Here is a 72,089-nt window from a genome sequence, read left to right on the forward strand (position 1 = left end):
TAACAGAATCTTTAGTGTTGATAACACCGAACATGGCTCCCCTTGGAGTCGTGGCTTAAAACTGGAACTCTAACCCGAACTCGAACTCTACTTCGAGCCCAGACCCAAAACACAAACGAAAACAAATTCATTTAAAGCAATTTGCATGGAGAGTCCTTTTTGTGCTTGTTACGGTGACTTTATCGTTTATCGTTTTGCGAAAAGGATTTTATTATATTCACCAGAAGCACTATCCTTCCTCCTTTGCATGTGTGGAAGAAGATTTTTCGCCGAGAGTGTATCTGTGTGGATATCTGTGTGAGTGTGTGTGTGTGCCACATACTGAAAAGCGACAATTTCATGTCCAAATGCTTTCCAGGTGACATGAAACAACACTTAAGTAAGAAGCCTTTCAGGAGAAGGAGGCGATGGGCGGTGGGAGGTAACTCTCTGCCTGCAACTCTCCGTGCAGCTGTATCCATACCACCCACAACCCACCCATCCACCCACTCACACATTAGCAGTTCAATTTGTACACACTCGTATTTATTAGAGTGTGTGTGCGAGTGTGCCTGTGAGCCTGAACCAACGCACCTGGCGTCGGTCGAAGAATAATATCTCTTAACGCCAAAATCTACATTTAAATTGTTTTCAATATAATCTGCATGTCCTGTCCACCGAGTGAGGAATGTTCGAGTTTGTGTTGCACTAAATGAAAACAGAGCTCAGACAATGGGAGTCCTGGGATCAGGACATTTATGGGGACAGGCAGGGAGCAAGGAGCTCCCAAGGAACTGCGACATGTGCCACAGTTCGCATGTCCAAAATCATCAAACAAATCACTCACAGAAATCGATTTAAGGAAGTTAGCCCTGGAGAAAATAACATTTTTTGAACGTTTGGTATTCTGATTTATATAAGGCAGGATTATTTGTAGGTTTTATTTTGATAAGAATAATTTTATTTTTATATAAAAACATCAACACATCCCCATATAAATTTATAAAATAAATACAACTTTATTTATTCCTGTCTACAATGTGCATAAAACTCAAACAAAATACACTAACATCTTTAAATTTAAAAATATATAATTTAAAATGCATATTTAATTTTTTGTATCGGTCTTAGAGCATTTTTTAAAAATTCAAGATTTTTATTGAAATATTTTTATTTAAAAAGTTTTTAATAGTTTTAAATTATTTTCTTGATTTAAATCCAATTGTTGAAATCTAATAAAGTAAACCTTGTTTGTTTAAACTCGAGAGTAAATTCTTTGTTTTAAAACGCGTTTCTTTCATGTGAATCCTTTCAAATCTGGTGGGTACTCCCCGGTCGCATGAAGTGGGTGTAGAATTTCCTGGCGCCGACGAGAGCGTCCAGCAATTGAGTTTAGAATAACCGTAACGATCAGGAGTTGAGCAGGCTGGCACTTTTCCCAAAAATACTTGATGCGTTTTCCTATGCAAATGACACACTGGCGCACACATTTACATACGGGTACGAGTAGATTTGTAAGTACTGAAAAAAGGGACACATGTGCGCCTCTTTTGACTTTGAGATGCGTTCGCATTTATAATAAATGGCAGCGCGTTAACACCCCAAAAACATCAAAATACTCATTTTACAGAAATTCCCCAAAAATGTGCCCCTCTCCGGCTGCTCCGCTTACCATTAATTAGAACGTACTCGACTTGAGGACTCTGGAGTGGACCCGGCCACGCCCTCACCCTCGGATAGAATGGAATCGGATTGTTTGTTTGTTTTTTCCCCATTTCGGTTTCTTGTTACGATTAGCTAGTGCCAATTAGCTATGATTTTCCGTGAAGGGCCTCGAGACATTTTAAAATTTAGAATTTAAGAAGGCCAACCAATTCGGATGTTTATTTGCCTAAAAAATATATGATTTATAGAAATATTTCAAAGCATGTTGCACAAATACCTGAAGTTATTTATAGCAAGCTAATATTATACCTTTTTATTAGTCCTAAAAGCTGTTTTTAAAATATTTAATATAAACATTGAAGATACGCAACTAAATTACATATTTTTTAATCTCACGTTTCGTTTAATAAATTTTTTTTGTTCTTTAATTGTTGTCTTCTTTTTATCATTTATAAACAAAATGTTTAGTTTTATTTCTCACGTTTAGCATGGATATATTTTTTATTTTAATAATATTATTAAGTGTGTTTAAGATTTATTTTTTAATCGAATACAAAAAATATATAATTTATAGAAATATTCCAAAGCACTATTTACAAAAATCATACAGGTATTTAAAGGTAACGAACATTATACGGATTTATTTTATTAGTCTTAAAAACCGTTTTGTAAATATTTTATAAATATTGAAGATGCGGAACTAACTAAACCATTTTTTTTAATCTCACGTTTATTTTAATCTTTTTTTTTAATTTCATTAATTGTTGTCTTCTTATTAAAATTTTTAGTCAAAATGTTTATTTTATTTCTCATGTTTATTAGGAATTTATTATTTTAATGATATGTTTATGTGTATTGAAGATTTATATTTAGTCGAATCAATAATGGAATAATGTTTTCGACATTTAAATATTGAAACCGTTGTGTTTTTTAGTTTTTAATTTTCTTTATAAATCTATAAATACATAAACCTTAGTCAGATTTTTTAGATTGTTCCTTTAAGGCTATAATTGGCAATCCTAAAATAAAAGAACACAAACTGATTTGCACATTAGATATTTTTGTACAAGGTGGTTTATTATTTAAATACTCTATTATTATTGTGTGTGATAAGTGGCCCAAAATATTTTTGCTCTCTTTTTCCTCCAGCTCTATTACCCCATTTAACAAGTTCTGATGATACCAAATCTTTAGTACCTCCGTAGTTGTTTTCCCAATTATTTTTATATTGTATATTTTATCAAAATCCGAAAATTCCTAGCCAACTTTGGCTGCATTATCCAATTGGGAAGCCTTTCGATCGTGGTCCGCCATGAAATCGCTTCCAGCGGCGACAGAGAGGGGAAAGCAGAAAGAGAGCGCCGATTCACTTTCCAGTGCTTGGAGGTGGGCGTTCTCTAAAAAAAGCAACAACAACCCCAGAGAGTTTTCCCATCTCACTCGCAGTCAGACCACTCGGCACAGGAGCAAGCAAGGCAGCTGCTGTTCGGTGCTCCCTGTCTGATTGGAACGCTGGCCAATCAGAGAGCTCCTAACTGGCTGGCTCTCTCTCGGCCGGCAGCCGTCCCGCTCGCACAGCTGCTGCCGTCTCTGTCACACACCACCGCGCTGCTCGCTGAACGGACGGAAAACAGTTCACGACAAAACAGTTTGGACCGCGAATAGGTGCGCATCTTCGCATCTTGGCAACTCCGTCGCGTCGCCCAAAAACCAAAAAACTCGAAAAAAGGCCGAAACGAAAAGACCGAAAACGAGTTACAGTCACTGGCTAAGTCGCAGTCGCAGTCACTGCCGTCACCGTTGAGATCCCGCTGACAGGTTGCGGAACCCGTTTTTACTGGAGCGTCGCCAGCGGATCGGATCGGCAGATGCAACCGCCGTAAATAATAAAGTGCGTGCAATAACTAAAAAATAAATACAAAAAGAAATCATAGTCCCAATTCTTATTGGGTCGAAAAAGTATAAAACCAAACTCAACTGTTTAAAAAAAATTCTAAAAATAACTACAAAAATTAATATGATGAACCTTAAAAACAAACTGTCTATAAATATCAACAAACTCTCGCGTTAATTTAAGTGCTGACCTTAAAAATGGACCCTATAGCCAAAAAATCCAAACATTTCAAAAGCTAACTTTTAATAAAAATTTAAACAAGTGTTTTTTATAAAAAAAATAAAGTAATATCCCCAAAAAACTTAAATTTCTCAAAAATATTAACCATAGACCCACAACCATAAAAGAAATAAATCCCAAATCAGTTAGCAAACATTTAAGACCCGCTGACATTCTTTGACTAAAGACTGAAGAGCCGCGTACATTATTTGTAAATCTGTTTGCGGCAAACACTTGAAGCCAATTTGGTTTGCTGGCTGTGTGTTTTTTCACATTTCGAAACCGGCCGCCAAAGAGTCAAGCAGAGTCAATAAAAATGAAGTAAAAACGGATGAAAAAAGAGCAAAGTCACACAAAACAAACAAAACATTTTCCGGCTCCGGCGACATTAACAGAACTGCTCGACATCGACAATTTGTTTTATCAATTTTCAACAAGGCCAGCAGCAACAACAATAGCGCAACACCCGACAAGCCAGCAAACAACAAAAGCGCCCAGAGTGCTTAGCCGTTGAGCACGCACGCCAAAGCCACCCAACGCCCAGCCACCCATCGCCCAACCACCCACGCGAACCTCCCTTAACCACCCAACACCCCCACATCCTTGGGCACCGGCACCCAACCCCTTTTCGAGGGCTCCGCCAGCATCCGCAAACGTACTCGCATCCACATCCGCATCCTCGATAGCCAAAAAAGGAGGAAAATAATAAACAACGACGGACGCCCCACAGTGAAGCCAGGCACAGTGAAACCGCTTGTCGCCGCTTTTTTAAGCCAATTCAGCCAGCGAGACAATGGCTGCATATGCGCAGTTTGGATACGCTGGCTACCCGACGGCAAATCAGGTGGGTTATATACCTTCTTATAATCTCAGCTGTTTTTTAAAGGGAAATAAAGGGATACAAAAATTATTATTATTAAGAACAGAAAGTGGAGAACCATTCTTAACTTTAACCTAATTCTAATTTACCTTTAGTTACGAGTATCTTTCTTTATGAGTATATTAAATATTTTCTTTGTTTTTATTAATATTATTCTAAACAAAAAATGTATATATTTAAAACGCTTAAGGTTACTTCCCCCTGTTAAATTTACATTTAGTTCAAAGTAACCTTCTAAAAGTAGCTGTTGGGAACATTGAACCGCTTTCGATATCGTAAATTCTTATTAAATTACAAATTATAAATATCTGAAGGCGAAAATGTCAGCCAGTCATAATATAAAGTGTAGGACCAGAAAATTAAAAGCGTTTGCTTTAATTTAGTGCAAACAATCCAGTTAAATCAATTCGAATTCTAATTAAAGCTAATTTTAAAAAGTTTATAAATATTGCTACTGCCAGGCGTTAAATTTAAATACGCTTTTGGTTGGCATGCCCAAAATATTTATTATATTTTGATTTACAGCTCTGTCATTTCCATATGCAACCATAACTTAATCATTCGAATATACACTTGAGAATACAATTTATTGAATTAGTATCAGTCGTTTAAAATAATACTTGGCACACCCAGAGACGCAGGAAAGACAATTTTCATAAAACCAGAAATTTAGTGAGTCAGTCGAGAAATTCGGCCACAGATTTTGGCATGTGCGAGGGAAATCTTTAATAATGGACGGTGAAAATAAACTTTAAATTTACATTTTAAGCCGGGCCAAGCGGGTTGGCGCGGGCTGGGGCGACACATGAATATTCAAGCACTTTGGCACCGGTTGGGGCTCCTGGATCCATGCATATCCATAATGGCCGCCCCGCCGCCAAGAAATGTTTCACAATTTAGGACAGCCGTCACCGCCATCGCCATCGCCTTGGATGCAATCGGTGGCATCGGGGACTTTCGGGGGGCATCGTCCGAGGTCTGGTCATAATTACCCGGTATTCCGAGCTCAGTAATTCAAATTAGTTGGCTGACGGGGGGTAGAGAGAAGAGGGCCGAAACACTTGCAACTACAAAGCCCTTTCAATGGCTGTGTAATGCCTTGTTCAACGACTACTATGTGGTCTAATGCGTCAATGCTAGACTTATGCGTTTATCCGGGGCCTGTGTCCTGCTGCCAATATATGTAGTTGCATATTCGCATATATATAGCCATGTCTGCTGGCATAAATTTATGCTAATGAAGCCGCCCGAGTGGTGGACCATTTATTATAATATGCAAACTTGGTAAATTACAATAATTAAAATAATGAACGCTCAGATTATCGACTATAATTATGGCTACCGGCCTGCAGATGTGCAAAGCCTTCCTGCCGATCGATTAAAAGCCGCCAGGATTTTGTCATCGTTTTACCTCATTTGCATTTGGTTTTTGCCCCCGAAAGAGCCGAGAGCCATTTAGTCGGCCACTAAGCCCAATTAAAGACTGGTCAAAAGATACTATCGACTGGGTGCCAAATTTATAAACCCTACAATTTATGCAGTGCACACACAGCCTCGCCGGCGAATTCATTAATTTAATTTTAATTTCAACGCCAAGACGGCATTCCAAAAATGAGGCAAAAACGGCGACGCATGCAATATATGAATTTAATCAACGGCTGACAGTTGGCAGTAGCAACCGACGAGCGATGAGCGGCACATCGCACATCGAATTCTTAACTTCCCATGCGAGCTGTTCACGCATTTCATGGCAAAATAACTAAAATTCTAAGGCCGCAAAAAGCGGCGCGACGATGTCGAGTCCTGGACCTATAAGCTATATGCTATATGCTATAAAGGTCCCATACCCATCCCCATCCACATCTCCATCCCCATCCACTCCTTCGGGACGCAAAAGGACAGGACAGGACAGGGCCGTAAATGATGCGAGAAAAAACTAATATTTCGCAGTGTGCATTCCATAATTGATTTATGAATTTTTAATGCAAACATTGAGACCGCAGTTGGGAAAGAGTTGTTCCACTGCGACTACTGCGCCCGAACTTAATTCAATAAGCGAGGAGCGATGCGCAGCACAAAAAACCAAGCAACTTATTCGCATTAGCAAAAACGCACTTCGGAGCTGTCCTTTTGGCATTCGAATGCACTCAAAAAAAAAGTGATCATTTTAAAAATAATTTAAAAGTGATTTATTTTTACTTGGCTTTAAATAAAGTGAATAACTTGGTTTAATTTTATACGAATTACTATAACAATATAATTTGTAGCTAAAACTCTTCCAGAAAATAGCTATCTCGGGGTGCTATTATTATGTTTTATTCTTTAAACGATCTGAAAATATTTCCTTATATTTTCTACTGCTCAATTAATTTTTAATGGTAAATTACAGCATGACCTATTGTCTTTAAATTCACATTATTAAAAGCCCAATTTCAATACCAGCCCTATTTTTACAAAATGGATCTTAGTTTTACTTTCTTTATTGGGAACATTTAAAAAATGTAGAACAAATTTCAAGAAAATTACCATTTTAAACCCGTTAAGTTGCAGCATTTTTAAGGCAATTAAAATGTAGGATTCTTTTTTTTTCTGTGTGCCTCCAAGAGTGGGTATCTGTATGAATATGGCGTACTCGTTTGGCAGCGCAATCCTGCGGATGAATGTGAGAATATGCCAAATCCAAGAGGCAGTAGTCGCCGGAGAAGTTGACTGCGATTGCGAATGCGAATGCGAACATGTGTTTGTTTGTAGGGACTCGTTCGACTGGCAGCTTCCTTGCTGCCTGGGATCCTCATATTTTCGCTTATTGTTCGGGGCTGGCGTCAAGGCCCCCCAACCAACAGAAAACCAACAAAAACCCCTTCCAATAGCTTTTGTTTCGCAGTCGTTGTTAGGAGTGCAAAAACAAAATCCATAAACGCATCCCCAGCGGTAGCAGCAACAACGGCGAAACGGCAGCGGCACCCAATAACCACAACAATGCCGATCTCCTTTGTCTTTGTACTATCCTATACAGTATACTATACCATACCTATACCGTATTCCGTATACCGTTCTATATGGGAGCTCGTCGCACTCGTGCGTTCGTGAAATGAGCATGGGCATTTGGTAGGCGGACTCGTGAGCTTTAACATAAATCATAAAATTAATAACCGTAAAGTGACGGCACCAGTTCTCCCAACATCTTGGCCCCAATGGGTGCGGGTGGCCATCTGTATCCGTATCTGTAAATATATATCGGCATCTGCATCTGCATCTGGATGTGGATGTGGATATGGCCAAGGGGATATGGGATATGGGCACTTCAAAGGCAGAGATAGAGATTTACACGATGTCCATGCCGGTTCAACCGAATTACGGCCGATGAATATTCGCCTGCTTTTTTCCTTGCTTAGGCCTTTTGTTTTGCTTTTCGGCTCGTTGAGACTTTCGCTTGTCCAGCTGTTTTGCAGACTTCATGTTTGCTTTGCGGTTAAAGATGCAAGGTTGAATTGCCACTTTGAACTTTGGTCATGGCGCATAAAAATCGGGCTCGTATTCCTCTCGTGTGAGTTGCCTGCCCTTCGGATAGTTTTATACTTGCAATTAGAGAGAAACATTTTCAGGCCTCAATGCTTTTGTTGCATGTGGATGGGAATTTGTTGTACCTCCCCGACACTGCTGTGAAAAAGTAATTTAATTCCATTGCAAAATAGGAAAGGTCTAAGGTTACAACAGCTGTATAAGTTTATTTATTGATTTATTTTCTTTCTTTATCTATTTTTATTCGAACCTATTAAAAAAGTGTTATCAGCCTGTAAATCATTTATAACCTTAAATGCAATTATCAAATCCAAAAATCGTTTATTTTCACATAAACATTTTCTAAAATATGATAGATTCATTTTTTTTAACCATTAGAAATTTGAAAAGCATATTATCCATTACTTTTTTTTTATTAGTTAAGAGTAACAATAAATTTCAAATTATTCTAATATTTTCAAAAATAATCAACAGTGAAATTGTTTAACCCTCATAATCTTTTTAATCGAAAAATTATTCTTTAAGCCCCTATAAGTTCTCCTTCAAAGAATCCAAATAATTGAGATAGAAAGAAGATAGTCACAAGTGTGAATTTAAAATATTCTCTGTGACGACTCCGGGAAATATTCTTTATTAAACTTGCCGCAATTTGACACCGACAGCAAAAAGTCATAAAAAAGAGCGCACAACTTTAAGACGGCATTTAGGAGCTGCCGACAAGTTTCAGAGTTTCCGCAGAATAGAAACCCAAGCCCCGAGCCCAAAGTTGGTCCTCCAGAGTGTGGCTTATCCTATCTGCAGTCACCTTGCGATAAACCCAGCGACTGGGCGCTCTTCGCTGCACTTCCTGCGATTTTTCAGCAGAGTGGGTGAGTGGGAACCATTAAAAATAAACTGACTTGCGTGCCGATAATAAGCACTGTTCCGAACTGGGACTCGGACTCGCCACTCGGACCAGTCAGTCCACTAAAGTCCAGGTCCCCGGTCCGCTGTCGTCGTCGCCGATATGTGTTTTTTATGGGCGGCCACAAAAACTGAAATTGATGTTCGAATCGCATAAAGAACAAAAATAAAGAATAATAAGAAATGAGCGCGCCCAGCGTTTTGTACATTAGCGGAGACAGTCGTCTCCTTGGACGATCCACACTCGCCCTGGCTCCTTTCATTCATTCGGAATTCATTAGATTTCATTCATGAAACACCTTCATTATGCAATAATTTCCCGGTGCTTTTTGGCGTCGGCGCGAAATTGCCCCTCGATTAGATAGCCGGCAGGAGGTGTTGGCGAATCAGCTCGTTTAGCCTTGAATTACCATTATTATTTAAATCATATGGGGAGGATTGTGAGGTAGCCGCGATAGGCGGAGAAATGGCAGTGGAAATGAAATGGAGACGGAAAACGGTAGCTAATCGAATATGAGAAGGAGATTGTTATTACGACCGGTGTCACAAGATGTAAGCCCGATTTTGAGGCGCGTGAAGTGCGACTTGACAGCCAGTCATCATATAGGGCGACCTTCTACTTACACTGTTTTTTGGGATTTGGGTTTTTCGGGCTCCGTTCGAGCCGAATCAAGGGGTTTCTAACCGACGGCTCAGATGTCTCCGATTCGCTGCGGTTATCGCTCCAGAGGATATGGGATATAGACGCGCGGAGTGAGGAGCCTACCTGCGTCCCTCATCATTTGATTGCCCTTTTGGCCGGGCCGTGCCCATTCTCGGTCGATCGATCGGTCCACTGATACTCCCATCCCATCCCCATCCCATCTCGAACCGAGAAGAGAACCCTCTTCAAAGATCGGTGCCCGATGTGCGATGTGCAGGCCGCTCGGCTTCGGACGAAGCGGTATCTGAAATCTGACTGTGATAAATTGAAAATTAATGAAGTGAAAATAGATGGAACGGATCGCAAAATGCGCCAGGCCAATAAAATATTTTGACATTTGGAGTTATCATCTTAATCTGCTTTGTTGATTTCGACCCGGTCGGCAGGGACATGCCTTTGCGCTTACCTCTCCTTTAGGTCCTCTCCTGGTTGCTCTCCTCTTTGCTCGTTCGTGTCCTGCCAACTTCACCTGTTCGTGCACTGCAAGAAACGGGGGCTAAATAAAATAGGTAGAAATAGGTAGAAATGATGAAAATAAATAAATATTAATAGTTTATTTTTTTTAATTTCAAAATGGTGGCGTTTTTTGTAAATCATTTTAAAACTAAAAAAAAAGTTTTTTAAATCCTTAGTAAAACAACATTTTTTTGCACCCAAAACTTTTGTTAATTTTCTATATTCTAATTCCTTATTAAATATTTTGAGATGTGTATACTTGGTTAGTCTTAAATAGGTTTTTTTTCAAATATAGTTTAATAAGATATGATTATTTTCTATTTTTAAATTCCAACTTATTTCGCTCAGTGTGCGATTCCCTCACCGCAGACATTTTTGGGTTCGGGGTATTTTTTTCGGCATTGCTAAAATGTGCTCTTTTTTCCCGTTTGGCATCTTTGCAGCTGACTACCGCCAATACCGACAGTCAGAGCGGCCATGGCGGAGGCTCGCCGCTGTCCGGCACGAATGAGGCTTCCCTCAGTCCCTCGGGCGGTTCAACGGCCACCGGGCTGACCGCCGGTCCTCTGAGTCCAGGTGCAGTTTCCCAGTCGTCGCACCATGCGGGCCACAAGGGCCTCTCCACGTCGCCGGCGGAAGATGCGGTGGGTGGGGCCGATCTACCGGGAGGCCTTTCATCCGCCGCCCAGGATCTGCCCGCCCGCGGATCCTGCTGCGAGAACGGGCGACCCATCATCACGGATCCCGTGTCCGGCCAAACCGTGTGCTCCTGCCAGTACGATCCCGCCCGGCTGGCCATCGGTGGCTACTCCCGCATGGCGCTGCCCTCCGCCGGCGTGGGCGTCTACGGCGGACCGTATCCCTCCAACGAGCAGAACCCCTACCCGAGCATCGGAGTGGACAACTCGGCCTTCTACGCACCTCTGGTAAGGATCGGGGCAGACTAATTGGCTTTGTGCAGTCGGCGGAAGTCCGCGCAAATGCGAGGCGACAGGCCGGGCAGATATCGCCATGTTGGCCGTCAGCTCGTTAGGCCCGGTAACTTGTAACTGCCGCGATTACCTGACTACCTGGGGGCTGACAAATTCGCAGGCTTACAAGGGGCTCACTGCTCACGCCGCCTGTCCAAGGAAGTTGACTAATCGCCAGTTTTCGTTACCCAATTGCAGAGCAATCCCTATGGCATCAAGGACACCAGTCCCAGCACCGAGATGAGCGCCTGGACATCGGCGAGTCTGCAGTCCACCACCGGCTACTATTCCTACGACCCCACGCTGGCGGCCTACGGGTGAGCATTTCAAAATGAAGACGTTTGGCTTAGAGGTAGATTATAAGGAGCAGGGGAAATACGGTGGAGCTCCTATGGTTGTAGATTTATTGAGAGGATTTTTATTTGAATTTAAACTACCGCCATTAATTCAAAAGATATATTTAAACTAACTAATGTTTCATCTGACTTTTTATAGTTGTAGATTTATTGCGTGGATTTTTATTTCAATTAAAACTAGCAATTTTGATTCAATGGAAAAATATATTTAAAATTACTAATGTTTCATCGGACTTTTTAACTTTTATGGGTTCACTTACACAGAAGTTAGCACCTAATCAAAATAACAAAATGAATTAGAAGAATTTTGTACAAATTAATCTTTAACTCTTGGTAATAAATTTAAATTTAGATAATGATTAAATGCCGTTTTATAAAATAACATTATTCTACTCTTTGAAAAAACTAGTTTAAAATGTAATTAGACAGACGTTTGTGGTTTCTTAAGTTCAAGAAGTTCCACTGTACAAATACACAAATGGGAATCTTAAGTGGGCTTAAAATGTTGCCATGGGACAAAAACTTTCTCGTCGTGTCGTCTGCCGGGTTTCTTTTTATTTATCGCTTAAAAGGGTATGTCTGGCTTAGAGTTTGAGCCCTTGAGGCGCGGTTCTGGCTGAAATGGAATACTATTCAGCCATTTGCTGTTGACCTAGACGAGAGGAAGTTGCAAATGCATGCCGGTTGGGTGGGCGATTCTTATCAGCCCCCAATAGCTGATTATTGTCTTTAAGGTGTGTGTGGTGTGTGTGCTTTATTTATCTAAAAGCTGATAGCAGGCCGGAAAGGGAAAAATCAGAAATCAGTGTTGCCCTAAGCAAACTCATTAGCGGCCATGATAGCACAATGGGCTTTATTGATTCGGGGTATTTGATTTTGAACCTGCAGATACGGTCCTAACTATGATCTCGCCGCCAGACGGAAGAACGCCACCCGCGAATCGACGGCCACGCTGAAGGCTTGGCTGAGTGAGCACAAGAAGAACCCGTATCCCACTAAGGGGGAGAAGATCATGCTGGCCATCATCACCAAGATGACGCTCACCCAGGTGTCCACCTGGTTTGCCAACGCCCGGCGAAGGCTGAAAAAGGAGAACAAGATGACCTGGGAGCCCAAGAATAAGACCGAGGACGATGACGATGGCATGATGTCGGACGATGAGAAGGAAAAGGAGTCCGGCGATGGTGGAAAACTCTCCACCGAAGCTTTTGGTGAGTCCACAAGTTTATGCCCCATCCCTGACCTCAATTAGTAGAGCTCGGGGATCTCGCTTTGTAATTTCTTGAGCCCCGGAATATTGTTTTCCAAACGCCTTGCCCCATTGATTACTACGCCTTTTTGGCTGGCTGACCCGCCTCTTCGGCAGATTTGTGGCACTGGGCTTTTAAGTACAATTTATGTGGCGAGGCGAATGTTATGCAACATTCGTCTGCCCGCCGTCCAAAGTCCGTCGTCCGTTTATTTGTCTGACTGCTTAGGCGACATCCTCCCCGGAAGTTGACAGCACATTGTTGGCAAAGTGGCCTTGCGCCCGCACTCCGATCACAAGTGTACTGGTAGAAATTTAGGCAAATAGTTAACATAAATATAAGGTATTGAAATATTCAATTCTTCACATATCATGACCAATATATGATGTGATTTTTAAAAGTGGGTTTAAAATAAATCCACTGTTAAATTAAAAAAAAAATTGTTTTTAAATTTGTTAAATTTTTTTAAATGTATATAAATTTAAGTTGCAACTTGCCAGAAAAAGATAAATTTATTTGACGTTTAAAGAACAAACTGTTAATATAAAAACAATTTTTTTATTAGTTTTCAATGATTTTAATAACATTTTGTAGGTCTCGAAAAATATTAAAAAATATTGTAAGAACAAAAATGTTTATAATTAAATAAACTGTTTTTTGAAATTAGCAAGAATAAATTAAAATTACAATAGGACGATAATATTTAAGAATATTTAATAGAGTTGGCCATATGCCATTAGCTTCACTATTCCATTTTCTCCGTGCATTCCGACTCCAAAGTGGCCTTGTTCGAGTTGGCGACACATAGAAATGGTGCAGTGGGGAGGGAACTTGGGCGGTGGTCGGCGGAAACTCGAGTATTTTGCTGCTGAAAGCTTTCTCCGCTGGCTGCGAGGGTTGCACGCATCAACGCCCACCAACAATCTCAAGGGTTTTTGCCACTGCCAGCTGCCAGCTGCCTTTTGCCTTCTGCCAAGAGTTCCACCTCCTGCAAGTGCCAAGTTTTGCAGTCCTCTAAGAACTTGTCTGCTTCCTGCCTGCGACTTGAAATTAATTAAATTTATTTTGTGTCTCCACATGGTCTCTCTTCCTCTCCCTCTGCCATCTAATCTCCAGATCCCGGCAATCAACTTATCAAATCCGAGCTGGGCAAGGCGGAAAAGGAGGTGGACCAGAGTGACCAGAAGCTGGATCTCGTTGACCGGGAGCCGCACAATCTGGTGGCCATGCGGGGACTGGCGCCCTATGCCACGCCCCCCGGCGCCCATCCCATGCACGCGGCCTACAGCTCGTATGCGCAATCCCACAACACGCATACGCACCCGCATCCCCAGCAACTGCACCACCAGCAGCAGCAGCAGCAGCAAAGTCAGCAGCAACAGCTGCAGCAGCACCAGCAGATGGAGCAGCCCTACTACCATCCGGGTGGCGGCTATGGAGGTCAGGAGGAATCAGGAGGCGACTTTGCGGCCCAAAAAAACCCGCTGAGCAGAGACTGTGGCATCCCAGTTCCGGCGAGCAAGCCCAAGATCTGGAGCGTGGCCGACACAGCCGCCTGCAAGACACCACCGCCCACCGCGGCGTACCTCGGCCAGAACTTCTACCCGCCGTCCTCGGCGGCGGAGCAGCAGTACCACCAATCGCAGCAGCATCAGCATCACCCACATCCTCATCCGCATCCGCACCACTCGATGGAGCTCGGTTCGCCGCTGAGTATGATGAGCAGCTACGCCGGCGGATCGCCATATTCGCGGATACCTACGGCGTACACCGAGGCCATGGGCATGCATCTGCCCAGCAGCAGCAGCAGAAGTTCCTCCTCCGGCAAGGTGCCGCCGCCCAGCACCACCACCCATACGCATCCCATCAATCATCATCCGCCGCAGCGGGTGGGGTTTCCCGAGATCCAGCCCGATACGCCGCCCCAAACGCCGCCCACTATGAAGCTCAACAGCAGCGGCAGCAGCAGCAGCAGCGGGAGCAGCAGCCACAGTTCCTCGATGCATTCCGGTGCTCCGGTGACGGTGGCTTCCATGGTCAACATTTTGTACAGTAACGAGGCTGGCGGTGGGGGATATGGTCACGGGTCCGCCTGCCACATGGGTGGCTCCTACCACCTCACGGAGGGCCGTTCCGGGTCGTAATTCGACCTTGAACCAGTTACCAGTAAGCAGTTACCAGTACCAGTTACCGTTACCAGATACCAAATAGCCAAGCAGCAAGCGAAACTACTTACACATTTCGACGGCGGGGACAAGTGCAAGTTGGCGGGGCAGCCCGCGATTAAGATTAGGATTACGAGTACGAGTACGATTACCAGATAGCGATAACTACACTAATTATTTTGCAATAAATGTAGCCTAAGTACGGCAATAAAACTTTATTTCCTACCATATCATAAATTATTTCGCTTTATAACTTTAATTAGCATATTTACACTCGACCGCTGAAAATTTGCGAGACGCACACGTCTCGGTGGGGCGGTGGTTAGGGAGTTCAGTGGTTCGGTGGTTCGGTAGTTCGTCGGTTCGGTGGTGGGGTGTCTCTACGCCCACTTTTTGGGTGCTTCGGAGACGGAGGGCCGTGTGTTTGTCATGTTTTTAGCCCGGGGTTGAGTCACTCGGCTCCGGGTTTAATGACTCGAAATAAACGCACACCACACGAACTCATTCATCTTTCGAGCTGGCTGAGCTGAGTCGAGTCGAGTCGTCCCAGTGGCATACCAATAATAATGCCAGCCCGTACTACTCCACCGGGCTATAAATCAAGCGAACTTTTTGTCTTAGCTCGTACACAACACTAACATTTCCTACCTTAAGTGCTTAATCCACACTCAACTTGATAATTTTAAATAGCTACCGCATTAGACCTTAAGAGAACTTCACGTTGTATTAGTGCTAATATCATAAATTGGAGAAACGGAACATTAGTTTCCCCAAATCCAAATCCTATCCATAAGAAATAGTTAAGATTTTGCCTAACCCTTCGACTTTATGCATTAGACATGTACTCGGCCAAATAATTAATCCGTGCAAACATAAATAGTTACTTAAACGTAATCGTGTAATTAGTTACCTTATTCGTTTGATAAATTTGTAGAGAAATTTAAGTATCTGTGATATATGCATATAAACACATACATACAATACATACGTACTATACGAGTAATTAGCTGCGGTAATTTAGTTAATTCACACATACTTCTTCGTACACAAATGCACTTACGTTCAGACGTTCGACAACTGGTTCAAGACATTTTTAATGGCATACATTTTGTAATTGTAAATAGTATTTATGTAAATTTGCAAATTTAATGATAAATAAAGTTGAATAAAATCACTTATTTTTCTCCAACTTATTTGAATAAACGCCGGAAGAAATTAAGTTTGGAATTTATTGGAGTTTTATATTCGCATGTTCGTTCGCATGTTAAATTTAACGTTGGCTTTAAACTCTGAACTCCAAAATATTTTCAACGACACTACTTTAAATTTGCGTTACTTAGGGCCGTTTTCTCGTCCGCATTTTAAAGTTAAAGTATGCTTTATACTCTGAAATCCCATTTCAAGCTTTGACTAATAATGAATAACGTTTATATATCATTTAAAGAAATGTTAAAAAATGTATTTATTGATTTTTATAAAAGCAATACACTTTTTAAGAACACTAGTCGACTCAGTATAAAAGAAATATGAAACAGCAAGGCTTTAAAAGATATTTTGTTAGCTTTAAACTTTGTAGCTGGTGTTTTCCTAGACTTTTCCTTTACTTTAAATGTTTCAATAAATTGCACACGTTATTCAAAAACACGTAAAATAAAATACGTAAAAATGATGTTGAATACTGGAGCCTAACACTTTTTTTATATTCTCGGGATGAACGCTTTTTGGTTTATTGCTCTCGTTATTTAAGATAAAGTACTACAATCCCTTTAAAATTATAAATTTTCCTAAAAATGCTCACATATTAATAAAATCGTGCGCACCGACCCAATGAACTTAATTAATCGCAGCGAACAGGGGAGCGGTCGCATTTTTCGAAGAAATATGTAGATATAGATATACATTCAATCACGGCCCTCATGTGTGTGTCGTGTGTCACATCTATAAATGAAAATAATAAATCGTCGGTGTCGCATTATAATTATCGACCTACCCATAACAGCTCAGCAATGGAATTCCACGGATTCGGACAATACCAAACACTGTAATTCAGATTGACAGTTGATCGCCTTATAATGATCGCAATATATTGAAAAGAATTGGGTAAGCAGCTACCTGTGCGTAACCAACGGGGAGGCAACAACTTTATTTTATCAGATTGATATACTTCACTGGAAACACGTTTCTAATTAGAGGGACTCACCTAACGCCTTTTTATGAAGGCCGAGCGAGCTTACATAAATTTTTAGAACGGTTTTTGGATGACTCAATAAATGGGGTAGCTGAGATAAGACCTTTGGATTTTTATAAAGTCCAATAATATTAAATTAATAAGGCAAGAAATAATAATAAATCCTTTCTACCGTACTTTTTAATGCAAAAAACCAGTGAGAACTTAAAGAACAGCACTTAATCAGATGCATTTCAATTAAAGCTGCAGTGGGGTCCACTTTCCGGAAAGACAATTAGATAAATTTTGGAATTTTCAAATTAGCCGCCTGAATCATGGTAGCATCTGCAGTCAATTGCACTTTTTCGCAAATGCATGGGATGCAACGGCCAACTGCCAACTGCCGCCAGCAACAAAGTCCAGATCATAATGAGTCCAGTTGGCTTTTGTCGGAGGCTGGCTTTGGCCATTTTATCCGCCGAGTGGAAAATGACAACATTAATTTAGCGCTTTGTTCTGTGCGAACCGGGCTGGGCCACATTTTAAATTAACCCAAAACATGTTTAGGGGTTTTCCGCACAATTGCCTCTTCGGTGCAATGTGGCAAAAAGGATTTCACTTCGGCTGCATAAAGGATTGCAGCATCTGATGCCCATTTCGCTTTTGGGGTGGTTCTAATTGAAAAGTCAGGAACAATGAAATTCAGCACATGCAAAGCAGTGGATTGCATGTAATCAGACATGCTCCTCTTTAATTGTGCAACGCTTGTGGAAATTAAATATTATTATGACAAAAAAAACCCATTAGATTTTATAGCACTCTACTGACTGCAGCTTAGTAAGCTAATAAGTAAACTATACCATTGTATAATTTGTATTTTTAAAAATATATATTTATTTTACAATTCTAAAAACCATTTTTTTTACAAAAACTGAAAGACAAGGATACTTTTCTGAAAGAGTCTTTCAAAATATAAAGTTTTTCTAAAATACACAGGCCACCAGTGTTTTTGGTCAGCCATATGGCAATTAAATTGTGTTAATATAGACGTAAATAAGCATATCTTAGTTTTCGAGTTTAACGGGTGGTATTTGTGCAATAGCGGTTTTAAAAAAATAACAACATTTAATGTTTTGACTTAAGATATCATCGAGGGTCTGTGCTCAATTGTATTAAAACCTATGGCAAAAAATGGCTTAGATGCCCTTCTACATAATTGCATTTAAGGTTCCATTATTATTTGAGTCAATCAAGGCCTTTGAGCCATTGAAGTAATTTGTTCACCTCTATTCACAACCAACTTGATGCTGTGAACAGGTTTAAAAAAATATAAGGATAAATATGTACCGAAAATATTTGACAGGCATCTAGAGGCGTCTTTTCCCGAATTTTTGAGATAAATCCCACTATTGTACTCCGAAGGATGGAATTTATAGAATTTTTTCCGTAAGAACGGAAAATCCTAAAATTGGCAAAACAATACCAAACTATACCAATACATAGGCCAGTTTTTTTTTTCAGATAATTGGTTTTCGCGCTGCATATACAATTAATTTAAAATTGAAATAATAAAACATTGCCCGCGTTCGGGCTATTGATATATTATAACGGCGCGTGTTCGGACCTTTTTGTTAAACAAAGAAACTTGTCGCGTTTCCATTTGACAAGACCACATTTGTGTTGTGGGCGTGTGCAGCGAATCCGGGGCTGAAACATGAACAGGTCTATTGGGGCTTGAGGACGCACACGTAGAACATTATTCGGCTACAAAATGGCCAAAACAACAAACCGCTATAATTTACCATATTTTATGGCTGCGCCGTGGCAATAAAATCGCCAACAAGGCCAATAACTCATTCTAGAGCGCTGGCGCTACAGGGCGGCGGCGGTTGCAGTTGGTAGTTGGTAGATGGTAGTTGGAAGTTGCCCCCGCCGCCGGTTACACGGGACGCCTCTGTTCCTGACCCCCACCCCTTTGCCCCTCCAGAAACTTCCGCGGTTGCACAACCCACAAAATGCAACATACACACTGCACTCCACTTGCATGCGGTTGGCTTTTAAACGGCTCAATGCGCCCGCTGATGGAACTACAATTCGGATATATACTGCCATATAGCCGGGCTTTGGGCCAGCAGCTCTAATTTGTAGCTCCACTGAACCTCCCACCGCCGGCGCTATTTTCAAATTTATCTATGCCGAAACGTGCATTGATGGCCTGCATGTTTATTGCTCGCCTGTCGTCGTTTTGCATTTGCAGTTCCCGTTCCCGGTCCAAAAAAACAAAAAATAAAAAAATAAAAAACACAAAAAACTCACAAAATTGGCGAACAAAACTGGACAATTGGCAATGAGCCCCGCTGCCGTGGGGCTCTACATTTAATTAATATATTTTCCAATTGCGCTGCAACACCGCAAGGACATTGGCCGCCTCGATTGCTTCTATTTGGCTCGTGTAAAAATAAAATGAAAATGTTTTGTGGCTTTTGCCCAAAGGACGCGTGGCATCATTTTTCCACTTTTCAATAAAAGCACACAGGGAAAAAATGTAGAAAGTATTTGAGTCGGGATTGAGTTGGTTCCAAAAAGGATATGGTACTCAAAAATCAATTTGTGGGTGAGTTTTGATTTTATTATTAAAATTTTTTTAAAAAAATTAAGATTTTGCAAGAATAATTTATATTTAATTTTAAATTTATTCCCTACTTAAAAGTAACAAGCCAAAAATTTTAGTTTGGTAATCATTTCAACAGGTATAGCTTTTAAAGTAGATTATATAAATAATGTTACGTTAATAATGAAAGTTAAAATTTATAGCATAAACATTTGCAGTTGCCACCTAAATATTATATGTACAACAAAAGTGCAACCAAAAAGCGTACTTATGGGGTATTTAAAATAGGCTTTTCTAACAAATAAATATTTGTAATATTTAATTGTAATATCTCTTCTATGTAATTGTAATATTCAAACGATTTATACTGCTTCCTAGCAAAATGCTTCTTAAATTGTGATAAAAGATTTAAATATATTTAGGTTAGTTACCTGATCCCTGGCTTTTTCTCTGTGCAGCAGAAATGTTGAATGGCGAAATAAAAATGCCCGCTGATCGAACGCGATTGTCGGTTCTCTAGGCAGCAGATGCAGATGCCTATGCAGATGCTGCCGCTGCGGTTGTTGTTATTTTGCCGATGACCGCAAACAGTCTAGACCAAAAAGTGTATAATGTCCTGCGAGGAAGGACTGCGGGACAGGAAAGGACAGTGGAGGACCGGGACAGAACCGTGCGTGCCGCATCTTTAAATTCAGCATTCGGCGACCGATATTCGAGTAATGAAGGATCCATTGGCCACGATGTACGAATTCGAATGCGAATAATTTAAATATTTAATTAACACATTCCGGCGGCCGAACGACGCCATCCTCGCGCGTGTGTGTGCAATTAATGCAGGAATAGGCGCAATTAAGTTTGTCGCCGCTCGCTGCGAGCAGGGATTGTTGCAAGCTTATCTCGTGATTCCGATCGAGCTTCAAGCCGGGACTTCTGGCCAGGAGACTTGGATACCCATACCCGAGCCCAGCTTCGGCTTCGCAATACGCAACTTGCTTTTAAAATGTTGAGAACTTGGTCACCGGGGGAAGCGGAGGGCCGGCGGCAGCCCAAAGATTTATCTGCATCCGGTGTCCAGTTACCGGTGCCGGTGCCCATATTCCCATTCCCATTCCACGGACTCCACTCCACTCCACTCGCCTCGGTTTGAATGATGCGCATCTTGGGCATTTTGGAAGTAAATTTGTGTGCAAATGGGCTTTTTATTTGGCTCATGTTTCTTCCAGCGATGGCTGTCTCCAGCGGAATACTCACTACCTTTATGCGCTGGCACGTATCTGTATCTGGCGGATACCTGCGCCACAGATCGCATTTAAACGCGGACGCTGACATGAGCAGTTGCGGAAATTCGCCATCGTTGAGATCATGGAGCCAACCGATGATAGGCGAGTCATAGGTTTGGCTTGTACCATGTCCATAAATATGCTGATAGCACTAGCACTTGCATCCGAACAGATGCTGCCAAGCTGCCCATAGCTTTAATTTATTTGCGCCATTGTGTCTGAACGCCTCATAAAATGCTAAACAAATACTGTCGGCTGTGAAGGCAAATTTAACCTATTCGTTTTTAAAGCTTAATGTCAGCTTTAATATTTATTCTTATCGGAATGCACTTGGTTAGATCAGTAGCTAATTGACATATTAGTGATGCCACCGTACTTAAAGTATTTAAAAGTGATGAGCAACCTTATAAAAGAGGCTGTTAAATAAATAAACCCTTTTATAGCTTTTAAACTGACCGCATTAAGCATTTGCAATTTTTATGACCGAGTAGGCTGTATAAAAGTAACTTTTCTAATTTTATAGACAAAGCCCACATCAAAAGAAATCTTTTCAACCTTCAAAACAAAATATATTAAAATAGATTAAAGTTGCTGAGTCAGATTTCAGTAAAATGTTTCCAGCGTAGGAAAAGTTTTTGACCGTATAGAGCATATTAGTGGCGGATCTAGGATTCAGAACAATTTTTATTTTGAATACTTTTTGAATACCAAAATGCTTTAATTCTTCACTCGAGTGGGGGTGATATATCACCCATATTATCCCCCGTGGATCCGCGCATGGCGCATATGTATTTATTCTTGATCGACATCACTTGACGAGACGGTCTTTTTTTTTGCTTAATTTTTGTTGCATACTTTTTGAATATCTTATTTTTCACCAATTATTTTTATAAATCTAGTTAATCTTTTTATTACCTGCAGATAGGGATTTTCCACGTTTTTATAATTCCAACTGACACCCAGCATTATTAAAAGTTAAAATTGGCAATTCAAGTGCCAGTGACTGTGTAAACAAATTTTCGATTTTATTAATTTTTGGTAGACCTATTCGAATTTTAATAAATTAAATGAAATTATTACTGCTGACGGTAATAAGAAGAAATGGCGATCCTTAGATAAGTAAGTATTCAGTAACTATTTTACATTTTTCAATTAAAGCTTTAATTATCAAATCTCACATGTGAAGCCATTGCTTTTGCACCTTGTTGAACCTGTAATGCCATCCAAACTGTGTGCAATATTTTGGCATTACTCGTATCACCTGAAAGGATTTCGGTGGCGTTACCCTCACAAACTGCCGAGACTAAACTAGTACCGATAGAGGTAACAAAAAAGCACGGCACGCAGAAAGAACAACCGAAAGGCTGAAAGTTGGGACGGGAAAAGTCATTTGCTTGCTCGTCCGACAAGATGTTTGTTCGTTCGGCAAAATAAAGTACACACTGTCTGGTCGGCCGAGGGTGGCCAGGGGCTCGAAAAAAGGGGCTTAGGGTGCTGTGGGGGCCGTTGAGCTCCCAGGGACATTTGGGATAACATGCGAACACGGCATATTTGCTGGGATACAAAACGCCAAACGCTGTCTTCCAACCACTCAGCCACTAGGTAATGAATGGATGCGCATGCATGACATGGATGCAATTTTCGACAAAGAGCAGGCTAGGCCCTTTCTGGGCTCGCCTGATTATCTCGTGTTCTGCGCAGCCATATCGCAGGCCCAAAGCCCACCCCGCCTAGCTAATATATGTAGGGGGTTATTCGTACACGGATAAAATCAAGTCAAATGTTAATATCTAAAATATGCTATTTTCAACTAACTAGGTTTAAGTAGATCAATAAGGTATGAAAAGAAGTTGAAATATACTACAATATTATTTCATTATTTTAAGAGGCATTGATATTTTTTGTATGACTGACATTTTGTTCAAAATATATTTTATTTGCTGTATACTTTATTTTTATAAATTACTTTAATAAAATCTTAGGTAATTTATTAAAATACATACTACAATTTTTGGGTTTTGCTTTCCAAAATTTTAATTTAATAGTTTCCACAATTTAAAATATATACTTTTTTTAATAAAAAAATTGCCTGAAATTGTTTTGAAATACCATCGAAATAAAAATTGTATCTCATTTGTATTTAATAAATATTGTTCAATGAGTTGTTATTAAATATAAAAAAATAAATATACAATGAATGTTTGGCACCTAAGTTGAATGTTTTTAAGTTTTTTGAGAATGTCGAATAAGGTGAATAGAGTCATTTATTCAAAATATTTAACCGATTTCTTCCGGTGCACCAAAATCCACGGATAGCTGTCTAGTTTTCGGATCGCTTGTGGCCTTTTTGGAGTCCTTGAAAGGGAAGTGCTCTGCCTTTGATCAGAAGTGAGTTAATTGGCTATTTGGCAGGCTGCATGGTATTTCTAAATTGGATCAAAGGTATGATGGTTCAGTCCACACCCAACCACCCACCACCGCCCACTGACCAAAGCGAACACCACCCATTTTTCCGGCCAGGCCATGTGTACTAATTAAAACCTGGCAAATTCGTAACCTAAAAATACCAAGGCTGCCCGAGCATTTTGGCCATATTCCGCGGAGGCCAAGAAGGCGGAGCGTTTTCCACGTTCCAGTTGCAACCACCGCCCACCGCCCGCCGCCTGCCGCCCACCTGGAAAGAGCAGCAACGCCCGCGAACGGCTACCCGTCTCTCTTGCACCGAAGGAGAAAACCCGTTTTCCACTGCACATGCGCAACTTTCGAACCCCCGCTCTCGGTGCGCGCTCTCACTCGCTCTCTCCTCCTCTTTCGCTCACTCGCTTTTGCAACGAGTGCTTTTGGCCAAAAGCGAACATGCAACACAACCAGTATGCGCTCGAACTCGGAAATGCCCGCATCATGGGCGAGAGTGGGCGCGCAAGGCCGAACCGAAACAGGTTGGCCCACGAAAGTGGGTGGTGTCGGGCGCTGGGCGCTGGGTGGGGGTTGGATGGTTCCCCAAATATCCGAAAGTTGTGAATAACCCAAAAGTGTGTGCCCCTGATTGGGCCAAGGTAGGAGTACCGCCAGATCAACAAATTCCACACGGCGTAAACAAACACAAGAGTGCCAAAGTTTGCTGTCACGTGCTTGTCAACAACGTCTTGGCGTTTTATAACGCCCTGACCCCGGACACGATGAAGCTTTACAAGTGACCCCCGGCTGCGTGGACTTTGCACCCGGCCAGCGGCAACTACTACCTGAACTAAAGTCCGCACAGCGCTTTCATGTAAGTATTGTTTACTACAATTGCGTGATGTTGAATTAGAAAAAAAACCAAAAGAAAATCAGGGTGGTGATTCTGTACCTTCTCTAGTTTATGAAGGGTCTATAATATGAAGCAAATAAAAATATTTTAAAATGTTTAAAGCTTAGTAAATTTTTTTATCGTTGAAAGTGAAAATATAACAGAAAAAAAACATTTAAATTAATCACCTCTGCGGAACTTGTGAACTTTGATAACTCTTGTTAGATTAAATTATATTCGACGAGTCGTGAAAGGACAAAATCAACTTTCAATCAGACGAAAGTTCAGATAGAACAGAAAAAATACCTCAGTTGATATAATTTAAGTGCTGACATTGATATAATTACCCTTATCAATTTATTGGAGAGTTAAAGTGGCAGTTGCATATGTTAAATAATATTTGAGATTTATCAAATCGTGACCAATGAATTTAAAGAATATAATAAATCAAAAAACTGTATTTTAAAATTAGGTGTTTTTGTAAATATAAATATTTAGGTAGAAATAATTGTTATTATAAGAAATTGCATATTGATTTAACTGGTTTCCTCATTTTTTAAAAGTTAAACCTTGTCCTTAAACCCCAAAAAAACTATATAGCTCACAAAAGGGGCTTTTTCGCATCAAAGGTGATGGACCATCGGACTGTGGCATATGCTTCCATTATTTTCCTTGGCGGGCTAAGAAATGCCATGCAATGCGTTTAAAAAATACCTGGCGCAGCGCCTAAGAGTTTTCTCCAGCGCTTGTTATTTATATTTTTTATTCGTATGATGAAAAGCCACGCAACTATGTTCGTCGCGTGTCTGGAACCATAAACAGAAATTGTTTCGCAAAACGCCTCCGTCGCTTTTGCGGGCACCATCGACATTGCAAAATAAACCTGCACAGCGAGAGAAACAAAAAATTATCATGTGCAAAATAATCGTATTCATAAATATGCTTTTCCATTTTCCCCACCTATCCCATCCACATATCCCGTCTCAAAACGTGCTTATATATGTGGTTCACCCTTAGCCTAGGCAGCTATTCATCAGCGCATCATGTTTAAGCGTTCGTGGCGTCGATGATACAACCGATAAGAGGCCAATTTCGCAATTGCGGCGCTGGAATTTTTAATTAGTTCAAGAAAGCCGCAGCCGGCTTTTGGCCAGGTAGCAGCACACTCGCTCTTGTTATGGCCAAAAGGTATAGAACCAGTCGAGAACGAAGTAATATCCTCTGAGGCGCACACGAAACGCAAGCATAATTTGCATACTGCTGCTGTGCTGCTTTGAAGGTCCGAGTACGACCATAAAATGTATTAAACTAAAGTATGTGTTAAGTGCACATGTCACAGGTCACATTCCCAAGTGTTATGATTTATCTGCTATTATAGTTTGGTGGGGGCTTTAATTAGGATAGGCGGTCAGATTGGGGTTGCTACTATGATCATAATGAAATAATCAAGAAAATATTAAGGTCAAATATTATTTTGATATTTTTAAGCTTATTTAAGCTCAATCAATCTTTTAAGCCGGAACATTATAATTACAGTAATAAATCCATATAATTAGTTTTAAACCTATTAAATTTCGACTACTGGTACTCTTATTTCACTTCAACTTTCCAAAAATAATTGCCACAAATGTATAAAATATACATTAAATTCAATTTTTTAGCAATTTATTTTTGTCTCATTAATTTTAATTGGAATAAATAAATCCAAGAATTTTATATTAATCTCCGAATTTGCATTACTTTCGTCTTAAACACTATAATTAAAGTCAAAAAGCCGACATGCAACAATTATATTTAAATCTTCTCACTCTTTCCTGCCTAAGCCTTTAATAGCAGCTACTAAAGCCAAATTAATTAACAGTTTTGTTTAGTCTTTGTGTGTCCAAAAGTATTTTGTTTCCGATCGCGAATAAGTACGAATTGTTCGTGCTCATACGCTCGTAACTAACCGACTGGCTAGACTTGGTGTGCGGTTAGGAAAAATTGGCGGTTGCCAGCGAAGTATGGAATAATTAAAAACAATTCAATTCGCAATTTGCACCATAATAAAATAAATTACATATTCATTTATGCAGAATATAACCGCTAAACTGCAACTGCAACAGAAACAGCAAAAGCAACACCGTAGATCGGCGACGGCCAGTTGGCCACATGCAACCGGATTGCACTTGGGTGCAGTGGAGCAAGAAGTTGGACCTACACGAAGGGTCGTTGCCTGCTTTCGGCTGTGGGAATCGCAATACCTTGCATACCCGATTGATTGTTCCAAAAATAGAGAATATATTGGGGTTACGAAATACCTATATTTTCTAAACACCCACTTGACACGCTCCCGGGTTTTGGTTTTGGGTCAGTTTCCACACTTTTCGGAGCGAAAATAGGACCACCACTTGAATATTCATAACACAGTCTAGGAACGAGTCTACTTTGTTGGCATGCAACTATTTCTCGCGTTCGACTAAAGTAGAATTTGTTTCATTTGATGGTAGACTGAATTCAACGTCTGCGATATGAATACTGCTCGGCGAAATGAATTTTTATTGTAATAAAGAGCGGCACTGCACGCACATTTCTTCGGGAAACCTTGTTAAGTGTGTAAATTATTGCGAAAGATTGCTAATTTTTTCTAAACAAACATAACTTATTAATGCTTTCAACCCATTCTCACCATAAAAAGTGGAATTTGTTTTGAATGGGGCAATGCAAAATCACTGGGTCTGGTTATTGTTATAATTATTTCTATGATTAATTTGTTCCTTTCTTAAGAAACGCCTTTTCTGGTTTTTGATTAATACCATAATTTGATTAACAACCTACTTGAAATACAACTAATGAGTACAGCCTCCTCCCTGAATATTTTGTTTCCATAATTTATTTTCTGAAAACCAAAATAAAAATGTTTGAATAAAGGAAAAATAATGACAACCCTTTATTTTCCATTTTCTTGTCATTCAGAAATCAAGAATTGGACAATTGTTGAGTCCAACTAAAACCGTCCAGCTATGAAAAGACCAACTATCAGCTGGGGAAACAGGTTTAGTTTATGGCTTTTAGGGGTCGCTTTTAACGGGAGCCACCGGCACAGTGAGTGTTTAGCGTTCGTGCTGGCGATTAAGCTGTTCATTCGCTTGGCACGCTTTGTGTGGCAACCCCTTGGCTGTTATTAAAAAATACCAGCCTCCTTGCAGGAAGTTAACGAAATGTTTTCTACAAAAATTCTTATATAATGTCTTTATTATCATCCCTAGCTCCTCATAGGGGTGATAATTTATTTGCCATTAAACATTTAAAAGTTGAAAGGAGGTTTAAATTTGATATACTTCTTGAAACGTAAAAATAATAAAACACCAAGCGATTGATGGCAAATTGGAGTTGGACCTTTGGATTTCAGGATTTTTTCGTATTTTTGCTATTATCCCTTTATAATATATTTTATTATTTAATTTATTTTAAAGTAGAACTTTTTACTTCTTAACCATAATTTTCTTTTTAAATTCATTAATTTATTTTCACTTAAGGAAATTAATGATTTTCAGAAATTGGGGAAGCATAAATAGAAAGTTGATATATTTTTTATTTTTAAAAATCAGCTATTTATTTTTAGGATACCAATAGCAATTTATGATTTACATTTATTTTCATAGATGAAGTAAAAAATCGTTTAAAGGAGCGTTATGGGATTTACACAATAATCACGTCTTGCATTAACTGAAAATTAGCCTTTAAATTCCCTAAATTTGCTGCTTTAAAAATCGAAATAACCGTAGTCGATTATTTGCGGACTTTCCGTTTAACACTCTGATGTCTGATGTCCGTGTGCCAGGTGGACTGGGCGAAATGGAGCCCGCAAAGGTCTGGCGCTTGCGGATGAAGAAGAGTGAATTTATAAAAAAATGTGAGTGCTTTTATTGATGTTGGTTTATCGGAGGTGGCATTCCCCGGCTTTTTACATTGTATACTGCCCATGAAGTCCTACCTTTTATTTAAATGTTAACAATAAAAATGAATTTGCATTTATTGATTTTCGGGCTGTGGTATTGTTGTGGGGGCGACACTTTTAAAAGAGGTCACATCCATATCCACGTAGCGAATCAGCCAGAGTCCCACTGGTTTCCAGCTGGTTTCTTTTTTTCTTAGACAATGAGATTGCATTTTCAATGTGAATAGACCACCTTTAATAAGCCTGTTAGATACGCCATTATTGTCTTCAAGCTGGCCAAAATGAAAGCAGCACATACGAGGCCAGCACAGACGTAATAAAGAGAGCAGGAGCCGTAGATCCTGCAGTAGCCGTTTGTTAAGCCTTTGTCTAGCAGCCATTTTAAGTGCCATAAAAAACTCCAAAAGTTGTAGGAACAATGTAGACAGCGTGTTTTCATTTTATGCGAATTAAGCTGCCACTTGAACAACTTTGCCTCCGCCAGCGACTGGACCGCCGAGACCGACACTGACAACAACAACGACGACGACGACGACGACGTCACTGACAGTCCAAGAACAACACAAACGGGGCACATCCACATGAGTGTTAGTTACACATGATTGTTCATATGTGGACGGTATATATACTGAAGAAGTGCAGATTTTTTTATGAATTTCAGAGATGAACTTTAGTTATTAATTTCTCCAAAATGTTAATTTTTTATTTCACTAGTTTAGCAAGAAAACACTAAAATATACGAAATAATGAATATGTTCAGTACTGAAATTAAAGCAAACAAACTTTTATTATTTTTTTTTAAATATTCAAAATTTTTAATCTAAGAAGTAAACAAAGAATAAGAAACAAAATATTAACGCATATTTAATATTTTCAGTACTGAAATTAAAACAAACAAACATTTATTATTATTTTTGAAATATTTAAAAAAAAAGAATATTGACGCATTTATAATTCAAAAATTATTTTACAATGTAAAGGGACGTTATACTATACTGTTTTTTAGACAATAATAATTACTATTTATTCATTAATTAATTTTATTATAATACAAGATCTCAAACAGTTAAACAACTTAAAAGTACCATTTCAACCCTGAATGTTCATCAATTTTCTACCCCTACGATCTTGCCAGAATTTCGCTAAAAACGAAAAAACATTGCAGCATACTTTTAGGACGATGGCAGGACACGGCCTGCCGGCATTTCCTACAGGGCACGAAGGACATCCTCGTCTACATCAAACGAGAGCGCCCATAAGGGATACAGTTGTTAACGTGGCCAAGGAGCAGCGACTATGGCGGGGAGAAAAACACAAACATGGTTGCCACGAGTGTCGTGAAGGACGAGGGCCGCAGGACGCTTGCAGTTGAAGGAGCAGGGCACTTTATGTGCATATAATGTCCGCTCAGACCCGAGCACACACACCGACACTCCGGGACCCTTCGAATACAGTGTCGGCCAAGTTGCGGGGAATTGTTAATATTGTCTGGGCCTGTAAGCAGCATTTACATGCTGGCCGACACCACGTACTACATACGTCCTGGCTGATGGACGGGCTCCTTTCCATGCGGATGATGTCGGCTTTAAGTAGGGCCCACCCGCCCCACTATCTCGGTACCCGACATTGTTTTAAAAATATGTACATCCTTGCATTTTGCAGATGTTGAATTAACCGACGAAACCGGCAGCTTTCATTAGAAGCGGAGGATGGACAAAGTGCAGGAGTTTGAGGGTGAGTACTTGCCATGTATGTAACGTAGTTTCCAGTACATAGCCTATGTATCATGCATTAATAAGTGGGGCTAAAAGGAGGGGGCAGTAGACAGTGTTGGCTCCTACAGTTAGGCACTTTTAGGCAAGTAATAAGGAATGCCTTTTGGGCAGTCATTTTGGGATAACTTTGGCTGGTTTTAAATTAATTTAAGGCTCACAGAAATCTTTAAGAGAATTAAAATTATAAATCTATTGATATATTTAAGCTATACAAATATATTGATATTACATGAAGAGTTTTAAATAATCCTCTAAGGCTATTAGCTAGAAATCTCAACCTTTGTTTGCTCAAATAAATCCACTTGAAGTGATAACTCATCCGATATATTCCGCTTAAAGGCAACACCACACTCCAGTAATCGATTGGACACGGCTTGGCAACCGGGATTCCGTCCTCAAGCATCTTAGGTACTCGAATAAAAAATAATGATGCGAGAGTAAATGAGATGCTATTCAATTCAAATGGCGTGGGATGCATGTGAAATGATACGCACATGCGAAGGTATACCCATATGCCATGCCACATCCCCAGTTACGTCCACATCTTCATCCAAATCCAAATCCATATCTATGTGGATGGGTTCGGCACATGTGTGCGCGGAGTACATTGATGCATGGTGTATATACGAGTGTGGTATTCCTGATTCCAGAGTGTAACACACATGGATAGCTCGCTCATTTACCGCCTACTGTCGCCGCTGGCTGCCGGGAGTCATTCGTCAGTCAATCCGTCGTCCTCCCCTTTTTCTATACCTCATCCCCCACCTCCACCCATGTCCTTGTACCGCTCCACTCGGTCCGGGCATGTGCGCAAAACCAGCGCACATTCGTCAGAATTTGCATTTCAATTCGAATGTCAGGATGACGGAGCGTCGAATTTGGGTGGCGTTGCCATCGGAATGAAAATAAATCACGCTGCTTTACCGCATAGGCAACTGGGAAATGGTGAAACGAGGGGCAACTGGGGGGATGTGTGGAGATGGCTGCTGAATTCTGCCGAACGGGAACGCACCACAAGAGCAAAACAGAGCCACCATTAAACCAAAACAGAGCCCGGGTCGTTTTCGTGGGGGTGGAACTCATTTATTCGCATTTTTTCTCTGTTGCGAATGCGAAAATGAATGTGGAAACTTTTCCGCCATCATTTTGAGTGATGTCAATTAGATTGATTTGATCAGCGAAAATATGTGATTTATCAGACAGCAACAGCGGCTGGGCGGCCCCAGGACATTCGTCTCATCGCCCCAAGCACCCATCCTGCAATACATCCATTCTTGGTGGCCACATCCATAGCTCGACCACGGTGCGTATGAATATCTAATGTGGCACACACACGTATACGCAATCCGCTTCATCACTTGTTCGTTCGTTCATCTACTTCATCAATCAGTCATCTAACTAGTTCTGGCATTCTGCTCCATTTAGTCTGGAGGAGAATGCAACGTGGCTCTTTAAGGGCCAGTACTTGTGTAAATACTTCAACATTTAAAGACATTCATTTAAGCTACTGCAGCCTAGCAGTGTGAATCGATTTCTAACAGATCTTTAAAAGGTCTTTAAACTTTGAATAAAAAAACGTTTTAGCTTGGTTTTATGACTAAAATCCACTCGTTATTTTATCAATGCCCTTTTTAGGATGCTATAAAATGTTTGTTATATCTAAGCACATGGTAGGTAAAGAACATACAAATTTTTGTTAGCCATTAGATCTGAATTTAATTTATTTAAAGTTTACAAAAAGTATTATTGGCTTTAGTTGTATCTAGATTCAAATCCTAAATTGATTTAAATTCTGAACTTGTTCTATTTACTTTATTAAACATTTTCGAAAACAAACCATGTAAAATTCGAACCAAAAATTCATATAATTTGGTATTTATTTACCCTAACAATGGTCATTTAGTAACCCATTAAAACCAACTTTCTGCCGATTTGAGGTCATTAGATATTAACCACAATCGCATTTCCGAGGGACCTTCACCCACTACTAAGTCTCCGAATTAGCCAAGATATCCCCGCAAAGCGCACACATCAAGGCGAATAACTTGTGTTTATAAGTTATAACGACCATAATGAGGGATATTTGATCAACCGCTCTCCACCGGCCCCGTTGTGGGAATATATAAATATAATAACGTATCCGGGGCTGGCGAATCACATCGGCAAACAAAAGCGGCACGTTACTAGCAACGCCTACGATATTAATAAACCATTGGGCGAAGCACTTGCGGCGCCGCACAAAGCAAATAAAATAAATCAAATCGGAGAAAAGAAAGCAGGCAAATCGCAATCTGAACGCAAGTGTGTAATGGGGGGAAAACAAAGGGGAGTCCCCCTGGTTTCTTTTTTCTTCTTTTTTTTTTTGGCAGCCCAAATTTATGCGCGCTCTTTGCCCGGCCGCTCCCACGCAATATTTCCAAGTTTTCCGGGGATCGAGAATTGGGGGATTGGGGATCGGGAACTGGTCCTGCGGTTGCGGGTTGTCCCTTTTTTTCGGGGGTGGCTACATGTGTCAATAACTCATTTTCAAATGGAAATAACATCGAATAAAATTCGCGCTTCCTCTAGGTTTTTTATGTCCATACCCCTCCTGCTGCCACGAATGCCTCGAATGCCACTGCCACTGCCATGTGTGTCAATCCATTTATTCTTGTGTTGGCCGTGGTTTGGGCCACGGCCCCTTTGACTGATGAAATATCGTGACAAGCAGTATAAAAGCTATTAAAGTCGAGTGTAGATGGCGCTACTTGAATTTGTCAAAATGTCTTTTTACGCGCAGCCGGCACGGGCACACACAAATCCAATACACGCCTATGCCATAGATGGTAAAAAGTCGCCCCGGGAACCGCGAAAACCGAATGCCTCCCACCCGAACCCACCACCACCCACTCAAACACATACGTCATGGGAACGGGTGAAACTTTGATTGATGCCGTTGTGTCACGCAGGCGCGCATGTGGCTAATGGGCGGTCGCCGGCATAAAAAACATTCGGCTTTTTACTGGGGGACGGACTGGGGTCGTCGCAAATCAATTGAGTGATGTTGCCAATTTGGGCCAGGTTCGGGCCGCTGATTTGGTGAGCTATCTTAATCGAGCCCAAGTTGCTTGTTTTAGTGCAGTTGCAAACGCCAGAACAAGTTAGCCTGATCAGCTTTCAAGGAATGCACTAACAGAAAATTCTAACTTGTTATTGAAATACTCAAAAATAAACTATTTTAAAATTAAATTAATTTATTTATAGATTTATTTTATTCAGAAAATAGTTTACGTTTTTATCTTAAAATTCCATTTTAAAGAGAGAGGTTATTTGAAGAGCAAAAATATTTTTTTAAATATATTGATTATATATATTATTAAATAAAGATTTTTTTCAAAGGGCTGCATCAAAATTTTGTTTTTAAAATAACTTCACTCGAAATAGGTTCCAAGTATGTAATTGCCTTGTAACAACACGTTGAGTAAATTATTTGAACTGTAAATACATCTCAAATAAAATTTAAAAACTTATAGTTGCAAGTAAGAAGCGCAATATTTTTTCCCTGAGTGCGGAGCCCCGCTGTTGTCCAAGTGACGTCCACAAATAAACGCGCGCCCCAAATGCATCAAAGTAACGAGCTCAAGCTGCGCACCCCAGCTTGTCCTGGTCCAAAGGAGTGCGGGAATATCCACATCCACATCCACTTCCACTCAAATGCCCTACAAGCGACTGGCGCCTGCAGTTGTGATATATGAAATTAACTTAATAAAGCAGTGAAATATCGCCAGTGAATGGAACGCGATTCGCAAGACGCGATCAGCGGGCGCTAGGCGACTTGCTGCGACTCCATAAATTGTGGCACTTTGGGGGTCAGCTGGCTGAGAACCCGAGAGCCTGAGAGATGTGGCATCCCGCAACACCTTAGGTGTCCGCTGGCTTAAACTGGTCACAGATAGTTGCTGGCCCTCTGAAGTGCATGTCGTGAATATGAATGGCTAATTAGGAACTTCTTAAGAGAAGAGGGTTGAGACTAAAAGATACCTTTACCTTTTCAAAGGTTTAAAATGCTTTAGGGATTAACTTAGAAATTATTTAAGAATTTTTTGAGCCTCTATAACAATATAGAAAATTGAGAAATAAAACTTAAGGATTTAAAGGATAATTTTTGAACTCACTCTTTAAGAACTTGAGTTTTAAAGCACTTTCTATAAAGTTTCCCCCTTTTTGGTTAAAATTTAGCATAAGAAATATTTAGCCGGCTTAATTCGAAATTCCCCCGGGAGTTTAAGCTGTCGAATTGCATTCGAAGGGACCCCAAAAACCGATTGTGGGGCTTGGTCACCACAAGAGTGTGTGCCCCGATGATGATGCTGATGGCATTGTGCGCCATTGTTCACTGGAGCCCCATTGTCTGAGCTAAATTAAGCAAACTTTGCATGGGCAGGGGTGCCCGTGCATAGTTTCGTACCAAATCAATTCACCGGGAGCCGAGAACTCCGGGTCTCCGAACTCTGCCCACCTTATCTCCGGGGCCCCACTCGCTCATCCCCCCGGCAGCCAAAAAACAGAAGGATTTCGAAAGTCCCACCAGATATAGACTGTAGACCTCGCAACACCCTGCCTTCGACAGCCTTAACTTTTCACTGTGCCATAAGCCATAAGCCGTAGACCGAAAGCCTGCCCGTGAGCAGAACGCAATAAATTACGTTAAAGACGCCAGGCCCAGAGAAGCAGGCCCAGAAATTTGCATTCCACATCCAACACAACGCCACCCCTTCGAAAAAGCGGCACACGCATCATCATAATTAATAAGAGACAATTTGACAATGGCCCTTTAGCGTTAACAGCGATATTACTTTCAGCGACGAAGTGAGCAGCCGCCGGAAAGCACACACATACGCGTACGCACACTCGCCGGATGGAACACACCCCCTTGCCATTTTGCGCCAAATTAAATTCAACCTCAATTGAGGGGTTAATTTCTATCACCAGGCAAACAAAAACAAAAACGCCCAGCCCGCAGACGCTACGTGGTGGGGTGGCCTCGAAAAAAGGGGGAGTGGATGGCTGGTGGGGGGATGTTGGGATGGGATGTTGGGCTGTTGGGCGGGCTGCTAGGTCGCCCCATTATCTGCATCGAGTTCCACATAGAAAATCATTACGGCATTCGCACCATGAGACGTATTCAATTTGAGTGTCGTTGAGCTCTTTATTACGTTAGTGTGAAAGTCGCGTGCACCAAAAGCCCGTAGTACACTGGGAAAAAAATTAACAGAACTTTAAACGATTAATTAAGGTTAAGGCTTTTTAAATTATATAAAAGGTTTAATTTTTATTGAGTTGATATTGGAGCTAAAAATAATTATCTGACATATTTTTTAACCAAAAAAAATTGTTTACACTTAGGCCTTAAGATAAATTTCTCCCACAAAAAACATGTATATCTAATTAATATCGAAAACACTGTATTCTTGTTAAAACCATTACTATATAACAATTATTATTTTGTTTGTTAACTAAGAAATTCAGTGTCTTCATATTAATTTGTGAACTACATGAAAAATAGATAGATTTTTCTGAATGATATGTCAACGTATTAACGTGTGAATTTGATCTAAACTAAAGATCCAATTATTTTGCTCCGTGCATCGTCCCGTGGCATTGAATCCCTGCACCACCCCCTGAACCTTTGGCATTCATTCACGGTGCGTAAGTCAGAGCAACAACAATAACAGAGCCGAGCAGGGCGTTTGGTGGAGGAAGTGGAAGTAAATTGAAAGCATGCTGCGCGGCCAAAAGAGGACTTCTACTTCCCTTGCCACTGCCACTGCCACTTCTCCCGTAACCCTAACCCTTCAATTGGCAGTGCCACGAAATCCATTAGCAGGCAGCGTGCGGCGAGGAGAAAAAGCCAAAGCCAAGAGCCAGCAGCATCGGCAAACGGTGACCATGAGGCTTTTATGCACGGAGCGTCCTGCCTCGCCTTCGGTTAACCATGGGCATGCTACTCCACTCCACTCCGAACCATTCCATTCCTGGCTTTCAATCTCGACGAGACTCATAAACATATGCGCCTCACGTCGTTTGGCGTGAATTTAATGTGGCGGCGGTGGAGTAGACGACACCCCCAGCAGAAGGCGAAAGCTAAAGACCCCCCGACTTTCCGACAGACGGTTAGCCGTTCTTTGATGAGGTTACTGACTTTGGCGAATTAACTCCCACTATAGAACGTAGCCCGTAGCCCTCGGCCTGGGGTCGCTGGCGAACCGGAAACCACTGCATTTTGTTGGCCCAAAACCGGGGTGGCACGCTTCAACGCCTCGGAAAATCTCAGGGGACACTTTAGCAGTACAATGCAGCATTTAGATAAACCGAGACTTTAGAGCCCTTTCGACTTGGCCGGAATGAATGTTAGAGCTTGCAGCCCCGGAGGCTGGGTAGCGGAAATCAATCCTTCCTCGCGGGGGTGCGTTCTTGTAGCCAGATTAGTTAAATAGTATTTCAGGGGGAGGGCAGATCCAGGAGTTTGTTTTGCTCATTTAATTGAAATTAATAGATGCCGCAATTGGGGAGAAAAAGGCAAGCACAATTAGGGTTTGCTATTTAAACATCCAAATATTATTATTAAAGTAGATTTATGGAGTTTTTAAGACTATTTTTAACAAATGAAAAAATAAGAAAGAAAATAAAAAGTAAATAGGAAAAAGTACAATTAGAAAAAATAAAATTAGTTTTCTATCTTAAAACATTATTTGTATTTTTAAATAGTCTTTTAATTTTAATAAATTATTACCGCAAGCTAAAAAAAAACCCTTTGATTTCCCGAAAATATTTTTATCACTGCTCTACCAATCAAATTAATCACTACAAGAACCCTCACTACCGAAGGACTAACTTAGTCAGCATATGCCGCCAAGTGGGCTGTTCTTTTGGCCACATTTCACCGGATTCCGACCCTCCGATCTAATCAAACAATCAAACAGAAATAATCGGGCATATCAAAGGCCCACTACAAGTGCTCCGAAATCCAATTGGGACGGCTCACCGATGCTAGCTGCCATAAATTTTATTTATTTATGTGTGCACCGTTTTGTTTTCCGCTCTGTTTTCTGTTTTCTGCCCTGCGAACGGCAATGAACGGCAACGAGTATATCGGCCCGAAAATCGGCCATGAATATCAATGGGGGAATTGTGCGTCATCGGCACGCGCCGCTTCATCCGATACAGTGGCTGTGGCTTAGCCTCGCCTCCAATCTTGGCCCGAACGGTCGTCCTTCGACGGGGGGTGGTTCTCGGTTTTCGGTGGCCCATTGATATTGTTTTTATCACTGCCAGACGAGGGACCCCAAGACCTGAAGACCTGGCCGCGAGCCTTAAGCACTTGTGCTCCTGATGCGTATTTAATTTTATTTTATTTGGGATTTCTCGCAGCCGAAGGGGAAGTAAATCACGGTTTCGGTATTTTTTCCAAGCCCAAATCGGTCCTTTTGGGGTGGTCGATCCTGATGGACCGGGGCATTCGATATATCGACACTATAAACATATGTGTGCAGATGTGAGCTTTTTTTTTTGATCCGGCTTACACTTGTCCCATCGAAGAAAACGACTGTGGATGGAAAAAGTGACATCGAGTGCCGAGTGTTGATTGTTCGTCATTGGCAAATAAGATAAATGAGTGTCTACCCTCGGCAGCAGCTGAAGCTTTCGTATTAAATTCATGAAAGTTAAGTGCTTGGTAATTGATGTTATAAAATATTTATGACAGACAGCCCAACATCAGGCAGTTCCGTTGGCAGGACGGAACAGGTAGGCGAGCAAGAGTTCATACCTTTTTAAGTGTCGCAGTCGTCGTTAGTCCTGCGTCCTGAGTCCCTAGTCCTTCAGGCGGACTGATGGCCAAAGTTAGATTTGGCTCTAATTGACATTAATTATTTAAAAGGACGTCGTGCGAATCCTTCGACCTAAGTGCCGCTCTTTGCCCTGCGGTGAAGCTGCGAGCCTTAGAGCTGCTCAAAAAAGCCAGCGATAAATAAGTTGAGCAATTGGAAACAGTCTGCTGCTTTAACTTCGAAAACTTGCTGGTGGAATGACAATTGAAAGCAAATAACTATTTAGGACACCGGAAAAATGATTATATTATGCACAAAGTATTTTTTAAAATACTAAGGCATATGATTTTTTTGTATTTAGCTTACTTTAGAATTAATAATTAATTAATTTAATATACTACGAAATTAATAACTCAAACTCAATCATACCAGTTTAAATATTAACTATGTACGTTTATTATTTACTTCATGAAAGAATTAATAAAGAATAAACTTTTATCAAGCTTTTCAAGGCAACTTCTTGGGAAATTAAACAAAAGCGTAGTTTAATTTTAATTCATAAAAAAGCTTAAACGCCATTACAGTTAGACTAGTCTTATTCTTGAATTTCGTGAAATTTCACAATTGGATCTAATTCAAAAAATTAAAGAAAGAAAATCGTATTACATTTATTAATTCAAATTAATAATAAAGAGCTGTTAAAACATATTAAGGATTAAATAAGATTTAAAATATAATTTGAATTTAATTCGAAGAAAGTTTTCTGTGCCTTTTTGCAATCTTTTGTTTCTAACAAACCCTTCGCATGGACATACTGTCTCAGTGTACCCAAACATTTCGACACCCTGGCCAGACGGCACTCAGGATTTTGGCTTGGGCCACTCTCACTTGACCGGGCAAAAACAGTCGCCCTACTGATAATGATGCTGTTGGCGACTTTGTGTTTGCTTATGCCGGTAGCCTTGTGCCCTTGGTCCTTGCTGCTAGCAGGGGCTGGCTTTGATGTTTCGCCAGGATGATGAATTATATTTGACATCTATGTGCTTGGCTCCCCCTTCAGCGGTATTAGCACACATGTGTGTACCCTGCCGCATTGATACTGGGTGGCAAAAGGTATGGGAACTAATACGAGTACTCGTGCATGCGCACCAAAAAACCACCCAGCCAGGCAGCCAGCCAGCCACCCACTCTCGTGTGATGAGAGCCGCACTTGGATATGTTTATTTTACTGTCAAAACATTAAAGTGAACTCCCGCCGAAGCCGCCGCTCGGGGTTGATTGTTATCAGGGGGCGGTGTCGACAGCGGTGTACCTTGTCGAGGGTGGAAAACCCACGGGTTCTTGGTCCTGGGCCTTTTGGCCACCTTCAGCTTGACTCCGCAGACAAGTCTATTTGCATATGTTGACGGCATACTCTAACAGATCCTGGTGGATTTCCTGCTTAACGGCCGTGGCCATCACAACAACCCCTCCTTAAATGGACACACATGCCTTTTTGACAACTCATAACAATCACTCATCATAAACAAAGTCCGTTTTTATGTGTGAGATGGGAGAACCTTAAAAAAAGTATCTTTTATAGACTGACACAAATTGCAGGTGATGTTTCAGCTTCTTCTCAAGAGGGGGAAAATCCCTTTAGCTCACGAGTTAACGACTTGCCAATTAGTTAATTAGCGAACTCCTGCTGCGGCCTTCGGACGTCTTAGCCTCCTGATTCCTTCGGCTAGTCACTCATTTATCTATGCAGGCAGCCCTTGCGGTCAATTAAAACAATCCGCAAAATAATTGCCAAGAAATTTATTCGCTTCATTAACTTGTTTCAGGGAAGTCAAAGATGCCGGGAAAGGCAGATGAAGAGGAGGCGGCAAGTTAAGCACGAAGTCAGCCAGAAAATTAAGTGAAATAATTAAATCTCAATCGGGATCTATTAGATTTGTGTAGCCTTTGGCATTGGCTTTCGGCCACGGCCCTTGTCAGCAGTCGGCGGTCGAGGGATGAACACACAAATAAATTTGGCAGGACGGCAGCTAATCTTCGCCCAGCAAGGGGTTAGCGTTTGGCGTTAACGATGGGGTTGAAAGTGCCAGTCCCGGATTCGAAAGTGCAACAATCGCAGGGCCAAAGAGGGGTTTTCGGTTTTCAGCATTCGGCTTTCGACTGACAACGACCATTTATCACCCACGCAGCATCTTTCATAATCAGGCTGGCCGGCAAAATGCAAATGACTCAGTCTGCGGAGCGGAGTGGAGCTGCATATAAAGGACCCAACCCGGCCGGGCCGCGGCTTTTAATTTACAACGTCCTACGTCCAACGTCCTACGTCCTACGTCCATGTATCTGTATCTATACGTGCAACCGGGTCCACAGCTCTCAGCTCTGAGCCACAGCCGCCATCTTCGCCACAATGCCAGACAAAAGGTCGACACGTTCCCATTCCGACCGACTTAATTAATTTATGCACTCATGGTCGGTCGCAATGCATCGGGGTCTCTCGGGGATTCGGGATGGGGGAAAGGGGATTGGGAACGGGGAATGGTCAGGGATGTCGGCCAGTTTAGTCGGTCTTCAGCCAAAGGGGGACATCATTTCTGGGGCTCTCTTCTTGAAAACCCGCCTAATTTTAAAATTAATGAGCGGCATCTTGATGGCCGATGGCAGCGATAAGCCCCATGATTTTGACTGTCCCAGAGATCCCAGAGAGCCCACGTCCCTGCCGCTCGATCACAGCTTAAGTAAATCACGTGTTTATTGGCACTTCACTTACGACACCGTCACCAAAGAATATCGGAGAGACCCCGTTCCCGATCCCGGGTCCAAAAACAAAACCAAACCCAGAAACCAAAACGAAAACGAAAACCAAAATGGCATCACTCTATAGGGCCTGCACTCTATATTGGATCGGGAACGGGATCGGGATCGAGGGAACCGAGCCGACTGACCAACGTCATTAATTAGCTGGCCGTGAAGTGTGGGGAACGAATGGAAACCGACGTGTTTATTTGGTTTGTATGCCCGTTCAACAGCCCAAATGTATTGGGGCTTCATTTAGGAGTTCTTTTGTTTCAAATCTTTTGCCGCCCGATACAGTGAGACCTTGAATATGTAACAGACAATGTACTTATAAATAGTCATTAATATTTATTAAATAATTTTAATATGAATAAATTGTGATTATTATAATACGATAACGAGCTTTGTTGTGAATTCTAAAAACCATCTAAGTAAGTACAAAGTCAGATTACACCTTTTCATTATACGAATTTTTAAATTCCATAAGGAAGTCAAATTACACACTTTTCCTTATAAGAATTTATAAATTCTTATAATTCTTATTCCTTAGATGGTTTATAGATTTCAATGTAAATTAATTTATTAATTGGCGCCAAGAAAAAAAATTCATTTCGGATATAAGCTTAAATATTTTAATTTTTAGCATGGAAACATCAAGACCACTATATCAACACACCCCTGTAGTCAGCTCGTTGTGTCATTTATTTTGTTTGACCGGAAACTCTTTATCTTACGGTTAATCTTCTTGATATTTCAGATGTGGAAAGCCCAAATGCCGATGCATTCTTGATTCGTGGCATTAAGACAAAAATAAACTTGATTTTGGTATGAAATTGATTCATTCATTTTCAATCCATTGAGTAAGATTCTTATCCGATGGATGAGTCGGGCCAGCATCGCCACTTCCAACTGTGTGCACATCCAACAGGTAGTCAAACCAGACATACTGTCTCCACTTGAAGTCCATCGGAGTCTTTCCCTCTTCTTCGCTCTTTTAAAACGTAAGCGTACATATCTTTTGAATAGAGGTAAACATATATTTTCATAATTAATGAATTCGTTTTATTTTATGTCAGATGATGATGCTGAAGGCTGAGAAACCACCAAAGCAAATATGTTTGTGGAAATAAAATCAAAACTTGGTTTCTGGACTAAAAAAGATTTTCTCGGATTTAACATGTTTGTATATTCGTCACTTTTAAAATTTCTGAACTTTATAATTAACATTGACATTTACTTTTAGCTATCCAAAAAGGACCTTTGGCGTTCACTGTTTAAATGGCAAGGGTTTGTGTATCATTTTAGTTGTAAATAATTTCTTTGCAAGCACTTATTCACCTTTTTATTTTACAGATCACCTTCACTATACCTGTGGACTGCATTTTTATAAGCCGGATGGAAATAAATATTTACAATTTGCAATACCATATTTTAGGTATTTAGGTGTACATAGATAATGTGACGACCACTAAGAAAATTGAAAATTGCAATGATGTTTTATTTTTCCAAATGAGAAATATTTTGGATAATATTATAAAGATATAAAAGTATTATTTCAAGAAGTTTTTTTTTTAATACTACGTACTAGAAAATGTATAACAAAAGCGTCCTTTTTTAAAGGGACATTTTTGGGAAAGAAGAATAATTTTTTGGACTGTAAAGATACATATAAAAAATGGATTATTAATTTAAGAAAACGGGATTATTTATATTAAAAAACATGTCAATCTCTAAAATATTTGTTGGCTTTTTTAGTCTGAGAAACTTTATCTTTTTACTCGGGAATTATGGACACGTCATTTTCAATAAAAAAAGTAGTATTTTTCCGAATGAATACAACCAATTGTCCCAATATTAAGTGCGATTTTGCGTTCAGTTTGAAATAAAATATACATCACAGCTTTTAAACTTTAAAGAATTTATAAAAAAAAAATCATGTAACCTTTTATACACAGTCCAAAAACTAGCGAAAAAGATACAGAAATTTGTTTAATATACCCGAAAGTGATGGGGATAGTTTGCTGAGCTAAACTATTGTTTGGGACCTTTTTTAGCCGAATGGTGAGATAACATAATTGACATTCAAAAGTAATAAGCTTAATTTCCTTTATAAAAAAAGCAAGAACTTGTCAAAAAATACTTTTGTTCCTACCTGAAAGTAATGAGGATCGTTAGCCTACCTTGTTAGGTGTTCAAAACAGTCATTCTTTTAAATTAGGCACAAAAAACACCTAGTAAAGTTTACATTTTGGCCATACGGCCCAATACTAATTTCAAATATAGAAAAATAATAATTATTAAAAAAAAATAATATAATTGCATTCGAAACAAAAGCAAGAATTACTGTTTACATTATTTTGTACGAACTGATATATCAACAAATTTTTTAAATGTTTCGAACGTTATGCTACTGAGACTTATAAGAATTATAATGTACATTTTGTATGTTAGTGTATTTTAAATCGACTATTTAAACGAAAGCATTTTTGAATGAAAATTTTTTTTTAATATAAAATATAACTAAAAATGAATTTTTAAAATCCTTTGTTTAAGCAGTAGCTTTTAAAATGCTGAATATGTGACAACAAAATGTAATCGTGCCCATTGGCCTCCAGGTCGTGGCTTCGAGAAAAACGCGGTTGAAATGCGTTATGTATGCCCAGAAGAATATAACTTTCAAAGAATTGGCCCGATTGAATTATAGTTTTGGAAGTGTAATCTTGCAGCTTTAACTAATTAAGAAATTATTTTTTATTTCAAACCCATTGTAACCCGTTACCTAATCTTATAATGGGCTCAGTGCTCTTAGTGGCCTAGCTAGAACTTGATCGACATGGGTTTTCAATACAACATTATAATACCCGTTACTTGTAGAGTAAATGGGTATATTGCATTCTTGCAAAAGTATGTAATAGGTAAAAGGAAGCATTTCCGACCCTATTCTTGATCAGGGTCCATAGCGGAGTCGATATAGCCATGTCTGTCTGTCCGTCTGTCTGTCCGTCTGTCTGTCTGTCCGTCCGTATGAACGCTGAGATCTCGGAAACTACAAAAGCTAGAAAGTTGGGATTACCCACACATATTTTTGGGCTTTTTACGCAGCGCAAGGTTGTTTCAGCCGAAGGCCACGCCCATCTTACGCCCACAATCGTTAAACGATTTTAAAAGGTGTCTGGCGCCCACACCTTTAAAGATTTCGGAAAAGTAATAAATTAGTTTTATTGTGTTTATCAATACCTATTAAAATGTAAAAGACATTTTTCAAATCGGACAATTCGATTAAAAGTTACGAGCGATCAAAGTTTTATATCTCCCTCGCTGAGTACCGGGTATCTGATAGTCGAAGTACTGTACGAGTGTAGCGTTTTTTCTTGTTGTTGTTAACCAAATTAAAGAAACATTTTTTGTAAGTGTATATTTGATATTGGGATGTAACTAAAACATTTTGATGTATGTACAAAATCAGCCAGCTTGACAGGATAAAGTTCAGTTATTGTACAGATAAACTTTTTAAAATAATTGTTAATGTTCATAACAAATAAAAGCTGACATCTTGAACTTTCTCAAAAGAACCTACAACCAATTACAAGTTCAATTAAACCCTCCACAAAAAGTTTGAGTTAATTCAATTTTATTTGGCTTAAGCGAAACTGATAAACGAAATATGAAATTAAATATTTTCCTTAAATCTTCTGATTGTCAAGAACTTGAACATATTTCTACTATAATAATGGTACCATTAAATTTAAACATTTAAAAAACAAGGAAAGCTTTTTTTCATTTATGAACTCAAATAAACTGTTCGACTAACGAAGACAAAATTAAATGATACAAGGCCGCTAAACTCCACCCCCTAGAGAGTTTTTTTCGAGTTAAATAAAATTGGAATGAAGGATGCTTTAGCTATGAAAGCTCGTCTGAATGTAACTAAAACAAGAGAGAACGCTATAGTCGGGTGCCCCGACTATCAAATACCCGTTACTCAGCTGAAGGGAGTGCGAAGGAGATGAAGATAAAAACTTTGATTCGCCGTAACTTTTTAACGAATGGTCCGATTTAAAAAATTTGTTCTACATTTCGATAGGTATTCATAAACACAATAAAACTGCATTTTTACTTTTCCGAAATATTGAAATTTTTAAAATCGTATATAAGCGATTGTGGGCGTTAGAGGGGCGTGGCACCCTTTTGAAACAAACTTGCGCTGCGTAGGAACTCCTAGAATCTGCATGCAAAATGTCAATCCTCAAGCTTTTATAGTTTCCGAGATCTCAGCGTTCATACAGACAGACAGACAGACAGACAGACAGACAGACAGACAGACAGACAGACAGACAGACAGACAGACAGACAGACAGACAGACAGACAGACAGACAGACAGACAGACAGACAGACAGACAGACAGACAGACAGACAGACGGACAGACAGACGGACAGACGGACATGGCTAGAACGACTCGGCTAGTGATCCTGATCAAGAATATATAGTTTATAGGGTCGGAAACGCTTCCTTCTACCTGTTACATACTTTTGCACGAATCTAATATACCCTTTTACTCTACGAGTAACGGGTATAATTATGTAAGTGATCCTGAAAAGTAATCCAAAACTTAAAAATAGTTAGATAATGTTTCTCCATATCCATTAATAATAATAATAATGGGTGAGCCGATCACGCATACGCAACCGTTGACATTTGGGATCAGCCCGAAAGTATGCAACGATTTCTTTAATGTATTTTTTAAAGCATACTTACGAACGTGTATAATTCCAGTTTACATATGTGCTATGCTGGGCAATTAGTAATTAACTTAAACACGATACTTTAATTAATAGGTTGTTAAATACCTTTCTTTAAATAGTAAGTCTTTGTGCAGCTCAAAAGTAACAATAGTTTTACAGTAACTTCGGAAGCTACATCAACGGAATACTTATTTCTAAAGATTTTGTATTAAAATTAAATCAAAGTTTGGTAAACTGCTGTTTATACAGATATAATATTTTAAGTTTGTGAATTTAAACTTAAAATTTGTAGTTCAGGTTACCTTATAAATTTATAGACTTGTCTTGCCTTCTTAATATATCTTTAAACTTGAATATTTTAAGGACAGGTAATTTGTAAAAGAACAATGCTCAATCACCTTAATATCTACAATAAATTTGATCCAGTTATTGTGCATTGTTATAAGTCATAATATCCCAACCCGAGCTCTGGTCGATAAAGGACGGCTGCGAATATATTTATTGTTTTCCGTTTACTACCTGAATACGAATTAGCATCGGAGCCATCCCCGTCCGCCCCTGCCAGCATAACGTTTGGGTATATATATAGGAAAGTAATGTCTTGAGCAGTCCCCGGATCGTGCCCCATAAATCATGCCAAACTGAGTTCGGGCATAGAAAGTCAAAGTAAACTGCCATCACTTAAAGTCATTCAAGCATTTATTTATGTCAAAACATTGTCCGCTTAGCTGCTGCGAACCTTTTGGCGAGGCAAGAAGGCAGGGACCCCGGGAAGCCGAGGGGTCAGTTGGCCAGTCGAATGTATAACTCAATTATAGGCGGCTGTGTGCTCACCTCGCAGCGGGGTGTCGGCGCATTAGGCACTCCTCCATATCTCCTGGCCCTCCTCCCCTGAGTTGTGTTTAGTGCTAGACGATCGCACAATACTCCTGCGGCGATCGGGGTCATTGCGGTTTCGGGACCGTCTCCCCGAATCTGCAGGACGAGATAACCGCGGAGACTAGACTGCATAGATGTCATTAGAAGCCGGGCACCGATCTTATTCCAATCCGATCCTCAATGAAACGTCCTCACTGCAGCTTGTCTTTATTATCTGGCCGGGGATGGGGATTCCTGTGTGGCCCGCATGCGCAATCGGATCGTACATTTTGCCCACGACCGACCGCCAAGGAGCAGGAGATCGGTACATGATTCTGTTTAACGAGAACAATGTTCTTGCAGTCTTGCAAACCCTGGCCACACCGCAGTTGCTTCGTTGGCGATCGCCTTTATTCACAGTTCCTGGGCGAGATCTGGCGAGGATCGGGAGGATCCGAGACCAGATGAGGGGTAACAACTACACGATGGCAGTGGATCGTGCAAAAGTACAGCGACGGAATGGCAGGTGGCGCCGGCGCCTATTTGAATATGAAAAGCGAGTCGGACTCAAAGGCTTGCAAATTTGTATTGTGAGCTGCTGGAGTATCAGTTTTTATGACTTTTCAATTTGGTTTATTTCGAAATACTGGATGAACATTTATAAGGACTGCTTATTTCCAGGGACGCTAAGTAACAGTTATTTAAGACTTTTATTTTAAAAGGCGTACTTAGATTTTTAGATATTTTAATCTGCAATTTGGCTGATTTTTATGCACTTTAGGCATGGACAATTAATAAATTATTTGTTTTCCACATTTGTTGACATGCGTATACTTTGTGGACAAGAGTAAAAAGAGTGTTGTTCTTAAAGTTTAAAGAATATTAATAAAAGTCTCTAATAACTGTCATTTACGGTCCCTGCTTATTTCAAATAAATGGTTAAAGAAGTAATGAATAATGATTACAATTTTAAAACGGAATAATTCTACAAATTATCTTCGAAGAAGCCCAAGAGCATTAAGCTCTATAGATAAAAATCAGATATTTTAAAACACCATTATACAAATATCAGCACTTGATCTTGAATCTTTTTCCTGTTTTAAGTCTAAATTGTACATTTCTTTTTGCTTAGTAAATATGTCATAGTCATCCCTGATACTATGTTTGACACTTGATTCTGCCCAACGAAAAGTTCTACAACAAGGATTGTAATAAACGTGCGTACGCACTTCCTTAAATGGCAATATAAATGTCAATCCAGGAAGGTAAGGATTAACAGCAGACGCTTGTAGCGACACGCCCTCCAAATGAAAACAGTGGCGTAGTTAATATGTAATCCCCGACACGTGGAGTAAATTATGTTCCTTGAAGGGCTGCCATTAGGACAAGAGCGTCTTGGACACTCCCCACAATCTGCAGTGATGAACCATAAAATAAAATTGGGGTGGAAAACTTTTAGTACTTAAATAATGATCAATACAGCTTGACTAACCAAGAACTAGAGAATCTTTAACTATTAAAATGGTTCAAAGCTTAGGAAAAATAATTATCATCTTATTGAAAGGATGGAAAATAAATTAATTTAATAACTCGGCAATGCCATTCAAAAATTCTAAAATAAATGTTCTGATGCTCTAATCTCATTCCCACGTTGCAAGATCTCGGTAGTTGCCATTGCCGCTCTCCATAACATAACCCATAAATATTTTTATGTAACCTACATTTTAAAAGGGCATGACGAAATCTTAACGTAAGACTTGTCCTTTCGGTGAAGATTCATTGTGAAACTGGCGCCATTCAATGTGATTTCTCCTCGCAGTCCTTTTGCCTCCGATAATTGTTTCTTATCGGCGAGACGGTTGTGAATGACAATTTTTGGACAATAGCTCGGCTGTGGGTCGTCAACGCGGCACCGTCGCCAGCGGGGGCTATATATGGTTATAATTGCCGGGCAGGTTGGGATTACACGACAGGTCGACCTGTCTGCAGCACTGCCCCTTTCCCAGTCCTTTACTCCTCCTCCTCCTCCTCCATCCCATCGCAGCGTATCTGTTACACAGAGTAATGATCGTAATGTCGCACAAGTATCTTTAAGATGCATTCGATATTTCAGAATGAACTACCTGCCTGGATGTCCCTCGTCCATCGTCGAGTCAACAGCAAAAAGGCTAGTTAATCTGTGCCGACCTCGATAACGTTTTAGTGCTCAATTTTGATTCTACGCCCTTTGTGGTTTGGGTCTTTACAACTGTTTATGCCTTTTATGATTTTGTCGTGGCCGTTTCGTTGCGTTTCGTTTCTTTTCGATTCAAGCCTTTTGGTTTTGGGCTTGGTCTTCGTTGTCGTTGTCGCTGGCGGCCGGTCCCAAAGAGAATCTGCCCTCGGAATGGGTCCTTTCCTCTGGCCCTGTTATGGCCGTAATTTAATATCCTAGCTGGCATTCGACTTTTGTTTAATCATGACAGCCGACCGACTTACTCGGCGACACAGTGGTTATCGACGAATGCTATTGGCGTTACGCCGCTCGCTGTTTCACACTTTTGCCCTTGGCTCTTGTTTGAGCCCACTGTTTCGGCTTGTTGGCCAGGTTCGTGTGCGCGGCCATTAAGGTTTTGGGTCCCCCTCTCTCTCTCGCTCTCTCTCTGATTTCCCAAGTGTCCGATGCGATCCTAACCGATCCGATCCAAAACCGAGAACCTTCCCATTTCGGCGCTCATTTAAATATTTTATCATCGCCGCGCTGGCAAGACACTAAAGAGAACTTTATATCTTTTCGGTTCGCTACGTTTTTATCACTCGAATGAACAAAAACATTTGTTACCAATCAGAGTTCTTAATTTTACGGCCTGTGTTTGCGACAAAAGTGCCGCTTCTTGCCTTCGGACTCCGGACACTGGACACTGGGCAGTGAAAACTGAAAACTGAACACTGGACCCGATCGTTTGTCGGCTTTGTCGCAGAAATTAGCCGCGTATTCCTTTAGAGCTTGTATGCGGCCGGGACGGTATCTTAATTGGCTTTGATGCTGCGATGGCTTTAGCTTTTCATAAACGTCAGGCCCGGACATCTCCCAGTCCACACATTCGTATAAACATGGGCCGGCCTGAGCGGAAACTGGTATCTGGGAATGGAAAACAAACACATGTGCTTAAGGGATAGCTAAATTATTTTAAAGCTCATTTACTTATGTACATCCAGCGACACGGGATCGGGTTACAATAACTTTTCGATGGCTGAGTGGATCGGGTAGCGTCCCTTTGGCTGCGGACAATTTCAGGGAAATGTATACATGAAAGGAGAAGTCAGTGAATTAAGGAGTTTTCAATATAAGCCACTAACAGACCTTTAACACGACTTGTTGATGAGTGAGTGGGTAATTTGGCGTCCTATTACTGTAAGAGAAAAACATGTGTTCGTAAATATTAGTAATTATTGGTTGCTTAAGTACACAAAATCATGAGATCATTTTACAGATGATCTTTAAAATGAACTATTGTGTATCGTATTATTTTATTATTTTGTTTAAAATATTTAATTAATAATAATTAAAATAATTAAGAAGCTGGAAAGAATTATTTGAATGTTAATACAACAAATTTGTAATAAAAGAGGTATTAGAATTGTAAGCAATAAAATACAAGATGTTATAGATATACTATCAAAATTCTTCCAGATAAGTTCATTACTCTTCTTGGAAGTAACCTCAAGTATGACATATTTTAAGTGCATATTTTACCTGATGTTCAATTCCTTAATTCGGCAAGCTCACTCACAACACATAAAAACAAACATTTCAATTATTTATGAGGGCCTATTCTTTGTGAAATAAACGGAATAAATAGATGCAAGCACACAAAGAGAAATTGCAACAATTGACAAATTGCGGCATATAAATTTCCCCCACTGAAGCGGAGAGATGTCAACTGTCCCTTGGCCGTGGATAAAATGTAGAGCGTTGCCTTTGTCTTTAAAATTATGTTAACTAGCCGAAGAATCGATCGTGCGGGCTCGAGGGGCAGAACATAATTTATTCATACGTCAAGCAGACTGTCCATTTAAATGCGAGCATTTCCAGTCCCACAATCCCCAGTTCATATGGGATATGGTATTATACATGGGATGTGGGATATGGTATATGGCCAGTGCCAGTGCAATGTCAAACGAGAGAAATGAGGATGAGTGGAGGGAAAATAAAACGCAAATAAAACGCAGCATATTGGGAAAATTTCACGGTCTTTTGGCCGCCAGCTAGCCAACTGGTCAACGGTCGCTGGCCGAGGGCTAATTTATAGGGCGATTCGGTGGGTGTTTGTCCGTTTGTCCACTTTCCTGTCCGCTGTCCCCTGTCCATATATTATACCATACCATTTCAGATTCAATTTACGGTGGGGGAGTGCCGTGGAGTGCGTAAGGGCCAGGTAAATTGAAAAATGGACATTTGTAGTTTGATACCCATTTGGAGTAGAACAAGGGCTATCTGCTCTTTTAGCCCGCCACTGCAAGTGGTTGATCAGGGTCGACTTTTCGGCTTAGATAAGCTGCTCCTGCTTCGTTTCGTTTCGTTTTCCCCCCTGATATCTCGACAATGACAGACGGCGGGCAGGGGTTAAAGTTAGGGGTTGCTTTCTCGGGCTGTCTGGATCTGAATGGGTCTGCTGGTTTTTCGTTTTTCGACATGCAGATGTGACAGGCTGGGCGCGGATTTGTTTCGTGTATCTTTGCGACAACTTGATTTTTTGTCAACGCGCGATGCGCTTTTCGGGGAAATCCTTTTAGGCCTGATGGGCTCGCCTTTCCATTCCGTTCCGTTCGCGAGTGCATTTGACACTTTGTACTTGATGGATTACGTTAATTATTGATTAAATGGGCTTGTACTTGTCAGGACAAAGTAAAATCCATTAGCTATTTGAATATGGTCCTGGCTCGCCGTGGCCAAATTAGATTTAAATTTTTTCGGATTTTATAATTTGACATGAACGGGCGCGCGTTTGATGGATGCTCTGGGATATGAACGGCCAATAAAAAAAGTAAAGGAACAAAAAACTGAGAAGAGGGTCTCTGGGTCCCCCTGCGGATACTTACCGCGTTGACATTCCGCTGCTGTCGCCTCCAAGCGCCAGTCTCTCGCAACACACACACCTTCGGATTCGGATTCGGATCCAGATACAGATACTCGGCACTGTAAATGGGATGCATCTGGATGCGACTCCCAGCGAACGGTGGACACGCACTAAAAAGCCGGCTGCGGCGATTCAGATTGAGGAGATAAGGCGCGGCGGGCTCTTTGGGAGATGCCGCGTCGTTATTTTTCGGTTGTCGCTTCATCTGCTCTGATTAATTCCCTCTGATGAAATGCCGCTCCCCAGTCACCAGCCACTTGATGCTGCGAATGGCCGCACAGTTGCGGTCAAGACTGAAAGAGTTCTAGGCCATATAAATCTATCAGTTGATAGCAATTAACAAATGTTCCCATGGCTTATTGGATTGCATTTTGTGAACGAGGCAAACTAATGCAAAGGTGTATTTAAACAACCAACTTTAAAAGATACTGAGTATTACGAATTGTTTAATTTAGTTCATTCGATAAATCCACTTCAAAATATTCTAGTAAATTAATTTTAATCAACTTGGAAAAACTTTGAGACACAAAATTACGTAAAATCAAAAAATATGAGGGAAAAAATGTAAGGATTTTTCTTTTTTTTTAGTTTCAACTCACCTGTAAAGTTGATGGGAGATACCAATACTATTGTCATGGCCGCAACTGTACAATGTCGCGGTGGCCTCTTGGCATTTTCAAATGGGGAACTTTGATTTATCGGCATTCCGCCGACAGCGCCGCCATTTTGGGCCATTTTTAGGTGCAGCTTGGCAAGTTGCATCTGCTTTTCAAGTTTTCCCTCCCGAGCTTTTTCGGGGACTTCAGGAGCTTTTTCCGTGCACACGGACCCGATAGTTCGACTTTTCCAACTGCATGTTGGGTCGGGAAAATTACCTCGAAAAGCGCGCAGTCTCTTCGACTTTTCACGGAAAACTCTCATCGCCTTTGCACAGCTGGCTAATCAGCAGAGAATTTCCTGACTTCCCACAAAATTTCCCATTATTTTCCCCCACCGAAAATGTCCCAAGCGCTTCCGTTGCTTTGGCTCCGCCCGTTAAAAAATGGCTGCGCATTTATCTGCGGCCTGCGCAGCACTAGAGCAAGCGAGACGGCTGTAGCGTGGCAGCTGTCTCGCTCGCACTCGCTCTTCCGTTCCCCTCAACGAATACAAACACGATAGAGTAGTAATACCACTATACTGGTTTATTTTTCTTTTTTTCACTCCGCTGGTAATCCGTGCAAAACTTTAATTGGTGTTTTGCACTTCTAATGGATCCTGGGAGTGTATTAGACCCGAATCGTAACAGAAAGAGACATTTGTATACACTCGAAATCGCTCGAAACACATGTAAATGTGTGTGCACGTAACCGGGGGTTAAGTGCTCAAAGCCCAACGATAATATTGATCTGCGATATGTGTCACTTTACGTCGCAGATTTATGAGCCCAAAGCGGCGATATTTGGCATTGTTAAGCGAAACGAATCCGTCAATTTAAATGTGTGCTGTTTACTTCATTTTACTCACTGTTTGCCAAGTGTTTTTTAAATGATTTTGCACTAGTCATAACTAAATGTTAAGACTCATAGCAAGGCGTCTACTTTATAAGAAAGCAGTTGTGTTTTTGCATGCATTGCAAAGATTTATGCATTTGGTAAAGATCAGATTTAACAATAAGAAATCAGATAACTATTTGACTATGGCTTTCTTAGTAATCACTGTAAAAATTCAACACAGATAAAATTTAATTTAAGTTTTGTTCACTGAAAAAGTATTCAATTTTAAAATTTTGTGTCATTCAGGAGAACAACACACAATTAAATTTCTTTGAGAAACATAAATAAAAAATTGGATAAAGCAGAAGTTTCAAAAAATGTTTTGCCAGTTTTAAAGAAAAAACATAAATTCTTTCTTCGGCAGTGTTCCATTTTTCTATATTTATCGTAAATGTAGTTAGAATTAGGAAATATTTGACATCAGGTAAAATTATTTTAAATCTAAAAAGAAAATAAGTTAGTTAAACTAAATTTAAGTGAGATATCACTATGGACGGCAGTCCATGTAGTGACGAAGCGCACCAGGAGAGTGTGCGAAGGCGACTACTATATATACACGAAGAAATGAAAATCTACTGTGATGGTCCGATCATAATGAATAATACACCTATCGAAAGGTATTGCGAAAACTAACAGGATTGCATACCAAGACTTTAAGAAAATCAATTGGCTTGGGAGAGAGAGCGGTGAAAGTGAAAAAGTGAAAATTTCGAAATTTGGAGCTGTTGGGGCCGGTGGGGATAAATGCCCCCTCGCAATGTTTTAGTTGTATTCCTTTTGAAAATACCCGTCGAATGAGGGGTCATTTGTCAAAATCCGACTCTCCGTTCAAAAGTTATAGCCAAAATAAGATTTTCTTCTTCTTCCCAAAATGAAAATTTAATTCTGTTTGTCCACTTGTCCAAAATATGTTTTTTAAGTTCTGAAAATTTGATATGACGTTCATCACATCGATATAAAAAACTTTTGTTCTACCACTTTTGGAAAAACCCGCTAGTTTAGCGGGAAAACAGCTATAAGTAGCTAAAATTCGGAAAGCCGTAACTTCTATACTACTAAAGCTACAGGCTTGTGCTGCATCTCGTTTGAAAGGTATTTTTAAATGCTATAAACGCCTTCTATATGCAATTTGTGTAAATGTAATACTTAAAAAAATATGAACAAAAGACAATTTTTTAAAACTTTTTTTTTAGCTTTTTTTTATTTTTTTCAAAAACGGCTCTAACGATTTTCTTTAAAACCTTAAACTGTATAGCCCTTGAGATTCCTTAAATTTTGGTATATAACACATTACTGTAAAAAGTCACGTTTAAAAGTTATTTTTATTCGAAAATAGCCACTTTTGCCAGCTCGAACAATTAACGCTCCCTGAGTATTGAATTAAATTTGCACTTAAGAGTTCCATATAGGAATCTTTTGTTCTACGACTTTTGGAAAAAGCCGCTACTTTAGCGGGAAAAAGCTAAAAATAACTAAATTTCGTTAGTTTGTAAGTTCTACACTACTAAAGGTACAGACATGTACTATACCTCGTTTAAAAGGTATTTTGAAATACTTCAACGCCTTTTTAACTTAATTTGTTAAAATACAATAGTTTAAAAATTATGATTGACCAATTTAAATTTAAATGTATATATTAGCTCCTATGAGAGCAAATGTAAACAAACAAAAACTTCTGATATCAAATAAAAACACCTCTTAACGAGGTAAAAAACTAGTGACGACCGCACCTTCAACATACAAAAGTTCTGATATCAACATTTGTGACGAAAAATTATTACACTCGTCATTAAATAGACTTTCTAATCTTTTCTCATTCGTCACGCTGCAATAGAAAATGCCTGTAAGGGGAAAAAGGCTGGAATAGTTTGCTAGGGCGGGCCGAATGAGAAAATATTAGAAAGTCTATTTAATGACGAGTGTAATAATTTTTCGTCACAAATGTTGATATCAGAACTTTTGTATGTTGAAGGTGCGGTCGTCACTAGTTTTTTACCTCGTTAAGAGGTGTTTTTATTTGATTATATTTAAAGCGAAAATGGGATACCCTCAAATCGATTTTTCTGATTAGGACTATGTGACGTATACCTTAATAAGGGATGAATTCATGCTTTAAATCAACCAATTTATTTTTCAGACAACACACTTCACATTTCTTGCGCCTCGAAGTATTTCGAAATACAAAATTGACTTGTTAGAAGCACACTCTAAAATTAGAATCTAATTGTTTCATTTCAAAGCGAAACAAATTGTTTGTGTCGCGCTTTTGGATGTCGGATAATTCATTTTTATTAAGAAGAGCTGTCACTTAAAGAGGGCAGTCTTATCCAAACGTATTGATGTTCCAGTGAGGGAAGATAAATTTGTTGTGAATATTGTGAACGACAGCTTGCTTGGCAGACTTTTTGACTTCGAGAGTAATGTGCTTTGTCAATTGAAAATCAAAGGGAAACAAAAATGTATTAAGGAACTACATTTTATTGTTAGGCACCTTTATATTTAAATTTACAAAATACTGAACAAGAAAATAGTCAAAAAGGAGCTCCTACACAAACGAACCAAAAAACATATAATTGCTACTGCTTCCCATACTTATTTTGTACATAGACATTGACAAATTATTAAACGAAGAATAAAACAAGTAATGAATTTCAGGAAAACCCCAAATCTAGTTTAGTTACAATTCTAAAAACAAAATACATAGAAGTTTATATCTATATTTCATCTATGAAGAAGTAAAACTTTTTCTATGTTGATTTTACGAATAACATTTTTTGTGCCTTATTTTTCATGATGTTTTTTTTTTCGTATTTTAAAGTAAAGAAGTTTAATAGGGAAATTATATTTAGGGTGGTAAACCTGTACATTAAAAAGTTTAAAAAGCTGTGGAGTTGTCATTTAAAATACTCATTTCAATATTTTACTTTTTTTTAAACGAGTAGCGCCAATATACTAAATATATTTAAATAATTAAGGTACAAACTAATCCATGTCTTGAGCACCTACAAAGTGGAAGTAAATTTTAAACCTCTCTAACGCTGCCTAACCATAATCACCATTTATAGTTTAAACCCAACTCTTGAAACTTAGTTAATAGGCTGCATGAACTTTCCTGCACGTATAATTATGTACACGTGTTCCAGCAGGTGTGGTTCTTCGCAATGTTTACACGATACGCACACAATCTGCGACATGTGCCCGAAAAGCCAATCCTTGTCACACCGCCTGACATTCTGTTGGAACAGTGGTAAATCAGAACTAATTTCGAAGCCCAGCTCATCAGATCTCCGCCCAAGCCGGGGGAGAAACAACCAACGGAATAGACACCTCTGACCTCCACACCTCCCACCGCCCGCCCCAAAAACATGCTTGAAGGACTGCTATTTAAAGTTTCAAATTTCGGACATTTGTCCGTCATGACCCCGACCAACCGGCAGCAACGGTGGTTGAATGGCCAACACTCGCTCAGGATAACACACAAGGACAATGGACGGTGGACACACCCGCCAACGAGCGGGGGATATGGATATAGATATACGGACACGTATCTGCTGGCAGGCCTAAGACATCGACATCGTGGAGCGAACCTGGACGATGACATCGAAAGTCCTTGTAGTTAGCAGAATGTAGTTTGTTTGACATCTATTTAAAAGTTTAATCGGATGAGTGTAGTCCGTGCGGTTAGGCTGACCAAAACACAGTGTATTACATAGTCACTGACTTTCCGCATCGCCGCCAGGTGACCGCTCGACCATCAGACAGGTGTTGCAATTTCGGGAAAGGCTCTTGGGGATGAGCGAAGGAGCAGTGGAACGTCCATCCTTCGGCATTAATTAACGTTGATTCGGTGGCTAAAAGCCTGGACGGCCTCTCCATTAAAATAAAAAGGACTCGGGACTTATTCCTTTAATTTAATCAATTTCACTTTGGTATTAACAGACGATTTTTTTTATCACACTTGGTAATATTAAGTAAGTACACTGATATTAAGTGAATCATCCATTAGTTTGTGAAAAAATCATTTCAATTTGATTTAAAATATATTTAAAAAATATAATAAAACTGCATTAATTTCTAGAACATTATTTTTTTATAATTTCTAGAAACTTATCGAATTTTCAGGTGGATATGATATTAAAATGAAAATCAGAAAATAGTAGATTAGTTCATACAGTTTATCAAATTTTAAAGTTAATAATGGAATTGAAAAGATACTAAGAAAAAACCAAAAAGTAATATAATTAAATAAAATAAAATCAAGAAATCAATGTCTTTTGTTGGTTAAAATAGGAATTTTGAAATGTTAGGATGTTTTTCATGTTTAACAAATAAAATAAACTACAAAACAAATGCAATAATTTAGAGTCTTACTTAGCAGAAAAAATAGATTAATTGTCACTACAAAATACTACTATTTTCATATCTATTAGTTTAAAAAAAAAAAATATTTTGAATATAACTATTTTTTATAGTTTAAAGCCATTACTAGTGCTCAATTTGAAAAAACTATTGTGTTGCACAACCCAAGAATGCGATGGCTGGGGAATATGCCAGTGGGTGTATGGAAGGTTTGATCGGCAGCCTGTCGCCATAACCACTTCATGCTCGATCGGAGGGTCTATCTGTCCATCGAATTTTAATTGCCGTATTTATTCCGAGCGCCTCTGCCGGCGGCCATTGGGCTGATAGCCCAATTATGTACATACACATGGACATTCCGAGCCGAACGAGACTATTGTTACTCCTCATCCGGCCAACTGACCACGGACTATCTATCTATCTGACTATCTATCCGGCCAGTAAGTAATTGTAGGCAAATATTTGTGTTTGCTCTTCGCCGCTATCTGAAGCGGTAACTTGAAATGCTCGAATTTGACACTCTGTCCGAGTATCGGACATCGGCCATCGGACAACGGACATCGGACATCTGGAGTGGAGCCTCCGTGGTCTCGCTATCGATGGCCACAAAGCCATCCGCCTCCGTTCATGCGAAACTTTTAATTAAACGCCTAATAGATGTTTGTCACTCTTGTGCGCCGATTAATAGTTCGATTTTCGGTTTTATTCAGTCTCGTGATCTCCGGTGTCATGTCCATACGGTCGGCAATTAATTTTCAGCCGGCGAGAGCAAGAGTTTCTGTCAGGTTGGAGTAGAGCAGAGTTAGGAACTTGGAACTTAGAACCACAAATCCGTAACTTTCTGCACTTTGAACGCCGTCTGGCGCCGAACAGCGGCTTTCTTTGACAGCGATAAGCCGGCACCCATTCCATTCCCCCTGTTACCCAAATTTAATATAATAATATCGCGGCAAATATGAATGCATAAGCAGATAAATTTAATTTCCTTAACCCGCCTGATTATATCAGCGTGATTAATTGAAAAGTGCAGAAAACCGGGGCGTATCCAAGTGCCGAAAGAGCCGACGACAACGGTCCTAGGTGTTTGAAGTTGTCTCCAAATGTGTCGGTGATGAATATCTGTTGAAATGTGTACCCAATAAACCCTTATCAATTAGTGGCGAAATACGATAAATGCACACTTTAATTGAATTAATTTGATTAGCCCAACTATATTTATACTTCTTCGTTAGGTCGTATAACTCATAGTCAATTTCCGTTTCTCGTTCAGATTGCCACTTTGAGTTATTTTTTTGTATTTTTTATTGGCCTCACTGGTAAAGCCCGATCTCAGCGTTTTTGGGCCACGGTGTTTATGTACATTTGCATGTGTGTACTTTCGTCGGGGGCTTGATCAATTAACTTTGCTGACATCGACACAGCCGAAAGTTCAGCGCTGAGGTTTCATTCAGAAAGAAGTGCAGTTTTGGGTTATTAAATGAGTATGTTTGCTACTGAGAATTAATTCCGATGACGCAGATGAAATGGGGGTTGGCCAAACGTAATGGAAACGTTTCAGCTGTCCCGAGAACGTTTCATGGGGGGTTGATCATTTTCACAATTTATATTTACCCTTTTTTTAATAGGGGAAAAATTACATAAGAGTTTAATAATATTTTCAATTTTTTGTGTAATTTATTTCCATATTAAAATATACCCAACGTGAAAACCCTTATAATTATCACCTATTTATAAGGCTTTATTTATTTACTCCATTATATTTAATTAATTTATTAGAATTTTTAAATCATTTTGTTTTAGCCTACCTATATTTATTTTAAGTTGTTACATAATTTTAATTTTTCACAGACTTTCAAGACATAAGTCCGTCTTTAATAGCATTACCTATTCACATTCACTAATTAAGACAGTGCTGTTGTTTCACAAACTACTCATTTTATGAGTACATTGTCCCTTATTGTTTTCGCCTACGTCATTGCCGCGATCACGACCTTCAAAGGCGCGAGCTAATTTTCTTGGTTCTATTACAGCGGTTTGTTCTATGCAAATCAAATGCAAATTGTAATTAAACGAAAGTTTTGTGATTTGCACACACACTCTGGGGGGTCGGACCCCACATGAAAGGCAAAAAAAAAGGGGCCGCAAATTGCGGGAGAATAGCACTGAAATATGATCGGCGATCGCATTTACAAACGCGAATGTAAGTGCAGCGTTTGCATTTTCGCATTCTGCAGTCGGAAAGTGTGCACATTTTGTTGTTCTTTGGTGGTCTGGTCCCAATAGCCCATCCGGTTGGACGGCGGCCGGCAGACGGACGGACAGCGATACGGACGGACAGACGGACGGACAAGCCTCTGCTTCCACGGCGTTGTCGACGCCCCAGTCGCCAATGCTGTCTACACTGGATTTCCGGCGTGGTGTAAGAATGCCTTCAATGGCTTTTGATTTTGCTTTTGATTTTGCTTTCGCTTGTGATTCCGATTCTGATTCTCATTCTTATTCTGGTTGGAATCGGCTTTTGCTTATGCTTACTATATGGCCCTTGTGGGGTTACATCGGATCATGCTTAATTGGCAAAATATGATTCATGGCGTTTTGCACTTTCGTCGCTTTGTTGCCGCCACTGCAGTTTTTCAGTTTGTCGCCTATAAACAATTAACGATGCGGCGATGCAGTGAGTTATCTCTGCCCCGATATCGCCCAATTCTCGGAGCCATCATATATGCATCTACATACATATGGTGGCCACCGGTTTGGCCGCCAATTAAGAGCACTGCAATTGTCGCCCGGCCAATAGTCCTGCGCCACTGCGATTGGTCGATGTCCAACTCATAAATACGTCATGTTCAATTAAGAAGCGTTAATTGAAAGTAATGAACATTTATCGATAATGGAGCCGGCGGAACGCGGAAGTGGCACTTCGCAACGAGGGGCCCACCTATAACAATTCATTTAAAAATAAGTAGTTGGGCACATGTAACATGTCAGCGGAATCAATTCTAAAGGTCTGATGCGAAAAAAGGTTTCCAAACGTTATTTATCAGCGGTAAGAAAGTTTGATCCAGTATTATTTTCAAAATTATTTAGCCCTATTATTTTCGTTACGAATTTCTAGGCTAAAACTACTTTAATACTATATTTAATAATATTTTTAATTATTATATTAATTTTAAGAAAATATTTATATTTTTGCTTTGAGTCCCTCATTTTGTTTTGTTACGAATCTTAATGATTCGCATTGTTAGACCTGCAGGAAATTCAGCCTGCATTGCATTTTGTTTCAATTTCCCGATCATATAATGTCTTAATAAATTACATAAAACAACCCAAAACACGTTATTAAAGCGCAAGAAACAAACCCAATTAAATTAAAAACGCCGAAATTGGAATTTCATATTGCTTCCTTGTTTGGGCATGGATTTAGCACTTGTTCGGTCGTAATTCGGCGATCATCACTCAATGAAAGTGTGTACTCTTTAATGGAAGCGCTTTAAGTCGCTTAACGCTCAAAACGAATCGCCTTTCGCGGCCGAGCGGTGGAAATGCGACATAAATATGCATGAGACTTGAGTGGGTCTACTACTCACTACTCACTGCTCAGCACGGCTTTTAGCTAACATTTTCGAAACTTTTACGTTCGGATTCTTAATTCAACAAAACACGCAAAGTTAATAAATTTCAAAGTGAATATGTTTTCACCATCATGCATTTAGCATTTAGTCTGCCCGGGAATGTTGGGCGTCTGGCGACTTCGGACCCTGTTTTTTCAGCGGCCAAGGCAAACACAAACTGTATAATATAGGGTATGTGTATGAGGAGGGGGCTCCAAAGCCCTCAGCCAAGAAGAAGACGGAATGGAATGGAAATGTTGCTTGCGGCGTGGCTACATTGTTTGCAACTACAAGTAATTAATTTTACCACTACAAGGTTTTAATGACTTCTAAAAAGTTTTTAGCATTGCTGGATAATCCGGCCGGGCCAAGTGAAGTCAGCCCAAGTCAACGACGACTTTCTCCGGGGGCGTGGCAGTGGCAGGGGCGGGTGCGGAGGCGTGGGCGTGCCGACAAAGCCTCCGACTATTGTCCTACAAGTTGGTAAAGTCAAGTAAAAATAAGTGAGTAGAGTGGCCAGAACATAGATGCCGATGCTGATGCTAAATAGGCCTTGGCTCCCAGCCGTCAGCACACACAGCTGGCTGGCTGTTTATGGCCAGTGTCATGTCCATGTCCATGTCCCCGGCGAACCGCAAGGCCAAGACCCCGAATGAAGCCCCAGGCTGCTGGTTGCCGACTGTCGACTGCCGCTACCCGAGGATTGAGTCACGGCCTGGACACAATGTGCGGTTTTTGGTCTGTTGATATAATTTGAATTTTATGGTGTAATTACGGTCATAAATGTATTTGCCGTTTAATGGACCAAGCTTTGGACAGTGTGTGTTTGTGTCTGTGGGTCCAGGCACAGCAACAAAAAGCTAGCACTAAATATCTAAATCGTATTTATTTTTATAGTTTTAAAGCAAAATAATATTACTAATATTAACAAATTTATTTAGTCTATTGCACTGAACTTAAAAGTACAATCATAAATTCTCTGTACAGAAATTGATTGTTTCTTTTTGAATTGTTTACCATTGGGAATTGATATAAAACTCAAAACTATTAATTTAAATTTTTATAAATATTAAACCTTTTTATGTATAATTTGTATTTTAATTTTAAAGCACTGTAAAACTATAAAAAAGTACACAAAAAAATAAAAGTACTTAAATTTGTATAATTTAATTCAATATACATTTTTCTAGATATTAAAAAAGAGTATAAAGTTGGAGAATATGTAAATCTAAAACATGTAAATTTAAGTTAAGGGCCGACTATTTTTCTCAGTGCAACCAACCTAACACTAAAATGTTTTTCTGCGTGTCAGGATGGCCACCCAGGAAAACAATGTTGCCGGGGAGCCGGAGCCGAGAACCTTTTGTTGACTGCCAACTATAAAGTGATAAAACCGTGAAGACATCCTGATGTATGTGGAGTGCCGCAGGCGGAGGCGCCGTGAGTGCATTTAATTTGCATTTATTGGATATTAGCACGTCTGCCCCCGGATCTCTGGCTCCGCATCTCCATAGCGAGTGCAAGACGCCGCAGGAACAAAATGATGTGGTAATCTATATAAAGGCCTGCATCCGTACACTTAATAAGCAAACGCTAACAATGTAGCCACCGCGATGGGGAGGGAAGTTCTGGAGTTGTAGAGTTCTGGGGTTCTCGGGTTGAGGTGGAATCTCCTCGTCGTCGTCGTCGTCGGTGTGCAAACTTTAAATACAATACGCTAATGGCATGGCATTGTGCCGGGATCTGAATCCGAATCTGGATGGGATTGAATTGGATTGGATTGGCTGGGGCTCGAACTTGGGCTTGGGCTTGGATTCATTCGCCTTTCGGTTTCCCAGCGCTTTTGTTTCCCGTCGAGCATGACAAAAGTGGCGACAGCTCGCCAGCACTCGTGAATGCGAGGAGGTAGCGCAAAAAAACAGAACACACTGAATTATAAACATTTTAAATTGAAATAACGTGTCGCAATTTTTTTGTCGCTGCTCCTTGCTGCCTGCTGCCGCAGAAACAAAACAAAAATCGAAACGTTCGGTTTGGTTTGGTTCGAAAAACAACGGGCAAACCAAAGAGCAGAGCAGCGAGACTTCAAAAACGTCGTTAACGCTTACCTACCGCGCATTCTGCAATCAAATACGATTGATCTCACACTCTCGCCCCGCAGTTCAGTTCTGTTCGGCCGGGTATCGCATCTGTATCTGGGCCTGGTCCTGGTCCCGGTCCTATGGCCATATGTATCTGTATCTGGCAATGGGCAGAGCATCACCATCAACAACAGCAGTGACAATGGCGACAGCAGAACAACAGCAACACAGCAGCAGCTAAGAGCCAAAGGATGGCAACTGAATGGCCAGAATGGATGGACAAGCGGACGGAAGGAGGGAGGGACGGCAGCCGGTCGCAGGAAGTGAGTTTGGGCCCTCATTTTGGCCCCGTCCTCAGTCTGAGCCACCTTATGAGCCCAGGCCCACCTCCTCCTGCAACCTCCTCCTGCCCCAACCACACCACGCGTGTCGCCAAGTCGGTGGCATGGCATAGGTGGCAATGACAATCGCGACCGGATGCTTCAAATCAGATATTGTTTTACTTTGCGCCTTCATTCAGAATTTCGAATTTCGATTGTCAGCGTGTCTGTGTCGCTGTTTTATTTTTACTTTTATTTTTTTTTATTTTTTACCCATGCCCCGACTTGGCTTTGTCGTCTGTGGCGAAACGCGAAATATTTAAGCAGCAGCGGCAATCACCGTTTGCAATGCGAGCAACGTGAGGCTTAAATAAATGTGTCTCGATTGGGACGACGGGCCGAGCTGACAACGCGCCCGCCGATATTTATCCTGCTGCCCCGGCTTTAGCCTTTCCATTTCCTTTTCCCCAACCTCCTAGCCTTAGCTTTTGGCCTGGCTTTTGCTCAATGGAGCTCGTAGATCTAATCACCATCGGCACCGAGGGGCCGCAATAAACGCGGCGTGCAGGCGACAAATTCATGGTTCATCTCTGCGGTCAAACAGTGAGAGAAATTTGGGGTGCCTATCAGAAAATGGTATTACTCAAAATATTTGCAAACAAAATAATCATGAATTAGTCTTAGGTCTAGTACTCAACCCAACAAAAAGTCGTCCAAAACAAAAACTTTAATAAATTCCTAAGTTTAAAAAATAATTGCCTAAAAGAGCAGCCAACATAGTTTTATTAAGAAAAATTATCAAACATTTAGTAAAAATTAGGAAAGACAAAATATTTATGGTCTTTATTTTTTTAATTTTGATAACTAACTAAAAAAGGTTGGGTTATTTTGTTAATATCTATTTTATAACAAAACACAATGGCTTCACATTTTAAAACAACTTCCTAAATTAAAGGTATAATTACCTTATTGTAATAGAACAATTAAGATTAAAAGTAAAAAGATATTTAAATAAATAAAATAAATTAATAATACCTAAACTTTCATTGAGTCCTTTTCAATAATTAATCTATGAAATACCTCATTTCTTTGGTTTATTTTGTGGTAAGTGCAGCTCCCACAGTTCGATCTCTTGAAGATACTTATATTTCCTTTCAGTGCAAAGGCAGGGCAAGAGTCAGTTCCCTTGGGAGTAGAATTCGGAGGCAGGCAAGCCCCTTCAATCAACGAAAGTCCGCTCAATAAATGAAGGCGATTTGAGACCTAATGGCTGTGTGAGGTCCAGAACGGTCCAGAACACTCTCCACCACTCAGAACCCACAACTCAGAACACCCATCACTTTCACCAGGGGAACACGGCCAGCAGAGTGTTTGATTATTGTCTCAATCGAGGCTAAGACGCTCGGCAACTTCCGCTTGTCCGCTGACGATTTCGGGGCTCAGGAGTCCCGGTCCAGGGCTTTGCCTTTCATTCATGAAGCCCCCAAATCGCAAATCCCACCGGGAAAATAAGGAGTCGAGACAAGAAATCACACAAAAAGTGCGGTATGTGTGGCGGCGGTACACAAAACCTGTCTGGTTGTTAACACCGAGGACGTGGAACTGGGAACTGTGAACTGAAAACCGAGGACTGAAGACCGGGGAGCTGCAGATCGAGAAGGAAGACGCTCTAGTGTTAAAACCGGGGAAGTGTCAGCCAGCCAAATTGACAGGCAAAGGCAGAGTAAACGATTTTGGAGATTTGTCATTGATAAGTCGGCCAGAGTGGTAAAAGGGATGCCAAATGCGGGCTTTTCGCAGAAACGAGGTCCCAGTGTCCCAGAGCCAAGAGCCCCAAACCCCCAAACTCGAATCCCAGTTCAAAGTCAGGGACAAAACCGGACGGAAGGATGGAATCCGTCCCTTGTGTGTGGCTCTCCTGCTCAGCGGCTGACTTCTGGCGTGCAGAGCAAATTAATTCACACCTTGCCAATCCATTGTTGGACGACAAGACATATATATGCAAATTGTTTCTTACGAATTAAGCTTGCCCACGGTATGTCTCGTATGTACATGTGTGTTTGCTTGAGTGTTCCAGTGTCTCGGGTTTTGGGGCTTTGGAACCCCGGGTAAATGCACAGCTCGATATTAATTTGGTAGGCAAAGCTATGGCTTTGTCTAATAAATTACAAACAAAATATGCTCATGTCTTCGTGAGTCGACAGAAAGTGGCACAGAGCGGTCATCCGGCCGATTGAGCATTTGAATCGATTCGAATCGAATCGAATGGAATGGAAACCAAGTCGAACAACGAGCCGTTGGAACATTACAATAATATTATGTCAGTAACCCAGCCATTCAGACAATCCATTCCCAGGTTACCAAGTATCGATTGAGGCGATTCAAGGCGGCCCCTCAGATACTTAGATACTTAGATACCCAGATACTCGACGGCACGAACCGCGTGTGTGTGGGGTCAAAGAAATAATTAATTTAAAATTCCATCAGCGCACGCCGAAACGACACATTGAAAGCTCTTTAAGTCCCAAATTACGAGCATTGTACCAGAAACAAATGAGAAAGACTCACGACAATATTTCTGACACATTTGCTGTTTGTAATGCGATTGTTAACTGCGTGCGACGACAACCAAAATCAGACGCAATGCGGATCGCTCGATCTATCGATGGAATTTGAATATCATATTTGAGTGTCCCGCTTCATATGCGCACCGTGTCGCCTTCGACTAGTCGTCGGTTTCTTTTTGCCCCTCGAAACCCCATTCCCATCCCCATTCCTAAAAAATACCCCCATTCCCAGCCCCGAAAGCATGGCAAACATTTTTCGTTACCAAACAAGAGCTTCACTCGAATCGAACTGGGCTTTAATGGGCTCTGTCGCTATGATAAAAGCCGTCACACCTGGCGGGAAAAACATTTTCCATACTTGGACTTGCAATGAGTAACTCTTTTCTCTATCAATAAATTTTAAATTATCATAAATATGACAGGAAGTTGGTACCCCAAATTATACTGTTTAATTTTCCATCAATGTAATTTTGAGTCTCGGGAAAAGTAATCTTTTATTCACTTAGCCTTTGAATATGTAGAAATATTACAATACCTAACCATTAAGCAAATTATGTATTTAATTCTTTTTGAATCTTATAAATACATTTATTTAATTTTTTTATTCAATGACTCATGTTGAACAAAAAACTCTAAGGTATTTCTTTAGAACAAAATAATGAAGCGATAAAGTATTTTAACAAGGCAAGGTGTTAAATTAACAGCACTTGAGGATAATCCGTTATAATGACAGCTTTATTACCTTATTTCAAACAATCACATTTCCCATTTATTTATTTGTGTGACATCTAATAATTTAAAAAGTATATATTCAATTAAGCCAATTGCCATTGAATGGCACCATGGTCGGCCGATTAGATCTGAAGGCAAAGATCGTATATCATGCGGCGGGACGAGCCCTTGAAGTACCGCTGCTACCGGAGTTGCCCACCTTGGCGGACAGGTGCGGAAAATTACTTTTTATATGCTCGTTTTAGTGGTTTATTATGACAAAACAAACTCTAACCCAAATTTCAGCGCACAAAGGTTAAGGGAACGGCACAGCCCATGCGCGGCAACCTGGTGTTCCGGCGATCGGGGATCGGGGACCCAAGAGTCACAACCCAAGACCCCAGACCAAAGACCCTAGACCCCAGACCCCAGACCTCGTCACGTCATCGTCGTCGTTGCCAGCAACACTAACTAGCGTTTGAGGAAACAGAGTGTGGGTTTCGGCGATAAAGACACAGACAAAAACGCTATTAACATCATAAAACTACTATAAAGAAGCAAAACGAAAACAGCAACCGCTATGTGCACAACATAAATCATCGAATTGTTAGGAAGATCCATTATGGGCCATTACGAACACCAACACCTGAAATATTCGAGGGAAAGAAAGGCAGCAGCAGCAGCATTATTAAAATGCCGTTTTGCTTAATTTCATTTTATTGTTTTTGAAGAATTTCAGCCACGAATAGCAGTCAAATGAGCGCGCGAACTGCCGTTCGCCGTCGAATCGGGTGGTCCCGTCCACAAATTGAAAAAGTGCCGGGCTGGAAAGAAATGTTAAAACATATATAAAAAACAAGAGAGAACGTTATAGTCGGGTGCCCCGACTATCAGATACCCGTTACTCAGGTAAAGGGAGTGCGAGGGAGATGGAGATAGAGATAGAAAACGTTGATCACGCATAACTTTTTAACGAATGGACCGATTTGAAAAATTTCTTCTACATTTCGATAGGTATTGATAAACACCATAAAACTGCATTTTTACTTTTCCGAAATATTGAAATTTTTAAAATCGTATATAAGGGATTGTGGGCGTTAGAGGGGGCGTGGCACTCTTTTGAAACAAACTTGCGCTGCGTAGGAACTCCTAGAATCTGCATGCAAAGTGTCAATCTTCTAGCTTTTATAGTTTCCGAGATCTCAGCGTTCATACGGACAGACGGACAGACAGACAGACGGACAGACGGACAGACGGACATGGCTAGATCGACTCGGCTAGTGATCCTGATCAAGAATATATATAGTTTATAGGGTCGGAAACGCTTCCTTCTGCCTGTTACATACTTTTGCACGAATCTAGTATACCCTTTTACTCTACGAGTAACGGGTATAAAAAGAAAACAAAAAGAAGGAGCCCTGGCCAACGGCAAATGCCCGGTAGCTTAGCTAACGAACACACTGCGAGGTGAGCAAACTAAAATTTATTAATGTGCCTGAGATACGCAGCAGATAGGCGTTCGCCTTGTCCAGCGGCTTGTCGATCGTTTCCTTGGAAGTGGAAATGAGTAATTTTTTCAATTTTGCTTTTCACTTAGATTGGAGGCGTCGATAATGGGCGTAGGAGGCGGGGGGGCTCGGCTTAATGTGCCCAAGGAGCATGGTTAATATTAATAAACAGGAAGGATCTGGCAGATACGCATAATGAGCCGCAGATGACAGGGCATATCATCGCTGACATCAGCACCGCACACTTCCGAAAGTGCGTATCTTCATCTAGAATTTGTTAAGTGAAAGTTGGACGGAAGTCGTGGGGGATCCAACTGGCATGATAGGGTGATAATAAGCCTTAAAATTGAAAAATTACGCATTACATTGTTCTTTAAAAATATGAGAATATAGTTTTTGGTGTTTAAGATATTAGATATATTATATTCTTTCAACACAGATCAACCGTAGGTTTCTATTCCATCAAATCCACCGCTTTAAGAGGTCGTAGACCTGTGGTATTAATCAAACTACTGCCCATGACGACCGGTTGATGGAGTCCATCCGATGGCATTTCCAAAATAGGGCTTGTCGCGGTGTTTCTTTGAAAACAAATTAGGCATCGTCGGTAGCCCCAAACGCACTTATCGGATGCCCATCTATGTCGAGAATCCAATCCCTTCGCCCGATCCGATCCGATCCGACGACACAATGTCTGACGAGATGGTCTCCGGCATCTACGGCCTCCTCGACTGGGGAGAATTATAGATAAATGATCAAAAGATTGTTAAATGCTGTTCAAGCAGCTTAGGAATTTGTTTGATGAGAGATTGATATCGCGCAGTGCAAGAGTTACGCATTCAGATCGGGCGAAAGGTAGACTGGACTTGTTTTTTATTCCGCCAACGAGATCCCCATTTTCTGGGATCTTTGTATACAAGATGGCTTAGCACTAATGAACAATGTGTGTATCTGCATACCTGAGAGCTCGGGGAGAAAAAAAGGGTGCCAACAAATGCTTGACTTTGTACAGGTGGTCTTTGTTTTGATACCTTTTAGAAATATGTCGAAATAATTGTCTGGGTGACTCAAATTCCCTGAATAATTCTCGAGAAGTCTTGGGTATTTTTATTTTTATTGGGATTTTTAAGCAAGGAAACATGGGATATTCAAAAGACATTGGATTAAGCAAAGGTGGATGGCCCAAATATAGAATAACCATTACTAATAATATATTTATTTAAATTTACAATTTTTTATATTGAACTATATATTAACCAACGACTTAATAAACACAATATTTGACTGGTTTCTATACAGGGTTATTTCTTAAGCTGAACTTTTCGAAAACAATTCAAACCCCTAGACTTAATATCTAGCTGATTAAGGTCTGTGCATTTACTTAAAAAATAATTACATTCCGAATGTTTTCGAGTCCCTCCATTCCATGCAGATGTGCAAATGGGTGTGTAAATTCAAATGGCAAACAAATTGAAAATGGAAAACGAAAATATGGACGTAGTTGCACAATGCCCGAGTATTTAGTATTTAGTTACCCATGTACCCGTGTGTAGCCCGTATGCAAATGCGGATTTGATTTGATTAAGTAACGCAGGGTGTTGAAGCGCCGATCGTTGGGCGCATTAATATTCTTAGTTGGGTATTTAAATGGGCGCCGGATGGGAATGAGTGTGAGGTATGGGTATGGGTATGGGTGTGTATCTGTGTGTTCTGTATTTTGCATAGTTTTGCTCCCCATTGGCAATTCATGAACATGACAACTGCAACTGTCCATGGCAGCGGGTAAATGTCGTAGTGTTCGTTGTTCACTGTTCGGTGTTCAGTGTTCGGTGTTCGGTGTTCAGTGTTCTGTGAGTATGTGCGGGCGTGCTTGTACATACATCTATGGGAACACATGTCAACATTCCAGGAACACATGTACTATGTACGTACGCATACCAACACTCACTCATGCAACTAGCCCACATAGACATCCGAATGTCTCTCTATGTGTGTGTGTGTGTGCGATGTGGGCGGGGCGGATGGGCGGCGGTGGGTGGGCGCAATTAATTAATTGCCTTTGTGCTATTTGCGCTACTGCAATTAAAACACTTACTCGAAAATACGCTCCATATCTGTATCTTTATCACCATAATTACGTGTGTAGCTTTACACAGCGAAAAGAAAATATTTTCGTTATTTCTCAAGTATTTTGTACTTAAGCTTTTGTTATTGCTATTTGTACACCCAGAAAAAAATCCGTTCGAAACGTTCAAAAATCAAGCCCAAACGGGGTCAAAAAGTGCGTAAGCCCGTTTGTTGTCAGTTCATGAACGCTTGTTCATAAAAATTGAACGAAATATTTGGAATGCTTTGCGAACGAATGGGGTCATTTTTAGAACATTTTGGGGTCAATTTGAGAACAAAAAGTTCATAAAAAAAACAAAAATAAACAAGATTTCTGGACTTGCCACTTGCTGTTTTTACTGTGCGCCTGGTAGAGATGTATTTAATATTATTTTTTTTAGTGGTTGAATTATTTTTAATACATGTTATATTTTAGAATTTGTTGTTGTCATATAATTTATTTATTATTAGAAGTACATATTACCATTTGAAATAATATTTTATAAAAACTTACGATTCACGACGACCTCTCGCGGGCTCGAACCTGGGCTACTCTATGTCAAAGGCGGACGGTCTAACAGCTGGACCACGGAACCAATTTTTCAAGTACGGACAAACGGGGCACTAGACTTGCATGTTTTTCGGTCCGGGCAAGAAATAGTTTATGAACAGCGTTCGCAATTTCAGAACCATTGTTCATAATCCGACCACAATCGTTCAAAGCTCAACACTTTTCTGTGACGCGTTCATAATTTTACCAAAAAGTTCATGATTTGACCCCGCGGCGTTCGTTTTTCATGAACAAAAAATAGCGAACGGATTGTTCGTAAATCAAGAAAAATGTTCTTGATTTTTTTCGTTCTTTTTTTTCTGGGTGTAACACAATGAGAAAAAGAACATCAAGTTCTTAGAGTATCTGAAAGGTTTAACGTTTAGAGACTCAATATTTTCATAAAATAATATAAAACCGTATTAAAATTAGTTTAAGCCCAATTGAATATCTTGATCGTTGAAAACGTAACGAGATTTCAAAACATCGTTATTATCGAATCTATATTATCAAAATATGGTTGGACCCATGCTCCCTCAGAGATTTAATCAAAAAAAACTTATATAATTATTTTGCCTCACTTAGTATTTAATTTAGTATTTGTTAGTAGCCAGTTAAGGTTTTTTTTACTGTTGGCGAATAAAGAAATAAATAAATAAATAATATATCGAAAGTATCGATCAAATTCAAGCTCTCTGTGTCATTGCACAATTACCAAATAATACAAAGTTTTCCATGCTTGTAACTTCAAATTATAATATCAAAAAGGTGGTTCAAAATTTATTGAAATATTTATATTATTTTCTCTTAAAATGTTTTCAGAAAATATTATTTTTAATTAATCTTAATTCAACTACTCTCAGTTCCTAAACCTTTATTGCAGGCAATGCACCTTTTCTTCCTGTGCATGTGCGTGTGTGTTGGTGGGGGAAACGGAACTGCGTGGAACTTGCAAACTGAGCGCCAGAGGTCGCCACTCTACATAAATAGTTTGTGACCTTTCGCTTGTTTTACAAACAAGCTTCCAACAGTTGGCGTCGCCGCTCGCCGATTCGCGCCTCAATGTCACACGTAAGTGGGGGAATAAAAGGGGGCGCAGCGGAAAAGGGGGGATCCCCGCCCCCTCCCCAGAACAGCTGCAACTACAGCTCCGCCTCCGAACCGATGGCTCTGCGGTGCTTGGAATTGCAAATTGGCAACGGCGCGCCGCTTCGCCAAGCCCGAGCCCATTTTAATTGTTTACATTTTGTTTTGTTTCAGCACTTATTATTATTAATTTCACTGGCACTCGCCACTAACTTCCTCCACCTCCTCCCCCTGCCGGACCCCCTGGCCATTTCCGCCCGCCCCTTTGCCCTTGCGGCCCGCGGGCTACACGCTTTTGCTTCTCTTT

General features: G+C 40.3%; 1 protein-coding gene and 1 long non-coding RNA gene across 4 annotated transcripts; both read left to right on the top strand.

Annotated features, from left to right (window-relative positions):
* Nucleotides 1-3,298: 3,298 nt before the first annotated feature.
* On the top strand, nt 3,299-16,125 carry caup (caupolican). 2 transcript variants are annotated; one of them, XM_044393842.2, is made up of 5 exons: nt 3,299-4,601; nt 10,665-11,147; nt 11,391-11,509; nt 12,467-12,759; nt 13,915-16,125. In XM_044393842.2, the coding sequence occupies exons 1-5, from the start codon at nt 4,551-4,553 to the stop codon at nt 14,940-14,942; spliced, it is 1,974 nt and encodes a 657-aa protein (XP_044249777.2). In that variant the 5' UTR covers nt 3,299-4,550; the 3' UTR covers nt 14,943-16,125. The 2 variants fall into 2 exon arrangements, with proteins under 2 accessions (XP_044249777.2, XP_044249776.2); XM_044393841.2 differs by having other exon boundaries at nt 12,437-12,759; nt 13,915-16,124.
* A 7,781-nt stretch (nt 16,126-23,906) lies between these two features.
* LOC108061730 (uncharacterized) lies at nt 23,907-42,083 on the top strand. Of its 2 annotated transcripts, XR_006412337.2 has the most exons (7): nt 23,907-24,292; nt 29,416-29,839; nt 29,913-29,984; nt 41,384-41,627; nt 41,703-41,805; nt 41,870-41,913; nt 41,980-42,083. It is a non-coding gene; the product is annotated as an uncharacterized lncRNA (long non-coding RNA). The 2 variants fall into 2 exon arrangements; XR_011418536.1 differs by having other exon boundaries at nt 29,416-29,984.
* The last annotated feature ends 30,006 nt before the right edge of the window (nt 42,084-72,089 follow it).

Source organism: Drosophila takahashii, chromosome 3L (assembly GCF_030179915.1).
Source record: "Drosophila takahashii strain IR98-3 E-12201 chromosome 3L, DtakHiC1v2, whole genome shotgun sequence".
Taxonomy (NCBI): Eukaryota; Metazoa; Arthropoda; class Insecta; order Diptera; family Drosophilidae; genus Drosophila; species Drosophila takahashii.

Excerpts from the sequence above, each read along its gene's own strand:
- caup (XM_044393841.2), top strand. The coding sequence starts at position 4,551 with ATGGCTGCATATGCGCAGTTTGGATACGCTGGCTACCCGACGGCAAAT. Across the intron at positions 4,602-10,664 it reads GCTACCCGACGGCAAATCAG|CTGACTACCGCCAATACCGA; the intron begins GTGGGTTATATA and ends GCATCTTTGCAG. Across the intron at positions 12,760-13,914 it reads ACTCTCCACCGAAGCTTTTG|ATCCCGGCAATCAACTTATC; the intron begins GTGAGTCCACAA and ends TCTAATCTCCAG.